The sequence below is a fragment of the Oncorhynchus nerka genome, linkage group LG15 (assembly GCF_034236695.1).
Source record: "Oncorhynchus nerka isolate Pitt River linkage group LG15, Oner_Uvic_2.0, whole genome shotgun sequence".
Classification (NCBI taxonomy): domain Eukaryota; kingdom Metazoa; phylum Chordata; class Actinopteri; order Salmoniformes; family Salmonidae; genus Oncorhynchus; species Oncorhynchus nerka.
The window spans coordinates 94,836,253-94,901,252 of record NC_088410.1 but is presented as its reverse complement, the minus strand read 5'-3'; the positions used below and the strand labels follow the sequence as shown (position 1 = coordinate 94,901,252).

The 65,000-nt window shown below is 48.5% G+C and overlaps 1 protein-coding gene across 1 annotated transcript; it reads right to left on the bottom strand.

The window, feature by feature from the left end:
• Positions 1-15,028: 15,028 nt before the first annotated feature.
• On the bottom strand, positions 15,029-57,430 carry myg1 (myg1 exonuclease). Its single transcript, XM_065002067.1, has 7 exons — positions 57,127-57,430; positions 56,586-56,698; positions 48,167-48,326; positions 47,622-47,771; positions 33,931-34,053; positions 33,381-33,562; positions 15,029-15,392 (listed from the first exon to the last, which is right to left on the bottom strand). Exons 1-7 carry the CDS (start codon positions 57,361-57,363, stop codon positions 15,197-15,199), a joined length of 1,161 nt encoding a protein of 386 aa, XP_064858139.1. The 5' UTR covers positions 57,364-57,430; the 3' UTR covers positions 15,029-15,196.
• Positions 57,431-65,000: the final 7,570 nt, after the last annotated feature.

Genomic DNA, 65,000 nt, shown 5'->3' with positions numbered 1-65,000 from the left:
CTGTCTCTCTCTCTCTCTGTCTCTCTCTCTCTGTCTCTGTCTCTGTCTCTCTGTCTCTCTCTCTCTCTGTCTCTGTCTCTCTGTCTCTCTCTCTCTCTCTCTCTCTCTGTCTCTCTCTCTCTCTGTCTCTCTGTCTCACTCTCTCTCTGTCTCTCTCTCTCTGTCTCTCTCTCTCTGTCTCTGTCTCTCTGTCTCTGTCTCTGTCTCTCTCTCTATCTGTCTCTATCTCTGTCTCTGTCTCTCACTGTCTCTCTCTCTCTCTGTAGGTCAGGCCTGAAGTTACTTTAGTTTTTTTTTTTTGCCTGGTCAAAGCTGATGTGTTGTGCATTGAAGTCCACAAGCAAAGGGAAGAGGTGAGAGGAGGAGAGAGCATGATTTGAGAAGGAATACAACGTGGCTGCTATGAAAGTGAACTGTGTTTACTCTGTGTTTACCCTGTGTTTACTCTGTGTTTACTCTGTGTTTACCCTGTGTTTATTCTGTTTACTCTGTTTACCCTGTGTTTACTCTGTGTTTACTCTGTTTACCCTGTGTTTACTCTGTGTTTACCCTGTGTTTACTCTGTTTACCCTGTGTTTACTCTGTGTTTACTCTGTTTACTCTGTGTTTACTCTGTGTTTACTCTGTTTACCCTGTGTTTACTCTGTGTTTACCCTGTGTTTACTCTGTGTTTACTCTGTGTTTATTCTGTGTTTACTCTGTTTACCCTGTGTTTACTCTGTGTTTACTCTGTGTTTACTCTGTTTACCCTGTGTTTACTCTGTGTTTACTCGTGATCAGGGGTGTATTCATTCCGCCGATTCTGTTGAACAACACATCTTAGTACAGACGCAAACGGAACAGACCTGAATTTGTCCAATAGAAACTCTCGTTTGCAACTGTTGGACTAATGACTACACCCTAGATTAGCTAGATGCAGGACAGTGTGCATCTCTGTTGTACACTTTCATTCATAGGCTAGGTTGTAGCAACTTCATGATGGTATAGGGAAAATTACAGTATCACATTGTAGCCTAAACGTATCGACATTGAACTGGGTGAATGGTATATGAATGACAGTCATCCAATATGCTGTAATATAAATAAGGCCATACTCATGGTAGGAAAAAAATGTCCTCCCTTATCTTAAACGGCACTGACCGCCACTGGCTCTCAGTCACCCAGTCACTCTCTTCAAACGAGATCGTTAGATGGATTCGGGGAGAAAGAAAGAGAGATTAAAAGGTCAACCGTTTGATAGGAAGGAAGGACTGTCAATTAATTGAGCTGAGCCAATGAAAATAAAGGGAATGTCCATGTCCGTCACTGTATCCCTGTTTTGTAACCATGTTTGTGGGCAGTACTTCAACTTTTCTGGATGTGTGTAAACTTCCCTTCCTTTCCTTGATTGGATTGAGAACTTGGCTTTGGCCCAGAATAAATGAGAGCCTCACACATGAGTAACAACACCACTAAAATGTTTTCTGTGTGGGCAAAGCTTGAGTGAACCCTTTTACACTTTCACTAAAAGAGTCAGCACATTAAAGGACTGTCACATAGCTCTTGATAGACGTTGGGTTCCCCCAAGAGTGTGATGTATACTTGGAACACTGGCTCTACGAATCATGTGGCTTTATTATTGCTTTCTCATTAAGTAGAAACGCGCTTGCCCCGCCCACCTGAGGATGCATTACACAAGGAAGTTGAAATCATTTATACTTTTTGATACTTAAGTACGTTTAAAACCAAATACTTGTAGACTTTTCCTCAAGTAGTATTTTACCAGGTGACTTTCACTTTTACTTTAGTCATTTTCTATTAAGGTATCTTTATTTTTACTCAAGTATGACAACTGAGTACTTTTTCCTCCAGCGTTTGGGTGTAACACCCCTTGTCACTTAAATCTCACTGGATTGATCGCTTTCATTCTAGTCCTGCGACTCTTTCATTCTAGTCCTGCGACTCTTTCATTTTAGTCCTGCGACTCTTTCATTCTAGTCCTGCGACTCTTTCATTCTAGTCCTGCGACTCTTTCATTCTAGTCCTGCGACTCTTTCATTCTAGTCCTGCGACTCTTTCATTCTAGTCCTGCGACTCTTTCATTTTAGTCCTGCGACTCTTTCATTCTAGTCCTGCGACTCTTTCATTCTAGTCCTGCGACTCTTTCATTCTAGTCCTGCGACTCTTTCATTCTAGTCCTGCGACTCTTTCATTCTAGTCCTGCGACTTTCATTCTAGTCCTGCGACTCTTTCATTTTAGTCCTGCGACTCTTTCATTCTAGTCCTGCGACTCTTTCATTCTAGTCCTGCGACTCTTTCATTCTAGTCCTGCGACTCTTTCATTCTAGTCCTGCGACTCTTTCATTCTAGTCCTGCGACTCTTTCATTCTAGTCCTGCGACTTTCATTCTAGTCCTGCGACTCTTTCATTTTAGTCCTGCGACTCTTTCATTCTAGTCCTGCGACTCTTTCATTCTAGTCCTGCGACTCTTTCATTCTAGTCCTGCGACTCTTTCATTCTAGTCCTGCGACTCTTTCATTTTAGTCCTGCGACTCTTTCATTCTAGTCCTGCGACTCTTTCATTCTAGTCCTGCGACTCTTTCATTCTAGTCCTGCGACTTTCATTCTAGTCCTGCGACTCTTTCATTTTAGTCCTGCGACTCTTTCATTCTAGTCCTGCGACTCTTTCATTCTAGTCCTGCGACTCTTTCATTCTAGTCCTGCGACTCTTTCATTCTAGTCCTGCGACTCTTTCATTCTAGTCCTGCGACTCTTTCATTCTAGTCCTGCGACTCTTTCATTCTAGTCCTGCGACTTTCATTCTAGTCCTGCGACTCTTTCATTTTAGTCCTGCGACTCTTTCATTCTAGTCCTGCGACTCTTTCATTCTAGTCCTGCGACTCTTTCATTCTAGTCCTGCGACTCTTTCATTCTAGTCCTGCGACTCTTTCATTCTAGTCCTGCGACTCTTTCATTTTAGTCCTGCGACTCTTTCATTCTAGTCCTGCGACTCTTTCATTCTAGTCCTGCGACTCTTTCATTCTAGTCCTGCGACTCTTTCATTCTAGTCCTGCGACTCTTTCATTCTAGTCCTGCGACTCTTTCATTTTAGTCCTGCGACTCTTTCATTCTAGTCCTGCGACTCTTTCATTCCAGTCCTGCGACTTTTTCATTCCAGTCCTGCGACTCTTTCATTTTAGTCCTGCGACTCTTTCATTCTAGTCCTGCGACTCTTTCATTCTAGTCCTGCGACTCTTTCATTCTAGTCCTGCGACTCTTTCATTCTAGTCCTGCGACTCTTTCATTCTAGTCCTGCGACTCTTTCATTCTAGTCCTGCGACTCTTTCATTTTAGTCCTGCGACTCTTTCATTCTAGTCCTGCGACTCTTTCATTCTAGTCCTGCGACTCTTTCATTCTAGTCCTGCGACTCTTTCATTCTAGTCCTGCGACTCTTTCATTCTAGTCCTGCGACTCTTTCATTCTAGTCCTGCGACTCTTTCATACTCTTACGGATGTCCAGAGAGGACATATGTATTTTTTTTAAATTATTCCCTCCTTTTGTCGAGATCACGAGATAAACTCTATTGATAGAAGTGGACGTATTGATCACAGGAGGTTGGTGGCAACTTAATTACGGGAGGACGAGCTCGTGGTAATGACTGGAGCGGAATGGGTGGAATGGGAATCAAATTACATCAAACACATGGCTTCCATGTAGCTCGGTTCTGGCCATAGTTACGAGCCGTCCTCCCCTCAAGAGCCTCCTGTGGTATTGATGATAGGTCAACGGCAGTGTTCATAATGAACCAGAGGCGGTAGAACTCCTCAGATATCTAACACCTTTAACTAGAGCCCATCTGTTATAGTAGCTAATCACAGGAGGTTGGTGGTACCTTAATGAGGGAGGATGAGCTCGTGGTAATGTCTGGAGCGGAATGGGTGGAAGGGGAACTCATTATTTCTATGTGTTTGATGCCATTCCATCCACTCTGTTCCAGACATTATTATGAGCCGTCCTCCCCTCAGCAGCCTCACATTTTGCCCACCATTTGTGGCTGAAATAACAAATAAACTGTAGTCTTCATGAATGGTTGGGAGTATTTATAAACCATAACATTTCACCTGTTTTACTAGTTTTTATTTTGATGTACTACTAGTTAACTGTTGTTTGTGAATGTGTTTTTGCTTCTATTGACAGAACCTCCCTATTAAAACTATTACAGAGATTTAAAATACACTTTTAATGGTAGTCTGGTACACTTTTAATGGTAGTCTGGTACACTTTTAATGGTAGTCTGGTACACTTTTAATGGTAGTCTGGTACACTTTTAATGGTAGTCTGGTACACTTTTAATGGTAGTCTGGTACACTTTTAATGGTAGTCTGGTACACTTTGGTCAACTTTCATTGGTAGTGTGCAACCACAGGAACTCAATGTTATATTTTATTGCACTGACCATTCCACATTCAACCCGTTTTAAAAGTAGAATAGCAAATTGGATTGGATCCAAAATCAGGAAGCCCTCTATAACAGACAGACATAATGCAATTTCTATCTGGGTTAATCCCAGACCCTGACCCAAATAAAAAATGGATGAGCTGATCCTCCGTGAGATCGGCCGCCTCAGCCATACTGTCAATCTATCTTCACCAAGCCCACCCCTATTTATAGAGTTTATCTGGCGATCTCCACAACAACAACAAAACCACTTCTGTTTAATAAGAAAAAGAAAAAGATGTTGTGATCGACAAGACGAGGGAGTTTTTTTGTATTTATTTATGTCTTCTCTGAAATTCCGTATATTCGCTTGTGTCGCTTTTCCAGGTCATGTTACGACTGAGGAAATGTTTTAAAATGACCTGTCAATCACACTCCGGTAATGGCTAAATGGAGACTCAATACATTGTATTTTGTTGCATCTATAAGAAGTTTACAGCTTCATTTTATGCATCGTCTCAACGCTTAAATCACAAGGAAGAGAAGAATGTGAGAGAACTTTCTGTTTGATATTTGGTGGAATCTAAAAAAATAAAATAAAAAAAGTTATAATTTCATAGAGTTGGAATGTTTAGAAATGAGATGCGCTGAAATGAAAGAAACTTCCGGAACGCTTGGATTATAGTGATATAATCTCTCAAACAATGTAAAGTATGTATAGAAAGGTGTAATCTAGAGTCAAACTGTTGACCTAGGCCTAGACAGAGCAGGTGAGTACAGGTAGACCTAGACAGAGCAGGTGAGTACCGGTAGGCCTAGACAGAGCAGGTGAGTACAGGTAGACCTAGACAGAGCAGGTGAGTACAGGTAGGCCTAGACAGAGCAGGTGAGTACAGGTAGACCTAGACAGAGCAGGTGAGTACAGGTAGACCTAGACAGAGCAGGTGAGTACAGGTAGACCTACACAGAGCAGGTGAGCACAGGTAGACCTAGACAGAGCAGGTGAGTACCGGTAGACCTAGACAGAGCAGGTGAGTACCGGTAGGCCTAGACAGAGCAGGTGAGTACAGGTAGACCTAGACAGAGCAGGTGAGTACAGGTAGACCTAGACAGAGCAGGTGAGTACAGGTAGACCTAGACAGAGCAGGTGAGTACAGGTAGACCTAGACAGAGCAGGTGAGTACAGGTAGACCTAGACAGAGCAGGTGAGCACAGGTAGACCTAGACAGAGCAGGTGAGTACAGGTAGACCTAGACAGAGCAGGTGAGTACCGGTAGGCCTAGACAGAGCAGGTGAGTACAGGTAGACCTAGACAGAGCAGGTGAGTACCGGTAGACCTAGACAGAGCAGGTGAGTACAGGTAGACCTAGACAGAGCAGGTGAGTACAGGTAGACCTAGACAGAGCAGGTGAGTACAGGTAGACCTAGACAGTGCAGGTGAGTACAGGTAGACCTAGACAGAGCAGGTGAGTACCGGTAGGTCTAGACAGAGCAGGTGAGTACCGGTAGGCCTAGACAGAGCAGGTGAGTACCGGTAGGTCTAGACAGAGCAGGTGAGTACAGGTAGACCTAGACAGAGCAGGTAAGTACAGGTAGACCTAGACAGAGCAGGTGAGTACAGGTAGACCTAGACAGAGCAGGTGAGTACCGGTAGGCCTAGACAGAGCAGGTGAGTACAGGTAGACCTAGACAGAGCAGGTGAGTACCGGTCGGCCTAGACAGAGCAGGTGAGTACCGGTAGGTCTAGACAGAGCAGGTGAGTACAGGTAGACCTAGACAGAGCAGGTAAGTACAGGTAGACCTAGACAGAACAGGTGAGTACAGGTAGACCTAGACAGAGCAGGTGAGTACCGGTAGGCCTAGACAGAGCAGGTGAGTACAGGTAGACCTAGACAGAGCAGGTGAGTACCGGTAGGCCTAGACAGAGCAGGTGAGTACAGGTAGACCTAGACAGAGCAGGTGAGTACAGGTATACCTAGACAGAGCAGGTGAGTACAGGTAGACCTAGACAGTGCAGGTGAGTACAGGTAGACCTAGACAGTACAGGTGAGTACAGGTAGACCTAGTCAGAGCAGGTGAGTACAGGTAGACCTAGACAGAGCAAGTGAGTACAGGTAGACCTAGACAGAGCAGGTGAGTACCGGTAGACCTAGACAGAGCAGGTGAGTACAGGTAGACCTAGACGGTACAGGTGAGTACAGGTAGACCTAGACAGAGCAGGTGAGTACAGGTAGATCTAGACAGAACAGGTGATTACAGGTAAGACCTAGACAGAGCAGGTGAGTACAGGTAGACCTAGACAGAGCAGGTGAGTACCGGTAGGTCTAGACAGAGCAGGTGAGTACAGGTAGACCTAGACAGAGCAGGTAAGTACAGGTAGACCTAGACAGAGCAGGTGAGTACAGGTAGACCTAGACAGAGCAGGTGAGTACCGGTAGACCTAGACAGAGCAGGTGAGTACAGGTAGACCTAGACGGTACAGGTGAGTACAGGTAGACCTAGACAGAGCAGGTGAGTACAGGTAGATCTAGACAGAACAGGTGATTACAGGTAAGACCTAGACAGAGCAGGTGAGTACAGGTAGACCTAGACAGAGCAGGTGAGTACAGGTAGACCTAGACAGAGCAGGTGAGTACAGGTAGACCTAGACAGTGCAGGTGAGTACAGGTAGACCTAGACAGAGCAGGTGGGAGGGAGGGAGAGAGGGAGAGACAGAGGGAGGTAGACCTAGACAGTGCAGGTGAGTACAGGTAGACCTAGACAGAGCAGGTGGGAGGGAGGGAGAGAGGGAGAGACAGAGGGAGGTAGACCTAGACAGAGCAGGTGAGTACAGGTAGATCTAGACAGAGCAGGTGGGAGGGAGGGAGAGGGGGAGAGACAGAGGGAGGTAGACCTAGACAGAGCAGGTGAGTACAGGTAGACCTAGACAGTACAGGTGAGTACAGGTAGACCTAGACAGAGCAGGTGAGTACCGGTAGGCCTAGACAGAGCAGGTGAGTACAGGTAGACCTAGACAGAGCAGGTGAGTACCGGTCGGCCTAGACAGAGCAGGTGAGTACCGGTAGGTCTAGACAGAGCAGGTGAGTACAGGTAGACCTAGACAGAGCAGGTAAGTACAGGTAGACCTAGACAGAGCAGGTGAGTACAGGTAGACCTAGACAGAGCAGGTGAGTACCGGTAGGCCTAGACAGAGCAGGTGAGTACAGGTAGACCTAGACAGAGCAGGTGAGTACCGGTCGGCCTAGACAGAGCAGGTGAGTACCGGTAGGTCTAGACAGAGCAGGTGAGTACAGGTAGACCTAGACAGAGCAGGTAAGTACAGGTAGACCTAGACAGAGCAGGTGAGTACAGGTAGACCTAGACAGAGCAGGTGAGTACCGGCAGGCCTAGACAGAGCAGGTGAGTACAGGTAGACCTAGACAGAGCAGGTGAGTACCGGTAGGCCTAGACAGAGCAGGTGAGTACAGGTAGACCTAGACAGAGCAGGTGAGTACAGGTAGACCTAGACAGAGCAGGTGAGTACAGGTAGACCTAGACAGTGCAGGTGAGTACAGGTAGACCTAGACAGTACAGGTGAGTACAGGTAGACCTAGTCAGAGCAGGTGAGTACAGGTAGACCTAGACAGAGCAAGTGAGTACAGGTAGACCTAGACAGAGCAGGTGAGTACCGGTAGACCTAGACAGAGCAGGTGAGTACAGGTAGACCTAGACGGTACAGGTGAGTACAGGTAGACCTAGACAGAGCAGGTGAGTACAGGTAGATCTAGACAGAACAGGTGATTACAGGTAAGACCTAGACAGAGCAGGTGAGTACAGGTAGACCTAGACAGAGCAGGTGAGTACCGGTAGGTCTAGACAGAGCAGGTGAGTACAGGTAGACCTAGACAGAGCAGGTAAGTACAGGTAGACCTAGACAGAGCAGGTGAGTACAGGTAGACCTAGACAGAGCAGGTGAGTACCGGTAGACCTAGACAGAGCAGGTGAGTACAGGTAGACCTAGACGGTACAGGTGAGTACAGGTAGACCTAGACAGAGCAGGTGAGTACAGGTAGATCTAGACAGAACAGGTGATTACAGGTAAGACCTAGACAGAGCAGGTGAGTACAGGTAGACCTAGACAGAGCAGGTGAGTACAGGTAGACCTAGACAGAGCAGGTGAGTACAGGTAGACCTAGACAGTGCAGGTGAGTACAGGTAGACCTAGACAGAGCAGGTGGGAGGGAGGGAGAGAGGGAGAGACAGAGGGAGGTAGACCTAGACAGTGCAGGTGAGTACAGGTAGACCTAGACAGAGCAGGTGGGAGGGAGGGAGAGAGGGAGAGACAGAGGGAGGTAGACCTAGACAGAGCAGGTGAGTACAGGTAGATCTAGACAGAGCAGGTGGGAGGGAGGGAGAGGGGGAGAGACAGAGGGAGGTAGACCTAGACAGAGCAGGTGAGTACAGGTAGACCTAGACAGTACAGGTGAGTACAGGTAGACCTAGACAGAGCAGGTGAGTACCGGTAGGCCTAGACAGAGCAGGTGAGTACAGGTAGACCTAGACAGAGCAGGTGAGTACCGGTCGGCCTAGACAGAGCAGGTGAGTACCGGTAGGTCTAGACAGAGCAGGTGAGTACAGGTAGACCTAGACAGAGCAGGTAAGTACAGGTAGACCTAGACAGAGCAGGTGAGTACAGGTAGACCTAGACAGAGCAGGTGAGTACCGGTAGGCCTAGACAGAGCAGGTGAGTACAGGTAGACCTAGACAGAGCAGGTGAGTACCGGTCGGCCTAGACAGAGCAGGTGAGTACCGGTAGGTCTAGACAGAGCAGGTGAGTACAGGTAGACCTAGACAGAGCAGGTAAGTACAGGTAGACCTAGACAGAGCAGGTGAGTACAGGTAGACCTAGACAGAGCAGGTGAGTACCGGTAGGCCTAGACAGAGCAGGTGAGTACAGGTAGACCTAGACAGAGCAGGTGAGTACCGGTAGGCCTAGACAGAGCAGGTGAGTACAGGTAGACCTAGACAGAGCAGGTGAGTACAGGTATACCTAGACAGAGCAGGTGAGTACAGGTAGACCTAGACAGTGCAGGTGAGTACAGGTAGACCTAGACAGTACAGGTGAGTACAGGTAGACCTAGTCAGAGCAGGTGAGTACAGGTAGACCTAGACAGAGCAAGTGAGTACAGGTAGACCTAGACAGAGCAGGTGAGTACCGGTAGACCTAGACAGAGCAGGTGAGTACAGGTAGACCTAGACGGTACAGGTGAGTACAGGTAGACCTAGACAGAGCAGGTGAGTACAGGTAGATCTAGACAGAACAGGTGATTACAGGTAAGACCTAGACAGAGCAGGTGAGTACAGGTAGACCTAGACAGAGCAGGTGAGTACCGGTAGGTCTAGACAGAGCAGGTGAGTACAGGTAGACCTAGACAGAGCAGGTAAGTACAGGTAGACCTAGACAGAGCAGGTGAGTACAGGTAGACCTAGACAGAGCAGGTGAGTACCGGTAGACCTAGACAGAGCAGGTGAGTACAGGTAGACCTAGACGGTACAGGTGAGTACAGGTAGACCTAGACAGAGCAGGTGAGTACAGGTAGATCTAGACAGAACAGGTGATTACAGGTAAGACCTAGACAGAGCAGGTGAGTACAGGTAGACCTAGACAGAGCAGGTGAGTACAGGTAGACCTAGACAGAGCAGGTGAGTACAGGTAGACCTAGACAGTGCAGGTGAGTACAGGTAGACCTAGACAGAGCAGGTGGGAGGGAGGGAGAGAGGGAGAGACAGAGGGAGGTAGACCTAGACAGTGCAGGTGAGTACAGGTAGACCTAGACAGAGCAGGTGGGAGGGAGGGAGAGAGGGAGAGACAGAGGGAGGTAGACCTAGACAGAGCAGGTGAGTACAGGTAGATCTAGACAGAGCAGGTGGGAGGGAGGGAGAGGGGGAGAGACAGAGGGAGGTAGACCTAGACAGAGCAGGTGAGTACAGGTAGACCTAGACAGTACAGGTGAGTACAGGTAGACCTAGACAGAGCAGGTGAGTACAGGTAGACCTAGACAGTACAGGTGAGTACAGGTAGACCTAGACAGAGCAGGTGAGTACAGGTAGACCTAGACAGTACAGGTGAGTACAGGTAGACCTAGACAGAGCAGGTGAGTACAGGTAGACCTAGACAGTACAGGTGAGTACAGGTAGACCTAGACAGAGCAGGTGAGTACAGGTAGACCTAGACGGTACAGGTGAGTACAGGTAGACCTAGACAGAGCAGGTGAGTACAGGTAGATCTAGACAGAACAGGTGATTACAGGTAAGACCTAGACAGAGCAGGTGAGTACAGGTAGACCTAGACAGAGCAGGTGAGTACCGGTAGGCCTAGACAGAGCAGGTGAGTACAGGTAGACCTAGACAGAGCAGGTGAGTACAGGTAGACCTAGACAGTACAGGTGAGTACAGGTAGACCTAGACAGAGCAGGTGAGTACAGGTAGATCTAGACAGAGCAGGTGAGTACAGGTAGATCTAGACAGTACAGGTGAGTACAGGTAGACCTAGACAGAGCAGGTGAGTACAGGTAGAGCTAGACAGAGCAGGTGAGTACAGGTAGACCTAGACAGAGCAGGTGAGTACAGGTAGATCTAGACAGAGCAGGTGGGAGGGAGGGAGGGAGGGAGGGAGGGAGGTAGGGAGCCTTGAGACAGACAGCAAAACAATAGCTGACAAACATGAATGAATGAGCAGTGTGAAGGAGAATTAAATGAGCTAACTACATCACACTGAAGAACATTGACAGACAGAATTAAGAACAAATGAGCTAATTTTGTTACGACAGTGACATCAGAAACCATCCCAGGGATGGAGAGAACAGAGGAAAAGAGGAGTAATGAAGGAGAGAGAAAGACAGATGGAGTGTCTAAATGTAGGCGAAAGAAACAGCAGAGGAGAGAGAGAGAAAGACAGAAAGAGAGAGACCCGAGAGAGGGAGAGAGACAGAAAGAGAGAGACCCGAGAGAGCGAGAGAGAGGGAGAGAGACAGAAAGAGAGAGGGAGAGAGAAAGAGGGAGGGAGGGAGAGAGAAAGAGGGAAGGGGAGAGTGGGAGAGAGATGTAGTATATACAGACTCAATGAGCATAGCCTTGCTATTGAGAAAGGTCGCCAAAGGCAGACCTGGCTCTCAAGAGAAGACAGGCTATGTTCTCACTGCCCAAAAAATGAAATGGAAACTGAGCTCCACTTCCTAAACTGCTGCCAAATGTATGACCATATTAGAGGCACATATTTCCCTCAGATCACAAAGAATTTGAAAACAAACCCAATTTGAATAAACTCCCATATCTACTGGGTGAAATACCACAGTGTGCCATCACAGCAGCAAGATGTGTGACCTGTTGCCACAGGAAAAGGGAAACCAGTGAAGAACAAAAACCATTTTAAATACAACCCATATTTATGTTGATTTATTTTCCCTTGTGTACTTTAACTATTTGCATATCGTTACAACACTGTATATAGAAATAATATGACATTTGAAATGTCTTTATTCATTTGGAACTTCTGTTAGTGTAATGTTTACTGTTGATTTGTATCGTTTATTTAGCTTTTGTTTATTATCTACTTCACTTGCTTTGGCAATGTAAACATACAGTTGAAGTCGGAAGTTTACATACACCTTAGCCAAATACCTTTAAACCAAGTTTTTCACAATTCCTGACATTTAATCCCAGTAAAAAGTACCTGTTTTAGGTCAGTTAGGATCACCACTTCATTTTAAGAATGTGAAATGTCAGAATAATAGTAGAGAGAATGATTTATTTCAGCTTTTATTTCTTTCAACACATTCCCAGTGGGTCAGAAGTTTACATACACTCAATTAGTATTTGGTAGCATAGTTTTTAAATTGTTTAACTTGGGCCAAATGTTTCAGGTAGCCTTTCACAAGCTTCCCACAATAAATTGGGTGTGGCCCATTCTTCCTGACAGAGCTGGTGGAACTGAGTCAGGTTTGTAGGCCTCCTTGCTCGCACACGCTTTTTCAGTTCTGCCCACACATTTTCTATAGGATTGAGGTCAGGGTTTTGTGTTGGCCACTCCAATACCTTGACTTTGTTGTCCTTAAGCCATTTTGCCACAACTTTGGAAGTATGCTTGGGGTCATTGTCCATTTGGAAGACCCATTTGAGATCAAGCTTTAACTTCCTGACTGATGTCTTCAGATGTTGCTTCAATATATCCACATCATTTTCAATCCTCATGATGCCATCAGTCCCTCCTGCAGCAAAGCTGCCCCACAACATGATGCTGCCAACCCCGTGCTTCACGGTTGGGATGGTGTTCTTTGACTTGCAAGCCTCACCCTTTTTCCTCCAAACATAACGATGGTCATTATGGCCATTATCGCCATTTTTGTTTCATCAGACCAGAGGACATTTCTCAAAAAATTACGATCTTTGTCCCCATGTGCAGGTGCAAACCGTAGTCTGGCTTTTTTGTGGCAGTTTTGGAGCAGTGACTTCTTCCTGGCTGAGTGGCCTTTCAGGTTATGTCGATAAAGGACTTGTTTTACTGTGGATATAGATACTTTTGTACCCGTTTCCTCCAGCATCTTCATAAGGTCCTTTGCTGTTGTTCTGGGATTGATTTGCACTTTTCACACCAAAGTACGTTCATCTCTAGAAGACAGAACGTGTCTCCTTCCTGAGTGGTATGACGGCTGCGTGGTCCCATGGTGTTTATACTTGCGGACTATTGTTTGTACAGATGAACATGGTAACTTCAGACATTTGGAAATTGCTCCCAAGATGAACCAGACTTGTGGAGGTCTTGGCTGATTTCCTTAGATTTTCCCATGATGTCAAGTAAAGAAGCACTGAGTTTGAAGGTAGTCCTTGAAATACATCCACAGGTACACCTCGAAATTGACTCAAATGTTGTCAATCAGATGCTTCCAAAGCCGCGACATCATTTTCTGGAATTTTCCAAGCTGTTTAAAGGCACAGTCAACTTAGTGTATGTAAACTTCTGACCCACTGGAATTGTGATACAGTGAATTATAAGCGAAATAATCTGTCTGTAAACAATTGTTGGAAAAATGACTTGTGTCATGCAAAGTAGATGTCATAACCAAGTCACCAAAACTATAGTTTGTTAACAAGAAATGTTTGGTGTGGTTGAAAAACGGGTTTTAATGACTCCAACCTAAGTGTATGTAAACTTCCGACTTCAACTGTATATTTCCGATGCCAATAAAGGCCATACATTTAATTTAAACTGAATTCAGAGCGAGAGAGAGAAAGAGAGAGAGCTGCTCCCGTTGTCAGGGCATTATGTTATGAGAAGAACCTCTCGGGTCATTGGGAAATTAATTTCTGAGAATGAATCTATCATGGCTGATTATGGATGTGGTCCCAGTGTTAATACCAGCAGTACGGAGTGAGGGTGACTATGGTCCCAGTGTTAGTACCAGCAGTACGTGACTCTCTATGGTCCCAGTGTTAGTACCAGCAGTACGTGACTCTCTATGGTCCCAGTGTTAATACCAGCAGTATGGAGTGAGGGTGACTATGGTCCCAGTGTTAGTACCAGCAGTACATGACTCTCTATGGTCCCAGTGTTAATACCAGCAGTATGGAGGGAGGGTGACTATGGTCCCCGTGTTAATACCAGCAGTATGGAGGGAGGGTGACTATGGTCCCAGTGTTAGTACCAGCAGTACGTGACTCTCTATGGTCCCAGTGTTAATACCAGCAGTACGTGACTCTCTATGGTCCCAGTGTTAATACCAGCAGTACGTGACTCTCTATGGTCCCAGTGTTAATACCAGCAATATGGAGAGAGGGTGACTATGGTCCCAGTGTTAATACCAGCAGTACGTGACTCTCTATGGTCCCAGTGTTAATACCAGCAGTATGGAGGGAGGGTGACTATGGTCCCAGTGTTAATACCAGCAGTATGGAGGGAGGGTGACTATGGTCCCAGTGTTAATACCAGCAGTATGGAGGGAAGGTAACTATGGTCCCAGTGTTAATACCAGCAGTACGTGACTCTCTATGGTCCCAGTGTTAATACCAGCAGTACGTGACTCTCTATGGTCCCAGTGTTAATACCAGCAATATGGAGAGAGGGTGACTATGGTCCCAGTGTTAATACCAGCAGTACGTGACTCTCTATGGTCCCAGTGTTAATACCAGCAGTATGGAGGGAGGGTGACTATGGTCCCAGTGTTAATACCAGCAGTACGTGACTCTCTATGGTCCCAGTGTTAATACCAGCAGTATGGAGGGTGAAAGGAAAGGATCAATAGACTACAATTGTGTCATGATGACCAGTCCAGAAAAGGACATTGTTTTATGGGAAGTTTACACCTGGTTCTTTCTCACTGGTTTCTCTTGGATCTCTTTCTGCCAGTACCTTCTTGGCTGACATTGGTTGGTTTCTCTTGGATCTCTTTCTGCCAGTACCTTCTTGGCTGACATTGGTTGGTTTCTCTTGGATCTCTTTCTGCCAGTACCTTCTTGGCTGACATTGGTTGGCTTCTCTTTCTCCCAGTACCTTCTTGGCTGACATTCATGAGATACAAAACACAACTTCCTAATCCCAACTCCTCAAACACCACAAGATATCCATTTGGTCAAAATCAAATGTAGTATTTTTTTTATAGCAAAACAAGTACAACACACATACAGTACAATTCATTTAACCGAACAGTGACGTGATTGAGAGTGTGTGTGTGTGTGTGGTAGAACTACGTTCACACTGCGATACAGAGCTTCCCTGGTTAATCATCCTCCGGGACTGGCTAAAATCAGGTGCAGTTGGTGTGTTTGGAGGGGGACTTGGCTGCAGCCTGCAGGGTCCTGCGGGCCATCTCCAAGGCCCCTTCCTTGGTCTTGTTCCCACCGATGAAACCTCCGGCGTGGACGAAGACACAGCCGGGGATCCCACTGAGCTTTGACAGGGCATCGTCACGTACCCCACGCCACTCCTCCAACAGAGACAACCTGGGACAGACACACGGAGGGACATTGTCAATACAGGCAGGTTGGACACAGAGAGACATTGTCAATACAGGCAGGTTGGACACAGAGGGATATGCTTGAGCACACAGAGTACCTGAACACAGTCCAAGTCACCCCCTAACGGCTAAGACTGATTCCAGAAAAGCACTGTTTTTCAAGACTACGTGGCCCTCCAGGCTCGGGGCAGGAAGGGGACACAGAGGAGAGCAGAGGTAGCATGGAGTCAGAGTGGGTTGTACAGTGTTCACGTTGCCAATAACTGCAGGAGTTGGCAAGACAGCACAAGACAGATCTGGGACCAGGCTAAGACAGAGGGATACTGTGAGAACACTGAGGTCAGGCAGGATGGACACACAGAGAGCGACTGCCCAGGAAAGGAAAACAGCCCATTTCCACAACACAGTAACACAGTACACAAGCCAAGGGTTCTGTCTGTTTTTCATATGAACTCCAGGCCCTGTCATAGGCTGTGGCTGGCGAGGGTCAGGCCCTGTCATAGGCTGTGGCTGGCGAGGGCCAGGCCCTGTCATAGGCTGTGGCTGGCGAGGGCCAGGCCCTGTCATAGGCTGTGGCTGGCGAGGGCCAGGCCCTGTCATAGGCTGTGGCTGGCGAGGGTCAGGCCCTGTCATAGGCTGTGGCTGGCGAGGGTCAGGCCCTGTCATAGGCTGTGGCTGGCGAGGGTCAGGCCCTGTCATAGGCTCTGGCTGGCGAGGGCCAGGCCCTGTCATAGGCTCTGGCTGGCGAGGGCCAGGCCCTGTCATAGGCTCTGGCTGGCGAGGGCCAGGCCCTGTCATAGGCTGTGGCTGGCGAGGGTGCAGTTGTGTGCGTGCGGTGAGAGACACAGAAGGAAACTCAAGACTGGCAGCCTATGTAACAGCCACAGCCAGTCCAAACATAGTATGTAGAATACAACACAAATGCATTGCTTCATTCTAGGTTCTGTACTAATATGAACTCTAACATCTAATCTCCATTCTGTAACAGTACTCAGCTCTAACATCTAATCTCCATTCTGTAACAGTACTCAGCTCTAACATCTAATCTCCATTCTGTAACAGTACACAGCTCTATGAACTAACATCTAATCTCCATTCTGTAACAGTACTCAGCTCTAACATCTAATCTCCATTCTGTAACAGTACTCAGCTCTAACATCTAATCTCCATTCTGTAACAGTACTCAGCTCTAACATCTAATCTCCATTCTGTAACAGTACACAGCTCTATGAACTAACATCTAATCTCCATTCTGTAACAGTACTCAGCTCTAACATCTAATCTCCATTCTGTAACAGTACTCAGCTCTAACATCTAATCCCCATTCTGTAACAGTACTCAGCTCTAACATCTAATCTCCATTCTGTAACAGTACTCAGCTCTAACATCTAATCCCCATTCTGTAACAGTACTCAGCTCTAACATCTAATCCCCATTCTGTAACAGTACTCAGCTCTAACATCTAATCTCCATTCTGTAACAGTACTCAGCTCTAACATCTAATCTCCATTCTGTAACAGTACTCAGCTCTAACATCTAATCTCCATTCTGTAACAGTACTCAGCTCTATGAACTAACACCTAATCCCCATTCTGTAACAGTACTCAGCTCTAACATCTAATCTCCATTCTGTAACAGTACTCAGCTCTAACATCTAATCTCCATTCTGTAACAGTACTCAGCTCTAACATCTAATCTCCATTCTGTAACAGTACTCAGCTCTATGAACTAACACCTAATCCCCATTCTGTAACAGTACTCAGCTCTAACATCTAATCTCCATTCTGTAACAGTACTCAGCTCTATGAACTAACACCTAATCTCCATTCTGTAACAGTACTCAGCTCTATGAACTAACACCTAATCCCCATTCTGTAACAGTACTCAGCTCTAACATCTAATCTCCATTCTGTAACAGTACTCAGCTCTATGAACTAACACCTAATCTCCATTCTGTAACAGTACTCAGCTCTATGAACTAACATCTAATCTCCATTCTGTAACAGTACACAGCTCTAACATCTATTCCCCATTCTGTAACAGTACTCAGCTCTAACATCTAATCTCCATTCTGTAACAGTACTCAGCTCTATGAACTAACACCTAATCCCCATTCTGTAACAGTACTCAGCTCTAACATCTAATCTCCATTCTGTAACAGTACTCAGCTCTATGAACTAACACCTAATCTCCATTCTGTAACAGTACTCAGCTCTATGAACTAACATCTAATCCCCATTCTGTAACAGTACTCAGCTCTAACATCTAATCTCCATTCTGTAACAGTACTCAGCTCTAACATCTAATCTCCATTCTGTAACAGTACACAGCTCTAACATCTAATCTCCATTCTGTAACAGTACTCAGCTCTAACATCTATTCCCCATTCTGTAACAGTACTCAGCTCTAACATCTAATCTCCATTCTGTAACAGTACTCAGCTCTAACATCTAATCTCCATTCTGTAACAGTACTCAGCTCTAACATCTAATCTCCATTCTGTAACAGTACTCAGCTCTAACATCTAATCTCCATTCTGTAACAGTACACAGCTGTAGAACAGTGGATTAAAAATAATCAAATCTTAACTGACCTGCCTAAAATTAGGAGTTGGTTATTTGAATCGGCTGTCTAGTGCTATGGCAAAATGTGCACCTAGGGTAGGCCCCGGGACTGAGTTTGGGAATCCCTGATCTAGTCTGTGTGTGTGTGTGTGTATATATATATATATATATATATATATATATATATATATATATATATATATATATATACACACACACACACACACACATATATCTATCTATCTATATATAGATATATGTAACATTAGGGGCAACTGTCGGGCCAGTGTCGTGCATTACCTTCAGTAGCAGTAGTTCACATTATTTAAAAAATATATAGCTGAGGATATTCTCTGGAAACCTCTTGAGAATCTGTTGAGGTGTGAAAAGGGACTAATAAGGAGGAAGAGGACATATGGAAATTGGGTGGAGGGGAATGTGACACGGTGCTCTCTCAGTCAATATCCAATCTCACAAGAGGGAGGAAAGACGGGCTGGACAAGCAGGAACAAGTCAAGTGTGAATGGAGAATGGAGGTCGCTAAGGATGAAGAAGGATTTGAATTCATTCAGGAAAAATGGTAACTAGGGCACCTGCTTGATTTCATGAATTTTGACAACATTTTACTTCTGACTAATAATAATAATAATTCACAAAAGATAATCTAGTAGGCTTTGAGCAGCGAATCCTTATAAACTTGAATAATTCCACGGAATAACTGGGCCGTATTCTCAGGACAGACACAGCAAAGGAAAAGTTGACTGGAACGATAATAATAAGTAGGAAGAGCGGCAATTGGCACCGAAACGTTTCTGAATGAAAGAGACGGATGCTGAAGACCCATTAACAAATCAAATGGATCAAATAGATCCATCTAATCACAGACCATACAAACGCTCCACACCGCGTGGCCTCGGCCACCCTAATCTGGTGGTCCCAGCGCGCACGACCCACGTGGAGTTCCAGGTCTCCGGTAGCCTCTGGAACTGCCGATCTGCGGCCAACAAGGCAGAGTTCATCTCCGCCTATGTCTCCCTCCAGTCCCTCGACTTCTTGGCACTGACGGAAACATGGATCACCACAGACAACACTGCTACTCCTACTGCTCTCTCTTCGTCTGCCCACGTGTTCTCGCACACCCCGAGAGCCTCTGGTCAGCGGGGTGGTGGCACCGGGATCCTCATCTCTCCCAAGTGGTCATTCTCTCCTTCTCCCCTTACCCATCTGTCTATCGCCTCCTTTGAATTCCATGCTGTCACAGTTACCAGCCCTTTCAAGCTTAACATCCTTATCATTTATCGCCCTCCAGGTTCCCTCGGAGAGTTCATCAATGAGCTTGATGCCTTGATAAGCTCCTTTCCTGAGGACGGCTCACCTCTCACAGTTCTGGGCGACTTTAACCTCCCCACGCCTACCTTTGACTCATTCCTCTCTGCCTCCTTCTTTCCACTCCTCTCCTCTTTTGACCTCACCCTCCCCCCCTACTCACAAGGCAGGAAATATGCTCGACCTCATCTTTACTAGATGCTGTTCTTCCACTAACCTCGTTGCAACTCCCCTCCAAGTCTCCGACCACTACCTTGTATCCTTTTCCCTCTCGCTCTCATCCAACACTTCCCACACTGCCCCTACTCGGATGGTATCGCGCCGTCCCAACCTTCGCTCTCTCTCCCCCGCTACTCTCTCCTCTTCCATCCTATCATCTCTTCCCTCTGCTCAAACCTTCTCCAACCTATCTCCTGATTCTGCCTCCTCAACCCTCCTCTCCTCCCTTTCTGCATCCTTTGACTCTCTATGTCCCCTATCCTCCAGGCCGGCTCGGTCCTCCCCTCCCGCTCCGTGGCTCGACGACTCATTGCGAGCTCACAGAACAGGGTTCCGGGCAGCCGAGCGGAAATGGAGGAAAACTCGCCTCCCTGCGGACCTGACATCCTTTCACTCCCTCCTCTCTACATTTTCCTCTTCTCTCTCTGCTGCTAAAGCCACTTTCTACCACTCTAAATTCCAAGCATCTGCCTCTAACCCTAGGAAGCTCTTTGCAACCTTCTCCTCCCTCCTGAATCCTCCTCCCCCTCCCCCCTCCTCCCTCTCTGCAGATGACTTCGTCAACCATTTTGAAAAGAAGGTCGACGACATCCGATCCTCGTTTGCTAAGTCAAACGACACCGCTGGTTCTGCTCACACTGCCCTACCCTGTGCTCTGACCTCTTTCTCCCCTCTCTCTCCAGATGAAATCTCGCGTCTTGTGACGGCCGGCCGCCCAACAACCTGCCCGCTTGACCCTATCCCCTCCTCTCTTCTCCAGACCATTTCCGGAGACCTTCTCCCTTACCTCACCTCGCTCATCAACTCATCCCTGACCGCTGGCTACGTCCCTTCCGTCTTCAAGAGAGCGAGAGTTGCACCCCTTCTGAAAAAACCTACACTCGATCCCTCCGATGTCAACAACTACAGACCAGTATCCCTTCTTTCTTTTCTCTCCAAAACTCTTGAACGTGCCGTCCTTGGCCAGCTCTCCCGCTATCTCTCTCAGAATGACCTTCTTGATCCAAATCAGTCAGGTTTCAAGACTAGTCATTCAACTGAGACTGCTCTTCTCTGTATCACGGAGGCGCTCCGCACTGCTAAAGCTAACTCTCTCTCCTCTGCTCTCATCCTTCTAGACCTATCGGCTGCCTTCGATACTGTGAACCATCAGATCCTCCTCTCCACCCTCTCCGAGTTGGGCATCTCCGGCGCGGCCCACGCTTGGATTGCGTCCTACCTGACAGGTCGCTCCTACCAGGTGGCGTGGCGAGAATCCGTCTCCACACCACGTGCTCTCACCACTGGTGTCCCCCAGGGCTCTGTTCTAGGCCCTCTCCTATTCTCGCTATACACCAAGTCACTTGGCTCTGTCATAACCTCACATGGTCTCTCCTATCATTGCTATGCAGACGACACACAATTAATCTTCTCCTTTCCCCCTTCTGATGACCAGGTGGCGAATCGCATCTCTGCATGTCTGGCAGACATATCCGTGTGGATGACGGATCACCACCTCAAGCTGAACCTCGGCAAGACGGAGCTGCTCTTCCTCCCGGGAAGGACTGCCCGTTCCATGATCTCGCCATCACGGTTGACAACTCCATTGTGTCCTCCTCCCAGAGCGCTAAGAACCTTGGCGTGATCCTGGACAACACCCTGTCGTTCTCAACTAACATCAAGGCGGTGGCCCGTTCCTGTAGGTTCATGCTCTACAACATCCGCAGAGTACGACCCTGCCTCACACAGGAAGCGGCGCAGGTCCTAATCCAGGCACTTGTCATCTCCCGTCTGGATTACTGCAACTCGCTGTTGGCTGGGCTCCCTGCCTGTGCCATTAAACCCCTACAACTCATCCAGAACGCCGCAGCCCGTCTGGTGTTCAACCTTCCCAAGTTCTCTCACGTCACCCCGCTCCTCCGCTCCCTCCACTGGCTTCCAGTTGAAGCTCGCATCCGCTACAAGACCATGGTGCTTGCCTACGGAGCTGTGAGGGGAACGGCACCTCAGTACCTCCAGGCTCTGATCAGGCCCTACACCCAAACAAGGGCACTGCGTTCATCCACCTCTGGCCTGCTCGCCTCCCTACCACTGAGGAAGTACAGTTCCCGCTCAGCCCAGTCAAAACTGTTCGCTGCTCTGGCCCCCCAATGGTGGAACAAACTCCCTCACGACGCCAGGACAGCGGAGTCAATCACCACCTTCCGGAGACACCTGAAACCCCACCTCTTTAAGGAATACCTAGGATAGGATAAAGTAATCCCTCTCACCCCCTCCCCTGAAAAGATTTAGATGCACTACTGTTCCACTGGAGGTCATAAGGTGAATGCACCAATTTGTAAGTCGCTCTGGATAAGAGCGTCTGCTAAATGACTTAAATGTAAATGTAAATATTAGTCTGCCAAATGGATCAAATATTAGTCTGCCAAATGGATCAAATATTAGTCTGCCAAATGGATCAAATATTAGTCTGCCAAATGGATCAAATATTAGTCTGCCAAATGGATCAAATATTAGTCTGCCAAATGGATCAAATATTAGTCTGCCAAATGGATCAAATATTAGTCTGCCAAATGGATCAAATATTAGTCTGCCAAATGGATCAAAGCAGCAGATCCTCTGGATACCACCTGTTTTTTGCTCATTTTCTAAAATCAACCATCATGAATTTGTCCCAAATGGCACCCTATTCCGTGCACTACTTTTGACCAGGAAAGGGGGGGGGAACCTAGTCAGTTGTACAACTGAATGCCTTCAACTGAAATGTGTCTAACGCATGTAACCCCTCTGTATCAGAGAGGTGCGAGGGGGGGGCATGTAACCCCTCTGAATCAGAGAGGTGCGAGGTGGGGGCATGTAACCCCTCTATCAGAGAGGTGCGGTGGGGGGCATGTAACCCCTCTGAATCAGAGAGGTGCGAGGTGGGGGCATGTAACCCCTCTGAATCAGAGAGGTGCGAGGGGGGCATGTAACCCCTCTGAATCAGAGAGGTGCGGTGGGGGGCATGTAACCCCTCTATCAGAGAGGTGCGAGGTGGGGGGCATGTAACCCCTCTATCAGAGAGGTGCGGTGGGGGCATGTAACCCCTCTGAATCAGAGAGGTGCGAGGGGGGGGCATGTAACCCCTCTGCATCAGAGAGGTGCGAGGTGGGGGCATGTAACCCCTCTGAATCAGAGAGGTGCGGTGGGGGCATGTAACCCCTCTGTATCAGAGAGGTGCGAGGTGGGGGCATGTAACCCCTCTGTATCAGAGAGGTGCGGTGGGGGGCATGTAACCCCTCTGCATCAGAGAGGTGCGAGGTGGGGGCATGTAACCCCTCTGCATCAGAGAGGTGCGAGGTGGGGGGCATGTAACCCCTCTGCATCAGAGAGGTGCGAGGTGGGGGCATGTAACCCCTCTGCATCAGAGAGGTGCGGTGGGGGGCATGTAACCCCTCTGCATCAGAGAGGTGCAGTGGGGGGCATGTAACCCTCTGTATCAGAGAGGTGCGAGGTGGGGGCATGTAACCCCTCTGTATCAGAGAGGTGAGGTGGGGGGCATGTAACCCCTCTATCAGAGAGGTGCGGTGGGGGGGCATGTAACCCCTCTGCATCAGAGAGGTGCGGTGGGGGGCATGTAACCCCTCTGCATCAGAGAGGTGCAGTGGGGGGCATGTAACCCCTCTGTATCAGAGAGGTGCGAGGTGGGGGCATGTAACCCCTCTGTATCAGAGAGGTGAGGTGGGGGGCATGTAACCCCTCTATCAGAGAGGTGCGGTGGGGGGGCATGTAACCCCTCTATCAGAGAGGTGCGGTGGGGGGGGCATGTAACCCCTCTGCATCAGAGAGGTTCGGTGGCGGGGCATGTAACCCCTCTGAATCAGAGAGGTGCGGTGGGGGGCATGTAACCCCTCTGTATCAGAGAGGTGAGGTGGGGGCATGTAACCCCTCTGAATCAGAGAGGTGAGGTGGGGGGCATGTAACCCCTCTGAATCAGAGAGGTGCGGTGGGGGGGGCATGTAACCCCTCTATCAGAGAGGTGCGAGGGGGCATGTAACCCCTCTGAATCAGAGAGGTGCGGTGGGGGGGCATGTAACCCCTCTATCAGAGAGGTGCGGTGGGGGGGGCATGTAACCCCTCTATCAGAGAGGTGCGGTGGGGGGCATGTAACCCCTCTGAATCAGAGAGGTGCGGTGGGGGCATGTAACCCCTCTGAATCAGAGAGGTGCGGTGGGGGGGCATGTAACCCCTCTGAATCAGAGAGGTGCGAGGGGGGGGCTGCCTTAAAAATCCACATCCACGTCTTCGGCGCCCGGGGAAACAGTGGGTTTAACGGCTCAGGGGGCAGAACGTTAGATTTTTTTTACCTTGTCAGCTCGTGGACTCGATCCGGCAACCTTTCTAGTTACTAGTCCAACGCTCTAACCACTAGGCTACCTGCTGGTTACTAGTCCAACACTAACCACTAGGCTACCTGCTGGTTACTAGTCCAACGCTCTAACCACTAGGCTACCCATTGGGCTCTGGTGAAAGGGAGTGCCCTGTAGAGAGAATAAGGTTGGGAAGAAAGCTCTTATTTCTAGCAACCATCATGCACTTCTTCATCTTATTCGGGGGCCTTCTGTTGCAATTTTAGACAAGTGGCGTTTAAACATGACAGACGAGGTGTTATATTGAAATATGTCACTGGTTGAGTTCGTGAGTCAACGACACCCTCCGTCTGCACTAGATAGGCTATGGACTATTACTAACAGACTGCATTTACATAACGCTTTTCCACCTACAGTAGATGCTCAAAGCGCTTTACATAGTAGGGGGAGAAACTCACCGCATCTACCCTCAATGTGTAGCACCCACTTGGGTGATGCCATGGCAGCCATTTTGTGCCAGAACACTTACCACACAGCAGCTATCAGGTGGAGAGGTGAGGAGCGATAGCACCCATTGGGAATCGGGGGAGGGGTGGGGGTACTTAGGTGGCCATGATGGTATTTAGCCAGAACACGGAGGTTACCACCCCTACTCTTATGGTAGGTTCCATGCCAGGACATCGGTTTAACGTGTCATCTGAAAGACAGCACCCAAGGCAGGGCAATGTCCCCATCACTGTCCCTTTACACACACTGTGTAAAGTGGTGAAAGAGAACCAGTGAGATATCAAAAAAACAAAACCCAGTCCTCTCTGGATAACTGACAATACTGTTGTTTTAATAGTATCCCTACAGAAAGACCACAGGTGAATCATCATTAATTGTATAGGTAAAAATGTAAAATAACCAAATCAAATTGTATGACATTATAGGACGTAGCGAAGAAATAACTTGAAATTCATAAATTGCATTTCACACTTCAGAATGTGAACTAAAAATACTGAAAATAAATTCCTTGATTGCTGATTAAATGACTTAAATGTAAATGACTACTTCATCTTCCCTCTCTCTCCAACATGCACGAGAACGGAAGAACCAGCTCTGCTCACATTTCCTGGTGTGATGAGCAGTGATAAAAATAGTCTATTCTACGCAGGTGGTGTTTACGTACTCGAGACACAGGTGATAACAACACTCTTCCTGTTATCCTGCAGGAGCGGAACCGGCAGCAGCTACTTGCTGGGAGAATCAAGCGCTGCCATCTGGATCCACAGGCTGCGTTTCAATCCACCAACATGTTCCCGTCCCTCGACCCTCCTCCCTCAGACACAGCCATCTGGGGAGGCACGGTGTCAGCGGGCCAGGGTTCATGCTCTTATTCCAAATCTTTCAGCATTTACTCTAGCCTGTCGAAAGTGTCATATGGGTGGGGGTTGCAGTTTTGCGATTTTTCTATTGGTTCCAATTCGCCAGGCAAAAACGCAGCCAAGCCCAGCTAAAAAAAATATATGAATAATTTGAAATTGTATTTAAATACAGGTCTGGTTGTTAGGCATTGTCAGCATCTACACTACGCATAACATTGAACTAAATGGAAAGCTTAGCAGCATCTCATACAATCTCCTATTCTTCCCACTGTCAGGTGTCGGCCCATCCTAGTGGAAAACCAATTCTAATGAGATTCCTCCCTGGAGTGGAGAGAGGGAAGAGATGGGTGAGAGAAAGAGAGAGGGAGGAGATGGGTGAGAGAAAGAGAGAGGGAGGAGATGGGTGAGAGAAAGAGAGAGGGAGGAGATGGGTGAGAGAAAGAGAGAGGGAGGAGATGGGTGAGAGAAAGAGAGAGGGAGGAGATGGGTGAGAGAAAGAGAGAGGGAGGAGATGGATGAGAGCAAGAGAGAGAGGAGATGGGTGAGAGAAAGAGAGAGGAGATTGGTGAGAGAAAGAGAGAGAGAACGGAGACCATGCAGCTGACTTTTGAAGCCTAGAGATGTGCCTCAACCCTCTGGTCATTCAATCCCCTCTCACCTTTTACAAGGCACTAAATGGGCTTTAAACTAACAGGGTTTATTTACGCACAGAAAACTGCACAGGACCGGGATGAAGAGCAGCTACTGAGGAGAAGTGATCTCCTCTCACTACAAATGTACCTGAAACGTCCAGGACCTGAAACGTCCATGACCTGAAACGTCCAGGACCTGAAACGTCCAGGACCTGAAACGTCCAGGACCTGAAACGTCCAGGACCTGAAACATCCAGGACCTGAAACATCAACGTTGTCCTATTAAACACATTAAACACAGGTGCATTATATACCCAATGATGAACGGTCACCCCCCCACGATGAACGGTCACCCCCCCACGATGAACGGTCACCCCCCCACGATGAGCGGTCACCCCCATGTTGAACAGTCACCCCCCACGATGAACGGTCACCCCCACGATGAACGGTCACCCCACGATGAACGGTCACCCCCACGATAAACGGTCACCGCCCCACGATAAACGGTCACCGCCCCACGATAAACGGTCACCGCCCCGATGAACAGTCACCCCCACGATGAACGGTCACCCCCCACGATGAACGGTCACCCACCCACGATGAACGGTCACCCCCACGATGAACGGTCACCCCCCACGATGAACAGTCACCCCCCACGATGAACAGTCACCACCCCGTGATGAACAGTCACCACCCCATGATGAACAGTCACCACCCCCCATGATAAACGGTCACAACATACCAGTGAAATAACTAACTATGACCCGACTGCAAGAAGTAGAGATCAGACAAGAGGTGAGAACTTCGACATAATTGAATCCATTACCATTATCATTTTGCCTTCGACATAATTTCATCCATTACCATTATCCTTTTGCCTTCGACAATTTCATCCATTACCATTATCATTTTGCATCCTACATAATTGAATCCATTACCATTATCCTTTTGCCTTCTACATAATTGAATCCATTACCGTTATCCTTTTGACTTCTATATACGTGAATCCATTACCATTATCCTTTTGACTTCTACATAATTTCATCCATTACCATTGTCCTTTTGACCTCTACATAATTGTATCCATTGCCATTATCCTTTTGACTTCTACATAATTGAATCCACTACCATTATCATTTTGACTTCTACATAATTGAATCCATTACCATTATCATTTTACATTCTGCATAATTGAATCCATTACCATTTTGCATGCTACATAATCACATCCATTACCGTTATCCTTTTGACTTCTACATCGTTTCAGCCATTACCACTATGCTTTTGAACTCTACATAATTTCATCCATTGTCATTATCCTTTTGACTTCTACATAATTGAATCAATTACCATTATCGTTTTGTCTTCTACATAATTGAATCCATTACCATTATCATTTTGCCTTCTACATAATTGAATCCATTACAGTTATCCTTTTGACTTCTACATACTTGAATCCATTATCATTGTCATATTGGCTCCTACGTCATTTCAGCCATTACCATTATCCTTTTGACTTCTGCATAATTTAATCCATTACCATTATCATTTTGACAACATAATTGAATCCATTACCATTATAATTTTGGCTTCTACATAATTGATTCCATTACCATGATCCTTTTTTTTACTTCTACATAATTGAATCCATTACCATTATCATTTTGACTTATTTTGCCTTCTACATAATTGAATCCATTACCATTCTCATTTTGCCTTCTACATAATTGAATCCATTACCGTTATCCTTTTTCCTTCTGCATAATTGAATCCATTACCATTATCATTTTGCATTCTACATAATTGCATCCATTACCATGATCCTTTTGACTTCTACATAATTTCATCCATTGCCATTATCCTTTTGACTTCTACGTACTTTCATCCATTATCATTTTGACTTCTACATAATTGAATCCATTAACATTATCATTTTGACTAATACATAATTTTATCCATTACCATTGTCCTTTTAACTTCTACATAATTTCATCCATTACCATTATCCCTTTGACTTCTACATACTTGAATCCATTATCATTATCCTTTTGACCTGCGGGAGAAGCAATCCACTTCAGAATTGCATTGTAAATGACTTACTAAAATAATCTCCTGAAAATAATTACTTATCCACAAATAACTGATTGGAAACTGTAAGTGTGATTTCTGCTAGAGGGGAGAACAACACAGATGTGTGCACAGTTTATAAATGTGTGTGTGTGTGTGTGTGTGTACTCCAAATACACCTTTCAAACCAGAACTATGATAATTAACTAAAGCAAACTGCATAAAATAACTAAACATTCAGCACTCTGTATTAGAATATATTTGCATATCAAAACATAGGTTGATATTTTCCTCATGGGTTATCAACAACATGAGATGATATTTATTCCATCTCTTTGTTTTACCAATGACCCCAGCCAATCAGCAGAGGGTTCTTTAACCTAGTGACCCCAGCCAATCAGCAGAGGGTTCTTTAACCTAGTGACCCCAGCCAATCAGCAGAGGGCTCTTTAACCTAGTGACCCCAGCCAATCAGCAGAGGGCTCTTTAACCTAGTGACCCCAGCCAATCAGCAAAGGGCTCTTTAACCTAGTGACCCCAGCCAATCAACAGAGTGCTCTTTAACCTAGTGACCCCAGCCAATCAGCAAAGGGCTCTTTAACCTAGTGACCCCAGCCAATCAGCAGAGGGCTGTTTTACCTAGTGACACCCAGTCAATCAGCAGGGGAGAGAGAGTCTGTCCGTCTGTATTTTCTGTCTGTGTGAATCACAAACGTGATGGTCTGACATTAAATGACACCTAGGAGAATATACCAGTCCACCCATTATGACACCATTCTTGAATAGGGACCCCCCCCTTCTATTCATTGTATTTAAATGGCAGCAGATGCCTTCAGGAGCGAACAAGAGAAGTGTCAGCAAAAAATAACTACCATTCAATATTCCATCATCGTCAGAACCCTAGCTACAAGCTACAAAACCCAGGAAACTGTTCCTACCCGTAGCTACAAGCTACAAAACCCAGGAAACTGTTCCTACCCGTAGCTACAAGCTACAAAACCCAGGAAACTGTTCCTCCCCCTAGCTACAAGCTACAAAACCCAGGAAACTGTTCCTACCCGTAGCTACAAGCTACAAAACCCAGGAAACTGTTCCTCCCCCTAGCTACAAGCTACAAAACCCAGGAAACTGTTCCTACCCGTAGCTACAAGCTACAAAACCCAGGAAACTGTTCCTCCCCCTAGCTACAAGCTACAAAACTCAGGAAGCTGTTCCTACCCGTAGCTACAAGCTACAACACCCAGGAAACTGTTCCTCCCCCTAGCTACAAGCTACAAAACTCAGGAAGCTGTTCCTACCCGTAGCTACAAGCTACAAAACCCAGGAAACTGTTCCTACCCGTAGCTACAAGCTACAAAACCCAGGAAACTGTTCCTACCCGTAGCTACAAGCTACAAAACCCAGGAAACTGTTCCTCCCCCTAGCTACAAGGAACAAAACCCAGGAAACTGTTCCTACCCGTAGCTACAAGCTACAAAACCCAGGAAACTGTTCCTCCCCCTAGCTACAAGCTACAAAACCCAGGAAACTGTTCCTACCCGTAGCTACAAGCTACAACACCCAGGAAACTGTTCCTCCCCCTAGCTACAAGCTACAAAACTCAGGAAGCTGTTCCTCCCCCTAGCTACAAAACTCAGGAAGCTGTTCCTCCCCCTAGCTACAAGCTACAAAACTCAGGAAGCTGTTCCTCCCCCTAGCTACAAGCTACAAAACTCAGGAAACTGTTCCTACCCCTAGCTACAAAACCCAGGAAACTGTTCCTACCCGTAGCTACAAGCTACAAAACCCAGGAAACTGTTCCTCCCCCTAGCTACAAGCTACAAAACTCAGGAAGCTGTTCCTACCCGTAGCTACAAGCTACAAAACCCAGGAAACTGTTTCTACCCGTAGCTACAAGCTACAAAACCCAGGAAACTGTTCCTACCCGTAGCTACAAGCTACAAAACCCAGGAAACTGTTCCTCCCCCTAGCTACAAGCTACAAAACCCAGGAAACTGTTCCTACCCGTAGCTACAAGCTACAAAACCCAGGAAACTGTTCCTCCCCCTAGCTACAAGCTACAAAACCCAGGAAACTGTTCCTACCCGTAGCTACAAGCTACAACACCCAGGAAACTGTTCCTCCCCCTAGCTACAAGCTACAAAACTCAGGAAGCTGTTCCTCCCCCTAGCTACAAAACTCAGGAAGCTGTTCCTCCCCCTAGCTACAAGCTACAAAACTCAGGAAGCTGTTCCTCCCCCTAGCTACAAGCTACAAAACTCAGGAAACTGTTCCTACCCCTAGCTACAAAACCCAGGAAACTGTTCCTACCCGTAGCTACAAGCTACAAAACCCAGGAAACTGTTCCTCCCCCTAGCTACAAGCTACAAAACCCAGGAAACTGTTCCTACCCGTAGCTACAAGCTACAAAACCCAGGAAACTGTTCCTCCCCCTAGCTACAAGCTACAAAACTCAGGAAGCTGTTCCTACCCGTAGCTACAAGCTACAACACCCAGGAAACTGTTCCTCCCCCTAGCTACAAGCTACAACACCCAGGAAACTGTTCCTCCCCCTAGCTACAAGCTACAACACCCAGGAAACTGTTCCTCCCCCTAGCTACAAGCTACAAAACTCAGGAAGCTGTTCCTACCCGTAGCTACAAGCTACAAAACCCAGGAAACTGTTCCTACCCGTAGCTACAAGCTACAAAACCCAGGAAACTGTTCCTACCCGTAGCTACAAGCTACAAAACCCAGGAAACTGTTCATCCCCCTAGCTACAAGCTACAAAACCCAGGAAACTGTTCCTACCCGTAGCTACAAGCTACAAAACCCAGGAAACTGTTCCTCCCCCTAGCTACAAGCTACAAAACTCAGGAAGCTGTTCCTACCCGTAGCTACAAGCTACAACACCCAGGAAACTGTTCCTCCCCCTAGCTACAAGCTACAAAACTCAGGAAGCTGTTCCTACAAGCTACAAAACCCAGGAAACTGTTCCTACCCGTAGCTACAAGCTACAAAACCCAGGAAACTGTTCCTACCCGTAGCTACAAGCTACAAAACCCAGGAAACTGTTCCTCCCCCTAGCTACAAGCTACAAAACCCAGGAAACTGTTCCTACCCGTAGCTACAAGCTACAAAACCCAGGAAACTGTTCCTCCCCCTAGCTACAAAACTCAGGAAGCTGTTCCTACCCGTAGCTACAAGCTACAACACCCAGGAAACTATTCCTCCCCCTAGCTACAAGCTACAAAACTCAGGAAGCTGTTCCTCCCCCTAGCTACAAAACTCAGGAAGCTGTTCCTCCCCCTAGCTACAAGCTACAAAACTCAGGAAGCTGTTCCTCCCCCTAGCTACAAGCTACAAAACTCAGGAAACTGTTCCTACCCCTAGCTACAAAACCCAGGAAACTGTTCCTACCCGTAGCTACAAGCTACAAAACCCAGGAAACTGTTCATCCCCCTAGCTACAAGCTACAAAACCCAGGAAGCTGTTCCTACCCGTAGCTACAAGCTACAACACCCAGGAAACTGTTCCTCCCCCTAGCTACAAGCTACAACACTCAGGAAGCTGTTCCTACCCGTAGCTACAAAACCCAGGAAGCTGTTCCTCCCCCTAGCTACAAGCTACAAAACTCAGGAAGCTGTTCCTCCCCCTAGCTACAAGCTACAAAACTCAGGAAGCTGTTCCTCCCCCTAGCTACAAGCTACAAAACTCTGGAAGCTGTTTCTACCCGTAGCTACAAACCTACAGCTCAGGAAGCTGTTCCTCCCCGTAGCTACAAACCGACAACTCAGGAAGTTGTTCCTCCCCGTAGCTACAAACCGACAATTCAGGAAGCTGTTCCTCCCCGTAGCTACAAACCTACAACTCAGGAAGCTGTTCCTCCCCGTAGCTACAAACCTACAACTCAGGAAGCTGTTCCTCCCCGTAGCTACAAACCTACAACTCAGGAAGCTGTTCCTCCCCGTAGCTACAGCTCAGGAAGCTGTTCCTCCCCGTAGCTACAAACCTACAACTCAGGAAGCTGTTCCTCCCCGTAGCTACAACTCAGGAAGCTATTCCTCCCCGTAGCTACAACTCAGGAAGCTGTTCCTCCCCGTATCTACAACTCAGGAAGCTGTTCCTCCCCGTAGCTACAACTCAGGAAGCTGTTCCTCCCCGTAGCTACAACTCAGGAAGCTGTTCCTCCCCGTAGCTACAACTCAGGAAGCTGTTCCTCCCCGTAGCTACAACTCAGGAAGCTGTTCCTCCCCGTAGCTACAACTCAGGAAGCTGTTCCTCCCCGTAGCTACAACTCAGGAAGCTGTTCCTCCCCGTAGCTACAACTCAGGAAGCTGTTCCTCCCCGTAGCTACAACTCAGGAAGCTGTTCCTCCCCGTAGCTACAACTCAGGAAGCTGTTCCTCCCCGTAGCTACAACTCAGGAAGCTGTTCCTCCCCGTAGCTACAACTCAGGAAGCTGTTCCTCCCCGTAGCTACAACTCAGGAAGCTGTTCCTCCCCGTAGCTACAACTCAGGAAGCTGTTCCTCCCCGTAGCTAGATGTAGAGTAGACTATTAAAGGTGCACACTATGTAGGGAGTAGGGAGCCATTTGACTTTTCTTTATTTTCTTTTTAACTTTTATTTAACTTGGCAAGTCAGTTAAGAACAAATTCTTATTTTCAATGACGGCCTAGGAACAGTGGGTTAACTGCCTGTTCAGGGGTAGAACGACAGATTTGTACCTTGTCAGCTCGGGGGTTTGAAATTGCAACCTGCTATTGTAGGCGATCTGGGTAGTGTACACTACCTGCTATGGTAGAAGATCTGGGTAGTGTACACTACCTGCTATTGTAGGCGATCTGGGTAGTGTACACTACCTGCTATTGTAGGCGATCTGGGTAGTGTCCACTACCTGCTATTGAAGGCGATCTGGGTAGTGTCCACTACCTGCTATTGAAGGCGATCTGGGTAGTGTCCACTACCTGCTATTAAAGGCGATCTGGGTAGTGTCCACTACCTGCTATTGAAGGCGATCTGGGTAGTGTCCACTACCTGCTATTGAAGGCGATCTGGGTAGTGTCCACTACCTGCTATTAAAGGCGATCTGGGTAGTGTCCACTACCTGCTATTGAAGGCGATCTGGGTAGTGTCCACTACCTGCTATTGAAGGCGATCTGGGTAGAGTACACTACCTGCTATTGAAGGCGATCTGGGTAGTGTCCACTACCTGCTATTGAAGGCGATCTGAGTAGTGTCCACTACCTGCTATTGAAGGCGATCTGGGTAGTGTCCACTACCTGCTATTGAAGGCGATCTGGGTAGTGTCCACTACCTGCTATTGAAGGCGATCTGGGTAGTGTCCACTACCTGCTATTGAAGGCGATCTGGGTAGTGTCCACTACCTGCTATTGAAGGCGATCTGGGTAGTGTCCACTACCTGCTATTGAAGGCGATCTGGGTAGTGTCCACTACCTGCTATTGAAGGCGATCTGGGTAGTGTACACTACCTGTTATTGAAGGTGTGCAGACCGGCTGGGACACACTGGACTCTCCACTGTCCGTTCTGGTCAGGGTAGAGGACAAACTTAATGGAGGTGTCCACGCTCAGCTCCTTCTCCAGGGAAAACAGGTGCTCCTTCCAGGGACAACCACCCTGAGAAAACACCACTATCTCGCCACTGGGGTCAACCTGGGGACGGACACAAAACAATCACATTTACTCAGGAATTCACTGGTCACAAAGTGCTTTGCAAACTTAAGACACGGGATCGATACCTATTGTGACGCATACACTGCATCAATACCTACAATTTCATAACGTCTCACGCTAACACTTTGCATTAATATGTGTATTGTTACTACGCCGTAACTACGCGCGCGTTTACGCCGTAACTACGCGCGCGTTTACACATATTTACACGTGTATCATACATGTCATTTGTTTTAACAGACAAAGTAGATCTGGAGAGAAGCAACATGACAGCGGATGTCATCAGAACAGCGCCACCCTGTCCGCTACCTAGTGAAAGTGAATATCTGCATGTCTACGGTAGGTACCTGCTTCCTCGTCTGTACAGCTCCCTCCACCACCACACGGGCAGGAAGCCAGGAGTTCTGGTAGAAGTCAACCCGGTCCAGGAACTCTGCTTCTACCATGCCCAGAGCCTTATGGAAGCCCTCCTAAAATACACAACATGAGGAGACGACGACATGAGGAGGAGACGACATGAGGAGGAGACGACATGAGGAGGAGAAGACATGAGGAGGAGACGACATGAGGAGGAGAAGACATGAGGAGGAGACGACATGAGGAGGAGACGACATGAGGAGACATGAGGAGGAGAAGACGACAGGAGGAGGAGAAGACGACAGGAGGAGACAACATGAGGAGGAGACGACGACGACATGAGGAGGAGACGACAGGAGACAACGACATGAGGAGGAGACGACATGAGGAGACGACAGGAGGAGGAGACGACAGGAGGAGGAGACGACATGAGGAGGAGATGACATGAGGAGGAGACGACAGGAGGAGGAGACGACATGAGGAGGAGACGACAGGAGGAGGAGACGACAGGAGGAGGAGACGACAGGAGACGACATGAGGAGGAGACGACAGGAGACGACGACATGATGAGGAGAAGACAGGAGACGACGACATGAGGAGGAGACGACGACATGAGGAGGAGACGACATGAGGAGGAGACGACGACATGAGGAGGAGACGACAGGAGACGACGACATGAGGAGGAGACGACAGGAGACGACGACATGAGGAGGAGACGACAGGAGACGACGACATGAGGAGGAGACGACAGGAGACGACGACATGAGGAGGAGACGACAGGAGGAGGACACGACAGGAGGAGGAGACGACATGAGGAGGAGACGACAGGAGGAGGAGACGACAGGAGGAGGAGACGACAGGAGGAGGAGACGACAGGAGGAGGAGACGACGACATGAGGAGGAGACGACAGGAGACGACGACATGAGGAGGAGACGACAGAAGACGACGACATGAGGAGGAGACGACATGAGGAGGACACGACATGAGGAGGAGACGACAGGAGGAGGACACGACAGGAGAAGGAGACGACAAGAGACGACATGAGGAGGAGACGACAGGAGGAGGAGACGACAAGAGACGACGACATGAGGAGGAGACGACATGAGGAGGAGACGACATGAGGAGGAGACGACATGAGGAGGAGACGACAGGAGACGACATGAGGAGGAGACGACAGGAGGAGGAGACGACATGAGGAGGAGACGACAGGAGGAGGAGACATGAGGAGGAGAAGACGACAGGAGGAGGAGAAGACGACAGGAGGAGACGACATGAGGAGGAGACGACATGAGGAGGAGACGACGACAGGAGGAGACGACATGAGGAGGAGACGACGACGACATGAGGAGGAGACGACAGGAGACAACGACATGAGGAGACGACAGGAGGAGGAGACGACAGGAGGAGGAGACGACAGGAGGAGGAGACGACATGAGGAGGAGACGACATGAGGAGGAGACGACAGGAGGAGGAGACGACAGGAGGAGGAGACGACATGAGGAGGAGACGACAGGAGACGACGACATGATGAGGAGAAGACAGGAGACGACGACATGAGGAGGAGACGACGACATGAGGAGGAGACGACATGAGGAGGAGACGACGACATGAGGAGGAGACGACAGGAGACGACGACATGAGGAGGAGACGACAGGAGACGACAGGAGACGACGACATGATGAGGAGAAGACAGGAGACGACGACATGAGGAGGAGACGACAGGAGGAGGACACGACAGGAGGACACGACAGGAGGAGGAGACGACAAGAGACGACGACATGAGGAGGAGACGACAGGAGGAGGAGACGACAAGAGACGACGACATGAGGAGGAGACGACATGAGGAGGAGACGACATGAGGAGGAGACGACAGGAGACGACGAGGAGGAGACGACGACATGATGAGGAGAAGACAGGAGACGACATGAGGAAGAGACGACGACATGAGGAGGAGACGACATGAGGAGGAGACGACGACATGAGGAGGAGACGACAGGAGACGACGACATGAGGAGGAGACGACAAGAGACGACGACATGAGGAGGAGACGACATGAGGAGGAGACGACGACATGAGGAGGAGACGACGACATGAGGAGGAGACGACGACATGAGGAGGAGACGACGACATGAGGAGGAGACGACGACATGAGGAGGAGACGACATGAGGAGGAGACGACGACATGAGGAGGAGACGACATGAGGAGGAGACGACAGGAGACGACGACATGAGGAGGAGACGACAGGAGACGACAACATGAGGAGGAGACGACAGGAGGAGGAGACGACAAGAGACGACGACAGGAGGAGGAGACGACATGAGGAGGAGGAGACGACATGAGGAGGAGGAGACGACATGAGGAGGAGACGACGACATGAGGAGGAGACGACGACATGAGGAGGAGACGACGACATGAGGAGGAGACGACATGAGGAGGAGACGACGACATGAGGAGGAGACGACGACATGAGGAGACGACGACATGAGGAGACGACGACAGGAGGAGACGACGACAGGAGGAGACGACAGCATGAGGAGGAGACGACAGCATGAGGAGAAGACGACAGCATGATGAGGAGACGACAGCATGAGGAGACGACAGCATGAGGAGGACACGACAAGAGACGACGACATGAGGAGGAGACGACAGGAGACGACGACATGAGGAGGAGGAGACGACATGAGGAGGAGGAGACGACAGGAGACGACATGAGGAGGAGGAGACGACAGGAGACGACGACATGAGGAGGAGACGACATGAGGAGGAGGATACGACAGGAGACGACGACATGGAGGAGACGACATGAGGAGGAGACGACATGAGGAGACGACATGAGGAGACGACGACATGGAGGAGACGACAGGAGGAGACGACGACAGGAGGAGACGACGACAGGAGGAGACGACATGAGGAGGAGAGACGACATGAGGAGGAGACGACAGGAGACGACATGAGGAGGAGAAGACAGGAGACGACGACATGAGGAGGAGACGACGACATGAGGAGGAGACGACGACATGAGGAGGAGACGACATGAGGAGGAGACGACGACATGAGGAGGAGACGACAGGAGACGACGACATGAGGAGGAGACGACATGAGGAGGAGACGACAGGAGGAGGAGACGACAGGAGGAGGAGACGACGACATGAGGAGGAGACGACAGGAGACGACGACATGAGGAGACGACAGGAGGAGGACACGACAGGAGGAGGAGACGACAAGAGACGACGACATGAGGAGGAGACGACAGGAGGAGGAGACGACAAGAGACGACGACGTGAGGAGGAGACGACATGAGGAGGAGACGACATGAGGAGGAGACGACATGAGGAGGAGACGACAGGAGGAGGAGACGACATGAGGAGGAGACGACATGAGGAGGAGACGACATGATGAGGAGAAGACAGGAGACGACGACATGAGGAGGAGACGACGACATGAGGAGGAGACGACGACATGAGGAGGAGACGACAGGAAACGACGACATGAGGAGGAGACGACAGGAGGAGGACACGACAGGAGGAGGAGACGACATGAGGAGGAGACGACATGAGGAGGAGACGACGACATGAGGAGGAGACGACAGGAGACGACGACATGAGGAGGAGACGACAGGAGACGACGACATGAGGAGGAGACGACAGGAGACGACGACATGAGGAGGAGACGACAGGAGGAGGACACGACAGGAGGAGGAGACAACATGAGGAGGAGACGACAGGAGGAGGAGACGACGACAGGAGACGACGACATGAGGAGACGACAGGAGACGACGACATGAGGAGGAGACGACAGGAGACGACGACATGAGGAGACGACAAGAGACGACGACATGAGGAGGAGACGACAGGAGGACGCGACAGGAGGAGGAGACGACAAGAGACGACGACATGAGGAGGAGACGACAGGAGGAGGAGACGACATGAGGAGGAGGAGACGACATGAGGAGGAGGAGACGACAGGAGACGACGACATGAGGAGGAGACGACATGAGACGACGACATGAGGAGGAGACGACGACATGAGGAGACGACGACAGGAGGAGGAGACGACGACATGAGGAGGAGACGACAGCATGAGGAGGAGACGACAGCATGAGGAGGAGACGACAGCATGAGGAGGAGACGACAGCATGAGGAGGAGACGACAGCATGAGGAGGAGACGACAGCATGATGAGACGACAGCATGAGGAGACGACAGCATGAGGAGACGACAGCATGAGGAGGACACGACAAGAGACGACGACATGAGGAGGAGACGACATGAGGAGGAGACGACAGGAGACGACGACATGAGGAGGAGGAGACGACATGAGGAGGAGGAGACGACAGGAGACGACATGAGGAGGAGGAGACGACAGGAGACGACGACATGAGGAGGAGACGACATGAGGAGACGACGACATGAGGAGACGACGACATGGAGGAGACGACGACATGAGGAGACGACGACATGAGGAGACGACGACATGAGGAGACGACGACATGAGGAGACGACGACAGGAGGAGACGACATGAGGAGGAGACGACATGAGGAGGAGACGACATGAGGAGGAGACGACATGAGGAGGAGACGACAGGAGGAGGAGACGACAGGAGGAGGAGACGACAGGAGGAGGAGACGACAGGAGACGACGACATGAGGAGGAGACGACAGGAGACGACGACATGAGGAGACGACAGGAGGAGGACACGACAGGAGGAGGAGACGACAAGAGACGACAACATGAGGAGGAGACGACGGGAGGAGGAGACGACAAGAGACGACGACATGAGGAGGAGACGACATGAGGAGGAGACGACATGAGGAGGAGACGACAGGAGACGACATGAGGAGGAGACGACAGGAGGAGGAGACGACAGGAGACGACATGAGGAGGAGGAGACGACAGGAGACGACGACATGAGGAGGAGACGACATGAGACGACGACATGAGGAGGAGACGACGACATGAGGAGGAGACGACGACAGGAGGAGACGACATGAGGAGGAGACGACGACATGAGGAGGAGACGACAGCATGAGGAGGAGACGACAGCATGAGGAGGAGACGACAGCATGAGGAGGAGACGACAGCATGAGGAGGAGACGACAGCATGAGGAGGAGACGACAGCATGAGGAGGAGACGACAGCATGATGAGACGACAGCATGAGGAGACGACAGCATGAGGAGACGACAGCATGAGGAGGACACGACAAGAGACGACGACATGAGGAGGAGACGACATGAGGAGGAGACGACAGGAGACGACGACATGAGGAGGAGGAGACGACGACATGAGGAGGAGGAGACGACAGGAGACGACATGAGGAGGAGGAGACGACAGGAGACGACGACATGAGGAGGAGACGACATGAGGAGGAGACGACATGAGGAGGAGACGACATGAGGAGACGACGACATGGAGGAGACGACGACATGAGGAGACGACGACATGAGGAGACGACGACAGGAGGAGACGACATGAGGAGGAGACGACGACATGAGGAGGAGACGACGACATGAGGAGGAGACGACATGATGAGGAGAAGACAGGAGACGACGACATGAGGAGAAGACGACGACATGAGGAGGAGACGACATGAGGAGACGACGACATGAGGAGGAGACGACGACATGAGGAGGAGACGACAGGAGACGACGACATGAGGAGACGACAGGAGACGACGACATGAGGAGGAGACGACATGAGGAGACGACGACATGAGGAGGAGACGACAGGAGACGACGACATGAGGAGGAGACGACAGGAGGAGGACACGACAGGAGGAGGAGACGACAAGAGACGACGACATGAGGAGGAGACGACGGGAGGAGGAGACGACAAGAGACGACGACATGAGGAGGAGACGACATGAGGAGGAGACGACAGGAGACGACATGAGGAGGAGACGACAGGAGACGACGACATGATGAGGAGAAGACAGGAGACGACGACATGAGGAGACGACGACATGAGGAGGAGACGACATGAGGAGGAGACGACGACATGAGGAGGAGACGACAGGAGACGACGACATGAGGAGGAGACGACAGGAGACGACGACATGAGGAGGAGACGACAGGAGACGACGACATGAGGAGGAGACGACAGGAGGAGGACACGACAGGAGGAGGAGACGACGACATGAGGAGGAGACGACAGGAGGAGGAGACGACAAGAGACGACGACATGAGGAGGAGACGACAGGAGGAGGAGACGACAGGAGGAGGAGACGACAAGAGACGACGACAAGAGACGACGACATGAGGAGGAGACGACAGGAGGAGGAGACGACAAGAGACGACGACATGAGGAGGAGACGACATGAGGAGGAGACGACAGGAGGAGGAGACGACAAGAGACGACGACATGAGGAGGAGACGACATGAGGAGGAGACGACGACATGAGGAGGAGACGACGACATGAGGAGGAGACGACAGGAGACGACGACATGAGGAGGAGACGACAGGAGACGACGACATGAGGAGGAGACGACAGGAGGAGGACACGACAGGAGGAGGAGACGACAAGAGACGACGACATGAGGAGGAGACGACAGGAGGAGGAGACGACATGAGGAGGAGACGACAGGAGACGACGACATGAGGAGGAGACGACATGAGGAGGAGACGACGACATGAGGAGGAGACGACGACATGAGGAGACGACAAGAGACGACGACATGAGGAGGAGACGACATGAGGAGGAGACGACGACATGAGGAGGAGACGACATGAGGAGGAGACGACGACATGAGGAGGAGACGACGACATGAGGAGGAGACGACGACATGAGGAGGAGACGACAGGAGACGACGACATGAGGAGACGACAGGAGACGACGACATGAGGAGGAGACGACAGGAGACGAAGACATGAGGAGGAGACGACAGGAGGAGGACACGACAGGAGGAGGAGACGACAAGAGACGACGACATGAGGAGGAGACGACAGGAGGAGGAGACGACATGAGGAGGAGGAGACGACATGAGGAGGAGACGACATGAGGAGGAGACGACGACATGAGGAGGAGACGACGACGACATGAGGAGACGACATGAGGAGGAGACGACGACATGAGGAGGAGACGACAGCATGAGGAGGAGACGACAGCATGAGGAGGAGACGACAGCATGAGGAGGAGACGACATGAGGAGGAGGAGACGACATGAGGAGGAGGAGACGACATGAGGAGGAGGAGACGACATGAGGAGGAGGAGACGACATGAGGAGGAGGAGACGACATGAGGAGGAGACGACATGAGGAGGAGACGACATGAGGAGGAGACGACATGAGGAGACGACGACATGGAGGAGACGACGACATGGAGGAGACGACGACATGAGGAGGAGACGACGACATGAGGAGGAGACGACGGCATGAGGAGGAGACGACAGGAGGAGACGACAGGAGACGACGACATGAGGAGGAGACGACAGGAGACGACGACATGAGGAGGAGACGACAGGAGACGACGACATGAGGAGGAGACGACAGGAGGAGGACACGACAGGAGGAGGAGACGACGACATGAGGAGGAGACGACAGGAGGAGGAGACGACAAGAGACGACGACATGAGGAGGAGACGACAGGAGGAGGAGACGACAGGAGGAGGAGACGACAAGAGACGACGACAAGAGACGACGACATGAGGAGGAGACGACAGGAGGAGGAGACGACAAGAGACGACGACATGAGGAGGAGACGACATGAGGAGGAGACGACAGGAGGAGGAGACGACAAGAGACGACGACATGAGGAGGAGACGACGACATGAGGAGGAGACGACGACATGAGGAGGAGACGACAGGAGACGACGACATGAGGAGGAGACGACAGGAGACGACGACATGAGGAGGAGACGACAGGAGGAGGACACGACAGGAGGAGGAGACGACAAGAGACGACGACATGAGGAGGAGACGACAGGAGGAGGAGACGACATGAGGAGGAGACGACAGGAGACGACGACATGAGGAGGAGACGACATGAGGAGGAGACGACGACATGAGGAGACGACAAGAGACGACGACATGAGGAGGAGACGACATGAGGAGGAGACGACATGAGGAGGAGACGACGACATGAGGAGGAGACGACATGAGGAGGAGACGACGACATGAGGAGGAGACGACAGGAGACGACGACATGAGGAGACGACAGGAGACGACGACATGAGGAGGAGACGACAGGAGACGACGACATGAGGAGGAGACGACAGGAGGAGGACACGACAGGAGGAGGAGACGACAAGAGACGACGACATGAGGAGGAGACGACAGGAGGAGGAGACGACATGAGGAGGAGGAGACGACATGAGGAGGAGACGACATGAGGAGGAGACGACGACATGAGGAGGAGACGACGACGACATGAGGAGACGACATGAGGAGGAGACGACGACATGAGGAGGAGACGACAGCATGAGGAGGAGACGACAGCATGAGGAGGAGACGACAGCATGAGGAGGAGACGACATGAGGAGGAGGAGACGACATGAGGAGGAGGAGACGACATGAGGAGGAGGAGACGACATGAGGAGGAGGAGACGACATGAGGAGGAGGAGACGACATGAGGAGGAGACGACATGAGGAGGAGACGACATGAGGAGGAGACGACATGAGGAGACGACATGAGGAGACGACGACATGGAGGAGACGACGACATGGAGGAGACGACGACATGAGGAGGAGACGACGACATGAGGAGGAGACGACGGCATGAGGAGGAGACGACGGCATGAGGAGGAGACGACGGCATGAGGAGGAGACGACGGCATGAGGAGGAGACGACGGCATGAGGAGGAGACGACAGCATGAGGAGGAGACGACAGCATGAGGAGGAGACGACAGCATGAGGAGGAGACGACAGCATGAGGAGGAGACGACAGCATGAGGAGGAGACGACATGAGGAGGAGACGACATGAGGAGGAGACGACAGGAGGAGGAGACGACAGGAGGAGGAGACGACAGGAGGAGGAGACGACAGGAGGAGGAGACGACAGGAGGAGGAGACGACATGAGGAGGAGACGACAGGAGGAGGAAACGACAGGAGGAGGAGACGACAGGAGAAGACGACATGAGGAGGAGACGACAGGAGGAGGAGACGACAGGAGGAGGACACGACAGGAGGAGGACACGACAGGAGGAGGACACGACAGGAGGAGGACACGACAGGAGGAGGACACGACAGGAGGAGGACACGACAGGAGGAGGACACGACAGGAGGAGGACACGACAGGAGGAGGAGACGACAAGAGACGACGACAGGAGAAGGAGACGACAGGAGACAGGAAATGTCACGAAACATAAGGCTACACCAGGAGATATCAGCAGTCTTGCAGCACATGAAGGACAGCACAACAGCTGCTAAAGTAAATACAGGATAGATAAACATTTTTCTACAAGGAAAACTAAAGGTCGCTAAAGGTCTCCCTTACTGACTGACTCACTCAGCCTCTCCCTCACTGACTGACTCACTCAGCCTCTCCCTCACTGACTGACTCACTCAGCCTCTCCCTCACTGACTGACTCACTCAGCCTCTCCCTCACTGACTGACTCAGTCAGTCTCTCCCTCACTGACTGACTCAGTCAGTCTCTCCCTCACTGACTGACTCAGTCAGTCTCTCCCTCACTGACTGACTCAGTCAGTCTCTCCCTCACTGACTGACTCAGTCAGTCTCTCCCTCACTGACTGACTCAGTCAGTCTCTCCCTCACTGACTGACTCACTCAGTCTCTCCCTCACTGACTGACTCACTCAGTCTCTCCCTCACTGACTGACTCACTCAGTCTCTCCCTCACTGACTGACTCACTCCCTTTGTCGGTCTCAGTCAGTCTCTCCCTCACAGACTGACTCACTCCCTTTGTCAGTCTCAGTCTCTCCCTCACAGACTGACTCACTCCCTTTGTCAGTCTCAGTCTCTCCCTCACTGACTGACTCACTCCCTTTGTCAGTCTCAGTCTCTCCCTCACTGACTGACTCACTCCCTTTGTCAGTCTCAGTCAGTCTCTCCCTCACAGACTGTTCTCACACACTCCTGCTGCCACTTAGGGCACTGATGTGCATGCATACACACACACGCTAGCGCAAACATAATAAAGCACGTGCAATGACGTCACACACACACACACCACTAACATCACCACCGTAATGTCGTAGCATCTGGCTGAGCGTGTGGTATGTGTGTGAGTTTGAGCAGCTGAGAGTTTGGTGAGACAGGACGAGAAGGGCAGGAGGAAAAATATTACTTTTTTTTTTTCAATCAAAAAGTGACAAGGTGACAATTGATTGGATCAGGAAATCACAGGGCCGTTGAGTAGCGCAGCCTGTCACAATCCACAGTGCCTTTCCAGGGTATGACGAATGAATAGAGTCGACGACCAGCCTCTCACAGAGTAATAAGTAAGTGCTCCTGGTCTGAGAAAGGTGTGGGAAATGGAGGAAAATGGATGGACCAAGAGTTTATTCCCCCTCTGCCCTCCCCATTCCCCATCTGAGCCAGACGATAAGAGTTTATTCCCCCTCTGCCCTCCCCATTCCCCATCTGAGCCAGACGATAAGAGTTTATTCCCCCTCTGCCCTCCCCATTCCCCATCTGAGCCAGACGATAAGAGTTTATTCCCCCTCTGCCCTCCCCATTCCCCATCTGAGCCAGACGATAAGAGTTTATTCCCCCTCTGCCCTCCCCATTCCCCATCTGAGCCAGACGATAAGAGTTTATTCCCCCTCTGCCCTCCCCATTCCCCATCTGAGCCAGACGATAAGAGTTTATTCCCCCTCTGCCCTCCCCATTCCCCAGCTGAGCCAGACGATAAATCACAGGTGTTTGACCCACTTGCCCAATCGTTGTACAGTGTTTAAAAGGCGACTGCACTTCCTGATTTGTCCTAGTTTTAGATTTGGTTCCTTAACCAATGCTAGCTGCCGTTACATTATGTCAGGATATGTCACTGAGGGAGAGAGGGTAATGTATAACCTTTACATTATGTCAGGATATGTCACTGAGGGAGAGAGGGTAATGTATAACCTTTACATTATGTCAGTATATGTCACTGAGGGAGAGGGGGTAATGTATAACCTTTACATTATGTCAGGATATGTCACTGAGGGAGAGAGGGTAATGTATAACCGTTACATTATGTCAGGATATGTCACTGAGGGAGAGAGGGTAATGTATAACCTTTACATTATGTCAGGATATGTCACCGAGGGAGAGAGGGTAATGTATAACCTTTACATTATGTCAGGATATGTCACCGAGGGAGAGAGGGTAATGTATAACCTTTACATTATGTCAGGATATGTCACCGAGGGAGAGAGGGTAATGTATAACCTTTACATTATGTCAGGATATGTCACCGAGAGAGAGAGGGTAATGTATAACCTTTACATTATGTCAGGATATGTCACTGAGGGAGAGAGGGTAATGTATAACCTTTACATTATGTCAGGATATGTCACTGAGGGAGAGAGGGTAATGTATAACCTTTACATTATGTCAGGATATGTCACTGAGGGAGAGAGGGTAATGTATAACCTTTACATTATGTCAGGATATGTCACTGAGGGAGAGGGGGTAATGTATAACCTTTACATTATGTCAGGATATGTCACTGAGGGAGAGAGGGTAATGTATAACCGTTACATTATGTCAGGATATGTCACTGAGGGAGAGAGGGTAATGTATAACCTTTACATTATGTCAGGATATGTCACTGAGGGAGAGAGGGTAATGTATAACCTTTACATTATGTCAGGATATGTCACTGAGGGAGAGAGGGTAATGTATAACCTTTACATTATGTCAGGATATGTCACTGAGGGAGAGAGGGTAATGTATAACCTTTACATTATGTCAGGATATGTCACTGAGGGAGAGAGGGTAATGTAGAACCTTTACATTATGTCAGGATATGTCACTGAGGGAGAGAGGGTAATGTATAACCTTTACATTATGTCAGGATATGTCACTGAGGGAGAGAGGGTAATGTATAACCTTTACATTATGTCAGGATATGTCACTGAGGGAGAGAGTGTAATGTATAACCGTTACATTATGTCAGGATATGTCACTGAGGGAGAGAGGGTAATGTAGAACCTTTACATTATGTCAGGATATGTCACTGAGGGAGAGAGGGTAATGTATAACCTTTACATTATGCCAGGATATGTCACTGAGGGAGAGGGGGTAATGTATAACCGTTACATTATGTCAGGATATGTCACTGAGGGAGAGAGGGTAATGTATAACCTTTACATTATGTCAGGATATGTCACTGAGGGAGAGAGGGTAATGTAGAACATTTACATTATGTCAGGATATGTCACTGAGGGAGAGGGTAATGTATAACCTTTACATTATGTCAGGATATGTCACTGAGGGAGAGAGGGTAATGTATAACCTTTACATTATGTCAGGATATGTCACTGAGGGAGAGAGGGTAATGTATAACCTTTACATTATGTCAGGATATGTCACTGAGGGAGAGGGGGTAATGTAGAACCTTTACATTATGTCAGGATATGTCACTGAGGGAGAGAGGGTAATGTATAACCTTTACATTATGTCAGGATATGTCACTGAGGGAGAGAGGGTAATGTATACCCTTTACATTATGTCAGGATATGTCACTGAGGGAGAGAGGGTAATGTATAACCTTTACATTATGTCAGGATATGTCACTGAGGGAGAGAGGGTAATGTATAACCTTTACATTATGTCAGGTATCCTATTGAAATATTGAGTGCAGGGAAGTGATCACGTGTGGCAGGCATTGATAAGGGGGAGAGAGCTTTGGATTAGGCATCAAGGGGGTTGAGGTCAGGTCACCTTAAGGGAGGAGGAATGGTTTAACCCGATCACTTCCTCTTCCTGACGAACCATAACAGATGTAAAGGGTTGGAGAGAAGGAGGAGAGCATCTAAACTGGAGTATATATACTGTGTTGGTGGAAACATGTTTTGTCTAATGTATTGATCCTCTGGGAGAATTAACTTGGTTAATCTTTCATAATGTCCGCTGAGTTTCTGGGAGAATTAACTTGGTTAATCTTTCATAATGTCCGCTGAGTTTCTGGGAGAATTAACTTGGTTAATCTTTCATAATGTCCGCTGAGTTTATTACTCTGGGAATTAGAACCTAACAAAACAAACCCAACCGTCATTTACGTTGTGATTCAGTCACGACCACAAATCTCACAAGACTCAGTTTTGGACGAGACTGACATGGACCAAAATGATCCTCTTTGCCCTCTGTAGTTGATTTAGACGGTATAATAAATACTTCTGAGTCGTATTAATACCACATAGGCTGTTTCTAAATGAGAAGCTGGGTGGTGGTGGTGGTGGTGGTGGTGCTGGTGGTGGTGGTGGTGGTATACCGAGAAGGTACATTTCCCCCTGTCAGATTCAGAAGTATCGACTCAGGAAGAAGATATTCATTCAACCAGACAGCCTGGTACGGCCTTACAGTTATTCAGAAACACTGGCAGAGCTCAAATCTTGACATCTCTGAGCTTGTCTGGAGCCGGTTGGGCGCCACAACAAAGTGTTAACGGGGGACTATATTAATAGTCGTGTGTGTGAACTGACACACACACACACACACACACAAAAGGCTGGTCTTTCAGTCCTTTTAATAGGTTATATTTCCACACACACGGTACGCCGCTCATTGACTGACCTCGGTGTCCTGGCTCTTGCTGTTCCAGCGTGGGTTGAGGTGTCCGACGCGGGCGCTGAGAGTGGTAGAGACAGCGTAGCGAGCCTCTCCATCATACTGGGAGATCCCGTTGTCCACAGCATCCACCTCCTCCACCAAGTTCTCATACAGCTACAGAGAGAATAGAGAACGTTACATCCACCTAGTTCTCATACAGCTACAGAGAACGTTACATCCACCTAGTTCTCATTCAGCTACAGAGAACGTTACATCCACCTAGTTCTCATACAGAGAACGTTACATCCACCTAGTTCTCATTCAGCTACAGAGAACAGAGAACGTTACATCCACCCAGTTCTCATACAGCTACAGAGAACAGAGAACGTTACATCCACCTAGTTCTCATTCAGCTACAGAGAACAGAGAACGTTACATCCACCTAGTTCTCATTCAGCTACAGAGAACAGAGAACGTTACATCCACCCAGTTCTCATACAGCTACAGAGAACAGAACATGGCAGAGAGGTTATCAATAGGGATGGAGCTCCCCCCCCTCTCAGTCTCACCTTATCATAGAGCACCTCCAGCTGTCTGTCTCCTTCCTTCAGGGAGGTGAGCTGAGACAGGACCCTCCTGCCAAAATGAAGGTAGACCAAACCGGCCGAGCTCAACTTGGTCACCCAGGGCTTCTCTGGACACAGGCTGTGGAACGTCTCAGAGAAGGTCCTGGATAAGCAGAGAGCAGCACACATGAATATGTTATGTCTCCATCTTGTAGAAATATCCCCCTCCCCTTTCCATGCATAATCTACCACCTCAAGGATTATACTAATCCCATGTTTATGGACCATCAGATACTTGGACACAGGCTGCTGAATGTGCCCTAAACGTCCTGGACAGAGAATCCTGAATGTGCCCTAAACGTCCTGGACAGAGAATCCTGAATGTGCCCTAAACGTCCTGGACAGAGAATCCTGAATGTGCCCTAAACGTCCTGGACAGAGAATCCTGAATGTGCCCCTAAACTGTGCCCTAAACATCCTGAACACAGGCTGCTGAATGTGCCCTAAACATCCTGAACACAGGCTGCTGAATGTGCCCTAAACATCCTGAACACAGGCTGCTGAATGTGCCCTAAACATCCTGAACACAGGCTGCTGAATGTGCCCTAAACATCCTGAACACAGGCTGCTGAATGTGCCCTAAACATCCTGAACACAGGCTGCTGAATGTGCCCTAAACATCCTGAACACAGGCTGCTGAATGTGCCCTAAACATCCTGAACACAGGCTGCTGAATGTGCCCTAAACATCCTGAACACAGGCTGCTGAATGTGCCCTAAACATCCTGAACACAGGCTGCTGAATGTGCCCTAAACATCCTGAACACAGGCTGCTGAATGTGCCCTAAACATCCTGAACACAGGCTGCTGAATGTGCCCTAAACATCCTGAACACAGGCTGCTGAATGTGCCCCTAAACGTCCTGAACACAGGCTGCTGAATGTGCCCTAAACATCCTGAACACAGGCTGCTGAATGTGCCCTAAACGTCCTGAACACAGGCTGCTGAATGTGCCCCTAAACGTCCTGAACACAGGCTGCTGAATGTGCCCTAAACATCCTGAACACAGGCTGCTGAATGTGCCCTAAACGTCCTGAACACAGGCTGCTGAATGTGCCCCTAAACATCCTGAACACAGGCTGCTGAATGTGCCCTAAACATCCTGAACACAGGCTGCTGAATGTGCCCTAAACATCCTGAACACAGGCTGCTGAATGTGCCCTAAACATCCTGAACACAGGCTGCTGAATGTGCCCTAAACATCCTGAACACAGGCTGCTGAATGTGCCCTAAACATCCTGAACACAGGCTGCTGAATGTGCCCTAAACGTCCTGAACACAGGCTGCTGAATGTGCCCTAAACGTCCTGAACACAGGCTGCTGAATGTGCCCTAAACGTCCTGAACACAGGCTGCTGAATGTGCCCCTAAACGTCCTGAACACAGGCTGCTGAATGTGCCCTAAACGTCCTGAACACGGGCTGCTGAATGTGCCCTAAACGTCCTGAACACAGGCTGCTGAATGTGCCCTAAACGTCCTGAACACAGGCTGCTGAATGTGCCCTAAACGTCCTGGACACAGGCTGCTGAATGTGCCCTAAACGTCCTGAACACAGGCTGCTGAATGTGCCCCTAAACATCCTGGACACAGGCTGCTGAATGTGCCCCTAAACATCCTGAACACAGGCTGCTGAATGTGCCCTAAACATCCTGAACACAGGCTGCTGAATGTGCCCTAAACATCCTGAACACAGGCTGCTGAATGTGCCCTAAACTGTGCCCTAAACGTCCTGGACAGAGAGCAGCACACCCACCTATCACTCACTCTGTCTCGTTCAAATTCTAAAGCTTTATTCTATTCTAAAGCAGATCGCCCATCATTTACAAAGACTTATCTAAACTCTAAAGCTTTATTGTCCATCAACTTTATATAAGACAGACAAGTGTTTATTTGGCTTGAGGCGAGTCTCCTCTAACACAACCATTCTTGGTTTCAGCAGAATAACAGCAGGGTGTGATGTCTGTCTTTAAAAACTGTCTGGGTGCTCATTGAAAACAGTTTATCAGGTGGTGAACGGCAGGATGTGACCTCGGTCTTTAAAGACTGGCTGGGCGCTCATTGAAAACAGTATCAGGTGAACGGCAGGATGTGACCTCGGTCTTTAAAGACTAGCTGGAGGATAACAGCAGGATGTGACCTCGGTCTTTAAAGACTGGCTGGAGGATAACAGCAGGATGTGACCTCGGTCTTTAAAAACTGTCTGGGTGCTCATTGAAAACAGTATCAGGTGGTGAACGGCAGGAAAATGATTCTATCTGTTCCATCTATGACAAATGAATTAGTGTAATTTAAAACGTAACGCAGTTGTCTACTTGTTAAATAGTTTTGCTGTTGGTGATTGTACTGATCATATCAGAGTTTATGTTCGTGTAACATTAACTAGAGGTAGAGGTACATTAACTAGAGGTAGAGGTACATTAACTAGAACTAGAGGTACATTAACTAGAGGTAGAGGTACATTAACTAGAGGTACATTAACTAGAGGTAGAGGTACATTAACTAGAGGTAGAGGTACATTAACTAGAGGTACATTAACTAGAGGTAGAGGTACATTAACTAGAGGTGGAGGTACATTAACTAGAGGTGGAGGTACATTAACTAGAACTAGAGGTAGAGGTACATTAACTAGAACTAGAGGTAGAGGTACATTAACTAGAGGTAGCCTAGATGTGTTATCAACCGAGGAAGCATCCCTCTGCTTCTTCCAAAAAAAATAGGTTAATAGACTATTTAAAATCCAATTTAAATCAATGTGGTTAATTTAAAAGAGACATAAAAATGAGATCAACAGATTAGATTGATAATACAACTCTAGAGTCTTGTCAATACAGACTGATCAGAACAGGAACAACAGAACACACAGATGAAATCAGAACGATCCCCACCAGGGACTCTGGACGCCCGCGGCTGGCTACCTAGAGCAAGACCGTGCTTTCAGCTAAGCTGGCTACCTAGAGCAAGACAGTGCTTTCAGCTAAGCTGGCTACCTAGAGCAAGACAGTGCTTTCAGCTAAGGTGGCTACCTGGAGCAAGACAGTGCTTTCAGCTAAGGTGGCTACCTGGAGCAAGACAGTGCTTTCAGCTAAGGTGGCTACCTAGAGCAAGACAGTGCATTCAGCTAAGCTGCCTACCTAGAGCAAGACAGTGCTTTCAGCTAAGCTGGCTACCTAGAGCAAGACAGTGCTTTCAGCTAAGCTGGCTACCTAGAGCAAGACAGTGCTTTCAGCTAAGGTGGCTACCTAGAGCAAGACAGTGCTTTCAGCTAAGCTGGCTACCTAGAGCAAGACAGTGCTTTCAGCTAAGGTGGCTACCTAGAGCAAGACAGTGCTTTCAGCTAAGCTGGCTACCTAGAGCAAGACAGTGCTTTCAGCTAAGCTGGCTACCTAGAGCAAGACAGTGCTTTCAGCTAAGCTGGCTACCTAGAGCAAGACAGTGCTTTCAGCTAAGCTGGCTACCTAGAGCAAGACAGTGCTTTCAGCTAAGCTGGCTACCTAGAGCAAGACAGTGCTTTCAGCTAAGCTGGCTACCTAGAGCAAGACAGTGCTTTCAGCTAAGCTGGCTACCTAGAGCAAGACAGTGCTTTCAGCTAAGGTGGCTACCTGGAGCAAGACAGTGCTTTCAGCTAAGGTGGCTACCTAGAGCAAGACAGTGCTTTCAGCTAAGGTGGCTACCTAGAGCAAGACAGTGCTTTCAGCTAAGCTGGCTACCTAGAGCAAGACAGTGCTTTCAGCTAAGCTGGCTACCTAGAGCAAGACAGTGCTTTCAGCTAAGCTGGCTACCTAGAGCAAGACAGTGCTTTCAGCTAAGGTGGCTACCTGGAGCAAGACAGTGCTTTCAGCTAAGGTGGCTACCTAGAGCAAGACAGTGCTTTCAGCTAAGGTGGCTACCTAGAGCAAGACAGTGCTTTCAGCTAAGCTGGCTACCTAGAGCAAGACAGTGCTTTCAGCTAAGCTGGCTACCTAGAGCAAGACAGTGCTTTCAGCTAAGCTGGCTACCTAGAGCAAGACAGTGCTTTCAGCTAAGCTGGCTACCTAGAGCAAGACAGTGCTTTCAGCTAAGCTGGCTACCTAGAGCAAGACAGTGCTTTCAGCTAAGGTGGCTACCTAGAGCAAGACAGTGCTTTCAGCTAAGGTGGCTACCTAGAGCAAGACAGTGCTTTCAGCTAAGGTGGCTACCTAGAGCAAGACAGTGCTTTCAGCTAAGGTGGCTACCTAGAGCAAGACAGTGCTTTCAGCTAAGGTGGCTACCTAGAGCAAGACAGTGCTTTCAGCTAAGGTGGCTAACCTAGAGCAAGACAGTGCTTTCAGCTAAGGTGGCTAACCTAGAGCAAGACAGTGCTTTCAGCTAAGGTGGCTACCTAGAGCAAGACAGTGCTTTCAGCTAAGCTGGCTACCTAGAGCAAGACAGTGCTTTCAGCTAAGCTGGCTACCTAGAGCAAGACAGTGCTTTCAGCTAAGGTGGCTACCTAGAGCAAGACAGTGCTTTCAGCTAAGGTGGCTACCTAGAGCAAGACAGTGCTTTCAGCTAAGGTGGCTACCTAGAGCAAGACAGTGCTTTCAGCTAAGGTGGCTACCTAGAGCAAGACAGTGCTTTCAGCTAAGGCTCAGTGTAAATGAAAAAAAAACATTTCAGTCAAAATTCAACACCAAAATAAATGAACACTCCTTGGATTTCAGTGATGTGTCTCTACACAAGTGTTGCCTTTCATTTCCTAGTAGGCCAGTTGATAATGCTAATCAGTTGATAATGTCATTCAGTTGATAATGTCAATCAACTCTACCCAGGGAGGTGTCTACTGAGCGCGTGAGGAGATGAGTGCCTCACAGCAGGGGGGCCTGCAGTGGTCATTTAATTCTGGCTTAATTGAGTCAACGGTAACGTGACAAATGGCACCCTATTCCCTACAGTGCACTATGGGCCCTTAGCACTATGGGCTCTGGTCTAAAGTAGTGCACTATATAGGGAATAGGGCTCTGGTCTATAGTAGTGCACTATATAGGGAATAGGGCTCTGGTCTAAAGTAGTGCACTATATAGGGAATAGGGCTCTGGCATAAAGTAGTGCACTATATAGGGAATAGGGTGCCATTAGGAACGCTTGCCACTTCTAGCCCCGCTGCCCGCTGAGCGCCAAGCGTCAGATACTGGAGTGGCATGCTGTGTGGCACACGGTCGATAACTAGCAACGGAATCCCTGCATCAATTATACAGAGATGGCAGTTAAATATGGACAAAAAGAGAAGGACAGTGGAGCCATCAATCACCCGCCTGTCTGTCAGTCTGACACAAATGTATTTCTGTCCAAAAGTTACATAATCATGTGACCTACTGAACGTAACAGAGTTGTATGAAGCTTGGTGTTGTTTTTGCCATGTTTTTACCCGTTGCTATGTTGTTGCCATGTTTTTAAAACCTGTTGCCATGTTGCTACCTGTTGCTATGTTGTCGCCATCTTGTTACCCGTTGCTATGTTGTCGCCATCTTGTTACCCGTTGCTATGTTGTCGCCATCTTGTTACCCGTTGCTATGTTGTTGCCATGTTGTTACCCGTTGCTATGTTGTTGCCATGTTGTTACCCGTTGCTATTTTGTTGCCATGTTGTTACCCGTTGCTATGTTGTTGCCATGTTGTTACCCGTTGCTATGTTGTTGCCATGTTGTTACCCGTTGCTATGCTGTTGTCATGTTGTTCCCATAAACCCATCCCCACCCCTTTTCCTCATTCCCTCTGCCTAAAACAGGCTTACTTTGATTTTTTTGGTGCTAGAGGGCCTGGGTGTTGCTATGCGGGATGGGGCAGAATCGATACAGTAGAGTATCGCCATATTATTGACGATATTATATTGATTATATGACTCCATGTATCAATTATTTTGTTTAAAAAGCTAGTTGTTTTTGCTAGGTAGTCAACGTTAGCTAGTGCCACCTGAGATAGCAGCTAGAGATAATATCAGGAGGAAAGGAGGGAGGGGGAGGAGGGGAGGGGGAAGCGAGGGAGGGGAGGGAGGAGGAGGGAAGGGGAGGCGGGAAGGGAGGGAAGGGAGGGAGGGGGAGGCGGGGAGGGAGGTGAGGGAGGGGGAGGAGGGAAGGGGAGGCGGGGGAGGGAGGGAGGGGAGGCGGGGGGAAGGAAAGGGAGGGAGGGGGAGGCGGGAAGGAGGGAGGGGAAGGGAGGGAGGGGGAGGGGAAGGGAGGGAGGGGGAGGCGGGAGGGGGAGGGGAGAATGATGGAGAAGCTTAGTTCTCTCTCCTACCTGCTGGGGGGGAAAACCTCTGGCATTTCCACACCAATCAGTAGACAGACAGGTAATTGACTGATAAATCATTAATGTGATGACAAGATTTAGCCACATAAAAAATACATGATTTCTCTCTTATATGCGATGTCAATGTGCCTTCTATAAATCCACATCTCTGCAATCATGTTGCTCTAAGACTACAGCTTGTGGTTGGCATCAGTCAGTATGTAATACTGGAGCGTACCGTTACTCCTCAAAGGCCAAGGACACGATGTTCTTTTCAGAGGTAGAATGGCACTGGCAGACAAAACATCCAAATACTCCATCTACACGTGAATCCATTGTCAAATTGCGATACGGTTCTAGAAACAAATAGCTCTTTACTTTCATATCAAAATCATTTCAAACGTAAAATACAAACTTACAGTTTTAACCGGTTTTATCTCAGTTGCAGTCGACAGTATTTTTTCACTGACAACCCTTTTCTGACGGCGGTTTTCCATTACACACAGGTGTGGCCTTCTTCTTACATAAACATAAACAAGGGCCGGGGCAGGTTGCCGGGACTGGGGCAGGTAGCCGGGACTGGGGCAGGTAGCCGGGACTGGGGCAGGTAGCCGGGACTGGGGCAGGTAGCAGGGATTGGGGCAGGTAGCCGGGACTAGGGCAGGTAGCCGGGGAAGGTAGCCGGGACTGGGGCAGGTAGCCGGGGCTGGGGAAGGTAGCCGGGGCTGGTGGCCGGGGCTGGGGAAGGTAGCCGGGGCTGGTACCCGGGAATGGGGCAGGTAGCCGGGGCTGGTGGCCGGGGCTGGTAGCCGGGGCTGGGGAAGGTAGCCGGGGCTGGTAGCCGGGGCTGGGGAAGGTAGCCGGGGCTGGGGGCCGGGAAAGGTAGCGGGGCTGGTGGCCGGGGCTGGGGAAGGTAGCCGGGGCTGGTGGCCGGGGCTGGGAAAGGTAGCCGGGGCTGGTGGCCGGGGCAGGTAGCCGGGGAAGGTAGCCGGGGCTGGGGAAGGTAGCCGGGGCTGGGGAAGGTAGCCGGGGCTGGTAGCCGGGGCTGGGGAAGGTAGCCGGGGCTGGTAGCCGGGGCTAGGGAAGGTAGCCGGGGCTGGTGGCCGGGACTGGGGCAGGTAGCCGGGGCTGGTGGCCAGGGCTGGGGAAGGTAGCCGGGGCTGATGGCCGGGGCCGGGGAAGGTAGCCGGGACTGGGGCAGGTAGCCGGGGCTGGTGGCCGGGGCTGGGGAAGGTAGCCGGGGCTGGTAGCCGGGGCTGGGGAAGGTAGCCGGGGCTGGTGGCCGGGGCTGGGGAAGGTAGCCGAGGCTGGTGGCCGGGGCAGGTAACCGGGGCTGGGGCAGGTAGCCAGGGCTGGTGGCCGGGGAAGGTAGCCGGGGCTGGTGGCCGGGGCTGGGGCAGGTAGCCAGGGCTGGTGGCCGGGGCTGGGGAAGGTAGCCGGGGCTGGTAGCCGGGGCAGGTAGCCGGGGCAGGTAGCCGGGGAAGGTAGCCGGGGCTGGTGGCCGGGGATGGTGGCGGGGCTGGGGAAGGTAGCCGGGGCTGGTGGCCGGGGCTGGTAGCCGGGGCTGGTAGCGGGGCTGTGGCAGGTAGCCGGGGCTGGTGGCCGGGGCAGGTAGCCGGGGCTGGGGAAGGTAGCCGGGGCAGGTAGCCGGGGCTGGTAGCCGGGGCTGGGGCAGGTAGCCGGGGCTGGTGGCCGGGGCTGGGGCAGGTAGCCGGGGCTGGGGAAGGTAGCCGGGGCTGGTAGCCGGGGCTGGGGCAGGTAGCCGGGGCAGGTAGCCGGGGCTGGGGAAGGTAGCCGGGGCAGGTAGTCGGGGATGGGGAAGGTAGCCGGGACTGGGGCAGGTAGCCTAGTGGTTAGAGTGTTGGGCCAGTAACCGAAAGGTTGCTGGATCGAATTCCCGAGCTGACAAGCTAAAAGTCTGTCGTTCTGCCCCTGAACAAGGCAGTTAACCCACTGTTCCCTGGTAGGCCGTCATTGTAAATAGGAATTTGTTCTTAACTGACTTGTCTAGTTAAATAAAACTTTCATTTAAATAAACTCCCCCGTAAATAAGACACCTTCGTCCAATGATTTGTGTGTAACGCAATGGAACAGAGTCATGACCAAGGGCTAGTTCCTCTGTACCTCTGATGATGGTCATAGAGATGCTTCTTGGGGTCAAACTCTCCTCCCACATCCACCACGATGTCACACTTGGCGAGCTCTGCAGGGTCCCGAGTTCTGACGATCTCAGCATCCTGAAAAAAATATGAAATTCAGCAGAAATGTCTAAAATATCATTAATGTCCAATACATTAGGTGCTGTGCAATCGTTCTATCTGAGCGTGCACGGTGCACCGGCTGGGTGGAGTTGGAAAAACAAATCCCCCGAACCGGCGAGCTAAAAGGAATGCACCCACGAAAGTTCAGGGTCTTATCGTGGCGAGGGCGGACCATGTGGTTTAATGAAATTCAATCTGTTTCAACGTTATGCATTTGGGGCGTTATGCAATGCTGACCTGGCTGAGCTTATGCCATAAGTACAGTAGCTAGCTGGCTTTAGAATATACTAACGTTAACTAGCTAGCGAACTATTGTCTTTGCCGGGGTGGAAGAAACGTTGAATCGTGCATTAATATTAACCATATAGTTTCCTGCAAAATAGGAACAAATTAATGTTATGCACCTTGTACTCCGGGAGCTGGTGAAGAAAGAAACAGGCTAGCACTTCATCACAATGAAATGTCCCGTTATGGGTTCCGATTCTTTTACCAGACATGTTTTCTGTGCAGAGTCGCTTGGGTTGGTGTGACATGTATCTTCTTTCTGCAACTGGTATACTGTCCCTGACCGGTATATTTCTATAAACACTAGTAAACAATGAAGTTCGGAAAGTGAATTTCAACAGGTTCGCCGCTAACATGAAGTTAGCTGCTACACACGCTGCTGAAGATAATGAGGCGGACTGTAATTTCAGACGGACTGGCGATATGCCGGATATGGCGTATAGCTTCTTCTTCTTTGGAGTTTAACGGCGGTTGGCATCCAATATGTTGCACTATCGGCCCCAACTGGACTATAATATAAATCCATTGTACTTTGTTATGCAAAAGGGGAAAACAAAAGAGTCAAATATCGTATACCCAAATACTTCTCTGCAGCTGCCACCACAACATCTATTTGCTGTCATTTACATTCCATTTCTGTGGTACTGTTGATAACCATTGCTATGAACGCTAAGAAGCCAACCTTACTGAAGCATATATCACTCGTTGGTCAATCCTTCTGTGCTGGCACAGATGTACTCCTCTCAGGATCCTTGACCCTTGACCCATCCTCCTCTGCTATCTTCCCTGCCTCAGCATACGACACCTTCTGCACTACTCTGAATCTAGACACCTCAACCTGCCCCTCTCTCAGCGGACATTTCTGATCCCCAGCAACATGGACACCCCTACAGTAGACACACACAACTGTATCCAGCAAAACTACACAATCCTCTGTCCCATGTCCTCCTGCACACTCCCCACATCTTGGAATCTCCCTCTTACACACGACTGCAACATGACCATCAACGTTGCACCTGAAACAGCGCAGTTGATTCTGCACAAAAGCTTTAACAGGAAAACTGATATACTAACATGACTTTGTCTGGTTGAGTCTCTGACTCAAAATTCAAAAGGACTGACAGTGTCTCCTCTGTTCCACCACGCTCACCACCGTGTCTGAACGGTGGGCGTCACAAACGCAAGGAATATTCACCTTCAATCGCTCCGCCTCCACACTTAACGCTACCCCCAGAAATCACTCCGCCTCCACACTTAACGCTACCCCCAGAAATCACTCCGCCTCCACACTTAACGCTACCCCCAGAAATCACTCCGCCTCCACACTTAACGCTACCCCCAGAAATCACTCCGCCTCCACACTTAACGCTACCCCCAGAAATCACTCCGCCTCCACACTTAACGCTACCCCCAGAAATCGCTCCGCCTCCACACTTAACGCTACCCCCAGAAATCGCTCCGCCTCCACACTTAACGCTACCCCCAGAAATCGCTCCGCCTCCACACTTAACGCTACCCCCAGAAATCGCTCTGCCTCCACACTTAACGCTACCCCCAGAAATCACTCCGCCTCCACACTTAACGCTACCCCCAGAAATCACTCCGCCTCCAAACTTAACGCTACCCCCAGAAATCGCTCCGCCTCCACACTTAACGCTACCCCCATTTCTTTCATACAGCATATCTAAGCATCCAGTGTGGATTTTGTCCTGTTTCTGACATACATCACAGTTTATACATACAGTATGTTGACATTATATATATTTTTTAAGTTGCACTAAATTCACTGAAATTCTTATGTTGTCTATTGTGGACTTTATTCAGCCAACTGTAGTCATTCAGCTTTGACAGAGCTGTTCCATCTGCGCTCGAAAAAGGCAGAATGGGTTGTTTCCTCTTATCTATCGTTGGCTACTCTGATGAGTTCCCTTTGGTGCAGATAATAACCATCAGTCTATATGAGTTGTATGTTAACATGTTTATAACCATTAGTCTATATGAGTTGTATATTAACATGTTTATAACCATCATTAGTCTATATGAGTTGTATATTAACATGTTTATAACCATCATTAGTCTATATGAGTTGTATATTAACATGTTTATAACCATTAGTCTATATGAGTTGTATATTAACATGTTTATAACCATTAGTCTATATGAGTTGTATATTAACATGTTTATAACCATCATTAGCCTATATGAGTTGTATGTCAACATGTTTATAACCATCATTAGTCTATATGAGTTGTATGTCAACATGTTTATAACCATCATTAGCCTATATGAGTTGTATGTCAACATGTTTATAACCATCATTAGTCTATATGAGTTGTATGTCAACATGTTTATAACCATCATTAGTCTATATGAGTTGTATATTAACATGTTTATAACCATCATTAGTCTATATGAGTTGTATATTAACATGTTTATAACCATCATTAGTCTATATGAGTTGTATATTAACATGTTGCTGTGGATGCAGAGACTAAGATTACAGTGTAGGGTAGAAAAGTGTCCATGTACCACTGCCCTGGTCAAAGGTCAAAGGTGGTACACTATCTAGGTAAACAGGGTACCAAGTCAGACACAGCCATACTGTCAGCCTCAGTATTATGCTACTATCTAGGGGACGAGCCAAGTCCCAAGCCAAGATGCAATATTAAATCTGATATTGGTGGTTCATCCCCTCTGAGTCATTGAAGTTATGGAAATAAAAGCATTTGGACTGTTTGAGAAAGATAGAGGGAGAAAGAAAAAACGTATGAGCATCAGTTGTTTCGGACTATAGAGGCGGGAATTTGTGAACGTTTGTAATGAGAAGGTCATTCATCATGAACAATGATTTGGCATGTTCTTGTCATCGTTTGACAGGTATGTAAAAGTAGTGAAATGTCGACACCTAGTGGAGTGTGCACGTCATCGCGTCACTTCAATTCACAGACATGCGTTCTCTCGTGCTATTGGTTTAGGATGCGGTTACGGATTCGCTCACGTGAGGTCAAAATAAAAACAACTACCTCTATACAAAATACATGTCTTTCGGGGAATGAATTAATGAATATAAACACATTTTTTTTAAATCCCCAATTCGAGCAACGTTGATGTTGGAAACAAACATGAATGAGAGAGATCATAACAGAAGAGACCACTCAATCTGGTGTGCATGTGTATCCTATTTCAGCACCAGGAAGAGGGGACAGCTCCCTCCCCCACTCTCTCCCAGCTCTCCTTCACGAGCTCTCAGGTTTACAGCGATAACATAATTAGCCAGATGGGACCCCTCTCTCGTACACAGAGACTCAGATAGAACCAAAACGCACCAAGAGGGGGGTACGCTACACTCAATGCTCCCGTCTTTAAACGCGTCTCAAACGGAGAATAGGATTTAGGACCTGCCCTGTCCTTTCATTGACGAACTCGTAATAAACAATCAAAGCAGTTCGCTACCGAGGCGTAGAACACAGACAGACGGTAGGTTTCCTTATCCGTTATACGATTGCACAGGAAATGATCAGGGCGCTGTCAAGTGCCATGTACCTGTCTGTTCCTTGTGTGCTACCTTTGCCCTCATGACAGTTATTTGATCCATATGTTTATTATTGCATGGGTGATTTTAGGCGAAGGATATTTACTGATGGTTGTCAGTATGCTGTTGTTTATTGTGTTTGTGTGTCACATTACATTACATTTACATTTAAGTCATTTAGCAGACGCTCTTATCCACACTCAGAATTCTGTAGACTATTGATTTAGATATTTCAGTGGACCATGAATTGCAGCGACACGGGTCGATCCAATTTAGCATCGTTCTAAGACCCTCGTGATCACCCTCCTGTGCCAGTACCTTACATGGAAATGGCACTTTAAAAAATAATAATATCTGACTAAAAATGAAATGTTTATATTCTAATCTTTTTTTTAATGTAATTTTTCCATGACAGTTTGGGGTGGCAGTAGGTATTAACCTGCCAATTGTCAACAGTTGAAACGACAGTCAGTCAGTCACAGCATACAACACAGTATCTAGCCTAGTGCCTTGTGCCTTTTGTAGCCTACACGCGGATTGTTGAAATTCAATACTCTCTGCCTGTCACTTTTATTCTGGACAAAGGACAATGCACTGTGATGGCTATCTCTCTGACCATTAATCCCCATGATAGGAGCCTAGTCTAATCATGTTGTTCTGCAGTATCACATTATACGGTTAGGGGGCGCTCTAGCGTCACTATAGCCAATGTCAGGCCCTACTGCATCGGCCGTATATCATCCACGTTATGATTTTTTCCCCAAATGGCACCCTATCCTCTATGTAATGCATTACTTTTAACCAGAGGTCATGGCCAAAAAGTAATGCACTATATAGGGAAAGCTGCCATTTGGGACGGACCTGTTATGTTGGCAAGCCAAGACAAGGTTCTCCACCTCTCAGGGTAATGAACTCGATATTTATTGATTGGGAGTTCCATTTTCTTGAGTGCTATAAACTATAGAGTTTCACTCGTTAGCCCTTCAAATCCTTAAAACCCACCGCCGACAGACATCCCTGCCTGGCTGCCATCAGCGTGTTTTATGGTAATCAATTTGACATCCTGGCTTTTGGTAGTATTTTTTTTTTTAATGCAAGTAGCATATTGAATCACTTTGCCCTTACAACAAGGGATCAGTATTGTTGTACTGGCTGCCTGAAGCACTGTAAACAATTATCCATTTTGATGAACATGAAAGTGATAAGAAATCATTTTGATTTGTAATTGGGGTAGGCTCATTATGGAGAGTTATTGAAAATGTTCGTCCAATTTATTGAGTTAACTGATCTGGGCCAAATGTAAAACATTTTTGGGAAGCTTCAACGTTGTATCTTACATTTGAAGGCCATGGATAGAGAATGTTTTGTTACAGTACACTGGTCATTGGCAAAACTTTACTGCACTGCATGTTTGAGGTGTTAGACAATGGTATTGGGGAATTATGCTGAAATGTCAGATCCAAATTCTTCTGCAGTGAGAGATTATACTATCACAGACTAGAGAACAACATTTATACAATCAACAATAATGATTATCAGCGTGAGTACAGCGGATTGGCTGATGATTACATCATATCTCTAAGAACATCTTTACTAAATGGTTTGTCTTCTGTCAGTCTGGCTTATGGATTTAACTATTTCATCTGTCTGGCCTTTATACCCAACAACTGTCACTTTCCCCACTGGTCTCACGATCAAAACGTAGCATTGCTTTTCCACTGGTCTCACTATCAAAACGTAGCATTGCTTTTCCACTGGTCTCACTATCAAAACGTAGCATCGCTTTTCCACTGGTCTCACTATCAAAACGTAGCATCGCTTTTCCACTGGTCTCACTATCAAAACGTAGCATTGCTTTTCCACTGGTCTCACTATCAAAACGTAGCATTGCTTTTCCACTGGTCTCACTATCAAAACGCAGCATTAGTTTTCCACTGGTCTCACTATCAAAACGTAGCATCGCTTTTCCACTGGTCTCACTATCAAAACGTAGCATTGCTTTTCCACTGGTCTCACTATCAAAACGTAGCATCGCTTTTCCACTGGTCTCACTATCAAAACGTAGCATTGCTTTTCCACTGGTCTCACTATCAAAACGTAGCATTGCTTTTCCACTGGTCTCACTATCAAAACGTAGCATTGCTTTTCCACTGGTCTCACTATCAAAACGTAGCATCGCTTTTCCACTGGTCTCACTATCAAAACGTAGCATTGCTTTTCCACTGGTCTCACTATCAAAACGTAGCATTAGTTTTCCACTGGTCTCACTATCAAAACGTAGCATTAGTTTTCCACTGGTCTCACTATCAAAACGTAGCATTGCTTTTCCACTGGTCTCACTATCAAAACGTAGCATCGCTTTTCCACTGGTCTCACTATCAAAACGTAGCATTAGTTTTCCACTGGTCTCACTATCAAAACTTAGCATTAATTTTCCACTGGTCTCACTATCAAAACGTAGCATTGCTTCTCCATTGGTCTCACTATCAAAACGTAGCATTAGTTTTCCACTGGTCTCACTATCAAAACGTAGCATTGCTTCTCCATTGGTCTCACTATCAAAATGTAGCATTAGTTTTCCACTGGTCTCACTATCAAAACGTAGCATTGCTTCTCCACTGGTCTCACTATCAAAACGTAGCATTGCTTTCCACTGGTCTCACTATCAAAACGTAGCATCGCTTTAGTGGGAGAAAGAAAGAGAATCAGACAGTGTTTGTTAGAGAAATGTTTTAAGAGAGATTTTGCTCTCACATCTTAAAGTACAATTCTTCCCAAAAACATGAAGTACAATTCTTCCCCAAAACACCCTTACTTCTTCCAAAATATACACTTACTTCCTCCCAAAAAAAACGTACCTCTTCCCAAAACACACTTACTATTCCCCCAAAACACACTTACTTTTCCCCCCAAACACCCTTAAGTCTTGTCCAAAACATACTTACTTCTTTCTCAAAACACCCTCACTTCTTCCCAAAACACCCTTACCTTTCCATCAAACACCCTTCTGTCTTCCACAAAACACCATTACTTCTTCCCAAAACCCTATTGCTTCCTCCCAAAACACCCTTAATTCTCCCCCTAACACCCTTACAACGTCCCCAAAACACCCTTACTTCATCCCCCCAAAAAACGTACCTCTTCCCAAAACACCTATACTTATTGTCCCAAACACCGTTACTTCTTCCCCAAAACACAATTACTTCTTCCCAAAAACATTCTTACTTCCCCCGAAAACATCTTTACTTCTTAAAAAAAAAAAGATTCTTCCCCAAACACCTTTACATCTTCCCCAAAACAAATGCACTTTTTCCAAAGCCTGCTTACTTCTTCCCAAAACATCCTTACTTCTTCCCAAAACATGATTACTTCTTCCCAAAACACCCTTACAACTTCCTCAGAACACCATTACTTCTTCCCCAAAATACTTCTTCCTCTAATTACCCCTACATCTTCCTCACAGCACCCTTACTTCTTCCCCAAACACCCTTATGCCTTCCCCAAAACACCTTGTCTTCCCCAAAACATCCTTACTTCTTCCACAAAACCACCTTGCTTCTTCCCAAAACACCTTAATTTCCCCCAAAACACCCTGTCTTCCCCCAAAACACCCTGTCTTCCCCAAAACACCCTGTCTTCCCCAAAACACCCTTGCTTCTTCCCAAAACACCTTAATTTCCCCTCCCCAAAACACCCTGTCTTCCCCAAAACATCCTGTCTTCCCCAAAACACCCTGTCTTACCCAAAACACCCTGTCTTCCCCAAAACATTCCTTGCTTCTTCCCAAAACACATTAATGTTCCCCCCAAAACACCCTGTCTTCCCCAAAACACCCTGTCTTCCCCAAAACATCCTTACTTCTTCCCCAAAACCCCCTTGCTTCTTCCCAAAACACCTTAATCCCCCCCCCCCCAAACACCCTGTCTTCCCCAAAACACCCTGTCTTCCCCAAAACACCCTGTCTTCCCCAAAACACCCTGTCTTCCCCAAAACATTCCTTGCTTCTTCCCAAAACACCTTAATGTTCCCCCAAAACACCCTGTCTTCCCCAAAACATCCTTACTTCTTCCCCAAAACCCCTTGCTTCTTCCCAAAACACCTTAATTCCCCCAAAACACCCTGTCTTCCCCAAAACACCCTGTCTTACCCAAAACACCCTGTCTTCCCCAAAACATTCCTTGCTTCTTCCCAAAACAGCCTGTCTTCCTCATAGCATCCTTATCAATTCCCAAATACACCCATTCTTCTTCCCAAAACCCCCTTACTTCTTCCCCAAAACAAACTTACTTTTTCAAAACACCATTACTTCTAACCAAAAACAACCTTAATTCTTCCCAAACACCCTAACTTCTTCCCCAAATTAGCATTACCTCTTCCCAAAACACCCTTACTTCTTCGCCAAAGCACCTGTACTTTTTCCCAAAACACCCTTACCTCTTCCTGAAAACACCCTTACTACTT

Coding starts and splice junctions, on each gene's coding strand:
- myg1 (XM_065002067.1), bottom strand. CDS start 57,363: ATGTTAGCGGCGAACCTGTTGAAATTCACTTTCCGAACTTCATTGTTT. Junction 56,699..57,126: donor ACCAGCTCCCGGAGTACAAG/GTGCATAACATT, acceptor TATTTTTTTCAG/GATGCTGAGATCGTCAGAAC. Junction 34,054..47,621: donor GCAAGAGCCAGGACACCGAG/GTCAGTCAATGA, acceptor TGTGTATTTTAG/GAGGGCTTCCATAAGGCTCT.